This window comes from Patella vulgata, chromosome 2 (assembly GCF_932274485.2).
Source record: "Patella vulgata chromosome 2, xgPatVulg1.2, whole genome shotgun sequence".
Lineage (NCBI taxonomy): Eukaryota > Metazoa > Mollusca > Gastropoda > Patellidae > Patella > Patella vulgata.
Window position 1 is genome coordinate 69,473,757 of NC_065880.2, and position 72,089 is coordinate 69,545,845.

Genomic DNA, 72,089 nt, shown 5'->3' on the forward strand with positions numbered 1-72,089 from the left:
TTCCTTTTATCAACTGTGTTGCCGTTATGACCTCTCAAGCCACTGCAGATCCCAACAAAAAAATATATAAAATTTTCTAGAACTTAAGGGTTAAAATGTTTTGTAAATATTAATGTCACCTTCCACAGGATTGTACACTATAGTATAGTAAGAGACAAATCTAGCTGTATAGATGTACTCTATTTACATACATATATCTACATAAGACAGAAATTAAATGATATGTAATACACTATTAAAATAACTGATGAAACTACATACAGTACTCGGAATTATATACAAATCATAATACTATAAATAATAACAAAGAAATGAGAGTAAGAATGTAAACAGATGAAAAAAAAACCTATACACAAATACATAACAATTACTAATAGTTTTATACAACTAAACATAGGCCTACATACGTGGTATTGTATTCATTATTTCTCACTTTAAGATAGGCCTACATATAAAAATCTATTAATGAAATAAATAAAGATAACTAAATGAAATAACAAATACTTAGCTTTTATTTTAGCGACTGGGATTCTCTAGTTTTCCTCAATAATAAATAATATTAAAAGCTAAGTAATTGTTATTCCATACAGTTATCTTTATTTATTCATGTTTGTCAATTACTAAATGTCATTTAAACTAGTTTTTATTAATTCATTATTACATTAGACAGAAGTAACAACAAGGTTGTACTTGTCATTGGCAGTGACCATGGCCAAACTCGATATATTTGATTAGCAAAAGACTGGAGATTCAAACAACACAATATAGAATACAATTACTGTTTATTACAGCGAGGTGCTTCAACCATTACTAAAGACCCAAGAATCTAAAGAGGCTTGCTGAGTAATAAACAGTAGCCCAAATATATTTCATAGGATTGTGTATTTTGAAGGAATAATTTCTTACACATATCAGTTCACTACTTTAGTCTAAAAGTTAACGAGCAGAGTAGACATGGAAGAATTTTCCTCCTTCTCATTGTAAAGCTTTTTTTCAGTGTTTGAAAACTAATATTCAAGACATTTAGGTAACAGAATCTCTTAAATGATCAAGGTCAAATAAAGATCAGTTACATAATTTTGAAAAACATCTCAGGAAAGTGCAGTTATTTTCAGATGGCCATGTATCTATAAAAGTAAATAAATGACTAATAGTAATATATAATACAAGAAAACAAACATATACTATTGTATTGTAGTACAGATATACATGTTTTTGTTCTCTATATGGCAGTTTTTTTTACAAATAAATGAACCCCACCAACATCAAGATTTTATTCAAAATTAATGTCTACTGTAATCATATACAAGGGAATAAAAATGGAAAATGACATTAATAACACTTTTTACAAACAAGCAAATTCACACAACCTTTAAAAGATCAATAGAGTGCACATCATATATCTGAACAGATAATTTATCATAGAAACATAAAATTTAAGTGTCCTGTTTGACTTTGAACTATTGAAGAGGTTAAAAGCAAAAGGTTGAATACACTAAAAATGTGATAATTGCACAGCGACAAAATATTGGTCAGTGTAAGATGTTACACGTAGTTTCCATCCTGTAGTTTTACAGTAAGCAGAAGTTATATGCCCCACAACAAACAATCCTTGCTCAAAATAACTTAAATAGATTTACAGGTATTGCATTTTGCATTTAAACTATTCAAACAGAGATTACAATTGGAAATATTTCAGTTTGTTAGGATGACACATTTTTATAATGTACAGTAATTACAACCTATGATGGAGTAACAGCACATGAAGTGGCATAACAATATTGGAACAGCTCTTTCCCAAAATGTGATAAATCACATTTAAAATCTTACATTTTCCAAACCAATTTCTATATATCACGTAAGTTAAAACAGCAGTGCTCTCATTTCACCCATTTTTGCCAGTCTTGACTATCCAACTGGCAGAGAAATTGACCAGCTTAAGAACTTATTTGTCAGCCAAATTACATGCCATAGAATTTTAATTTAAAAGAAATCAACCATACAAAAGGAGATAGAGTTAAATTTATAGATTTTATGTGTAAAAAGATTGAAAAATATATAGAAAAGAATGGCATAATGCTACATCTTGCCGTTCCAAGGTAAACAAAATATGTCAAAAATTGGAAAACTGGCACGATCATGAAGTGAAAGTCCTGCTGTTAAGCAGTATTAATGAAATAATGTATTAAATTCACTTAGATTTAATCATTTTGCAATTGGTATTTTTCTTAAACATCTAGCATGGAGTCATCCTGTTTTAGAAAAAAAAGCTCTTCATTTAGATATGCATATACAAACAGAATGAATATGGTAGATGATTTCTCACAACAAATACACATTTTATAATCATTAAACTCTAATATATTAATCTACATTTCTACAGTATAATTGTATATATTATCTATAAAGGTTGAATTGCTGATAAATAAAAATAAAAAAACAAACCAAAATTTAATAAAAAGAAAGAATACACATAACAGATTGTGCATAGATATTGTTTACACTGGTTTAAAACAAATTGTTTAAAATATCCTTCAGGCAGAAACACCATAAAATTTCTCACAGGCAATCCTTTTCCATAGTTTATGGTAAACAAGCCAGCAACAAGGCTGATGGCCCCTGCTGCAATCCCAATATAAATAGATTGCACATATTAATTAATTGCACATTTGTCTTTTTGAAAAGTATTGAACAATCAATCTGATTATCTATACTTAGTCTTAGCAGAAAATGTCCCAAAGCATCGACCAATGAAATTGCTTAGCTCTGTTTAGCTTTAGCTGAAAATGTTAATCATTGAACTCAGTCAAGACATTCACGTAATGAACAATGAAACAACCAAGTTTAAACATTCTACCTCAATTAAAAGTCGAGTTGTTGTTCTAATGTCTTGACCAATCAAATTGCTTATCGCTACTTAGCCTAAGCAGAACATTCTCATCATTGAACTTAGTCAAGGTATTAATATAATGAATCTACACTTTGAGTTTCACCCCTCTCTCACCCAATCTGATCCAAAGTTATTGTGTTCTAAAGTCTCAACCAATCAAATTACTTATCTGTGTGTACCCTTGCTTGGAAATGTGCATGATCAAACAAACTCAAGGCATTCACCTAATAGACACCTACACCAAGTTTGAACATTCTAGCTCAATTAGAAGGAGAGTTATTGTATTCCAAAGTCTCAACCAAGGAGAAAATGCTCATCATCGAAATTAGTCAAGGTATTGGTGTATTGAAATAATACACAAGGTTTCACCACTATCACTCAATTAGAATAAAAAATTTTGAAAGGCGGCGAACAAAATGGTGTGATAAGAATCAACGACCATGATCAAGCGAATGAGAAATTGGGTTTAACATCCACTTGACACAACCAGGATGTTATCTTTACTCTCTTATTAGGCAAGCAAACTTACTACTTACATTCATGGATCAAAATTTTGCTGTCAAACGTTTCATACAGGACCCTGGGGAAGAGGTACAGAAATTGGAGACACTGAGGCATCCCAATATTGCCTATGAAAAATCTCATGGTGTGTATGGACCTTAATAAATGAAGATATGACGATGTTGATTATAGTTTTGTTGAGGGTGAGATCAAACATTGCATAGTTCTTAAATCTCATTGATATAACAATGTTTATGATATTTCTTGTCAAAAATTTTGAGAAAATCTCACATATGATGTAATATAAAGACAGTGAAAACAAGGGTTTTCCACTGGACATGATCAAATAAGGGGTCAATTCTGCCACAAAAATTAACACAAAATAAATCTATGACCTAATACACTAGCTAGATATTGCTATTACACATGTTAAGGTTCACAGAGTCCCTTTAATAATCTGACATCAGGATTATAGCTAATATAAACCTACAGTGAGTGTATTTAGTAAATTATAATGATGTAGAGAAAAAATATCCAATACAGAAAACAAAATGGTCTCATCTTAACTAATTTAAATACGCAACTTACTAATTAGGGGCCTTTTTCATAAAACTCTAAAATCTCCATAAATAGATTGCAACTTAAAAACAGCACCTGAATACAATTGTGAGCTACCATTTTTTCTTAAAAAAAGGAGTTAAGTTACAATCATTTAAGTTTTCATGGAAAAGGCCACTAATTTAAAATAATCTGTAGATCTTTGTGTAAATATATTTCGTTATAACATAAGATAATGCACCAAGATTTCAACGATTTAATAGAATTTCACCTGATATATGGTCATCTTGTAAACATATGGTAAACGAACCTTGTGTCATACCAAAGTGACTCTTATATCTCACTAACAAATGTAACAAGCAATGAACCAGTAAGAACAAAAAAAAAAAAGTTTACTCTTTTAAAAAAGGGAAAACAAAATCATCAACTAGTGCTTGAGCAAGATGTGCAGCTAAGCCCTATAAAATAATAACAATGATATTGGCACTCTAATAAAACCTGTATATAAAAAGACATATATATTAACAGATTGATGAAGTCATTATTATATTTACATCATGGTTTTATATGTGGTCAATAATCTTTAACTATGAATTATTTCTAATTTCAAATTAAATCTTAAAATTATTAATTCAAACTATGAATCATTTATTTCAAAATACGAATCATTCTTCATTTCAAACTATGAATCATTCTTAATTTCAATCAGAATCTTAAACTATGAATTACTATGAATCAATCTTAATTTCAAACTATGAATTCATATTAATTTCAAACTATGAATCCATATTAATTTCAAACTATGAATCTTTCTTAATTTTAATCTGAATCTTAAAACTATGAAAAAATCTTAATTTCAAACTATGAACCATTCTTAATTTCAAACTATGAACCATTCTTAATTTCAACCTATTCATCTAAAAATGCAATCTCAAAAATCTTGTTTTGTTGTCATGACTATTTATTTCATGTTGGATTTTTTTTTACAGAATAATTCTTTTGACAGATGCAAATATATACAATTGTGTCTAGGGATAATTTTCTAACAGTTCTACAACTTTTAACTACCTGTACCATTTAAACTAATAAATCCTATCAACTTCATCACAGGTGCAATATATATATAAATACAAACTTTATATCAAAGCTGAAGGATTTGACTTCAATATATAATTTGAAAGACTTGCCATCTTTATAAAACTCTTAGACTTAATAAGAGTCTGTTTGTATTCCTAGCCATAACTGTACCCATTGGTTCCATATTACTTTCTCAATTTCTGGTGTCTTGAGAAACCTATATTTATAGAACCTTCCATTTCCATACTGTTTCTTTTTGATTCTAACCGGTTTTCCCATCAGCACTTAGACTGCCTGAAAATCGGCGGTAATTAGTGCTCCTTATACCACCCCAACCTTCCCAAGTCACATGAACAGCTGTGGCGTCCCAAAGACCTAGTAGTATATGGTCCTGTAACATGGAGTGCTATTCACATATCTCGGGCGGTGAAAGATGGGTTTGATCATTACAGAAACATACAGGTTTTCACTTTTGTCTAAAGGTGTTAGTCAATATTTAGATATACCAAGTGTTAAAGGGTTAATCATGCTCAGAAACTGAAAGCACATAAAATGCTATGTATTCTGAAAGCCTGGGTAGTCATGAGTTGATTTAGGTTTACTGTGTAGGAAGGATATCTGGCAGCCTTACACCAGAAATGGTGAATGTACAGTAATATAAAACCAAGGGATAAGAGAATGGCTGTAAGCGTGGTATTTAATCGTCAAATATAATATAGTAGTTCAGTGGTAACAAATAAATATTATTTAATCAAATATTCCATCATTTAATTCATTAGTAATTACCTCTGTAAACCATATCGCCCTGGATAACACCATTAATCTGATCTGGATGAAACAATGAAAGTCTTGATCATCCATGATGATATGTAGTGTACAGCGATAGCAACTAAATGCCACTTTATATGTACACACATATGGCACAAATATTTGAACATTTCGTTATCTAATAACTTAATCCCTTTGATAATCTCATCGTTATATAATATATACATATATCACATCTATGTCTATTGTTATTCCTTTCCTCCTACAGCTATACAGATATAACAATATATACATACTAAATATAGATATAGCATAAAAACGAAAGTAATATTAGAACAGATCACATTATAGAACACTGATCTTGAAATTTGAAATGAAATAGACAAAGAAATGAATGTACCGATTTGTAAGGTATATATACATGTACCAACACTAACTATTCAATATAAATAGTGCCAATAAGAAAGTGCAAACATTTAGAAAATTACTCTTGAAGTAAAAATGAATTCTAGCAATGAGTTAAACTGCTATCTAAATTAATATATGTGCATCTTTTGATGTTAACGATAAATAATCATCAGATGAATGTAATAAACTTTTTAACGCAAATCTTCCCATTTATTATTAATCCTTAAAACCATATCTGTTTATTTTTCTATAAAATATGATAAAATAATGTTAATATAAAAGTTGTACTTTACTCTGACTATCTTTTTTTTTTAATACCAAAAATATCTTCATTCTTCAATTTTTTTTTAAATATATTTGTTAATGTATGAATATTTTATGATTTGTCACACTGCTATAAAAAAAATAATTTTGTATGTTTATTGTATAAACACCTTACATGTACATAAATATAATCTTTCTTCCTAGATCCTAACTTCATAGAATCAGGACCCTGGAACATGTATAAATATTGTGCTAATAAATAATACTAATGAGGTGAATATTGATCGTCATCCCAAACTCCATTTATTGCTTTAAACTAACTAAATCATCCTGTTTATAAAGTAAAAACTAATACCAGCTAATCATGACTAATCATATAGATATAGCTAACCAGAAGTTATTTATTGAAATGGAGATTACCAAATATTTGGAATCGATACACACAACATGTATAAATGAAACAGATTTATGAGTAAGTTATGGTCATAAAGGAGGAAAATGAATGATGTCAAAAACGGAATTAGAACCTAAATACTAACCTAAGAATTCCATTTAATACCGATCACAATCATGCTCTTTAAAATGCAACAAATCAATCCCTACTATTCCTACGACCAATATCAATACTTGAAATAAAAAGATTTCGCAATAACCCTGCATTACATTTGAACACATAAACACAATAATAATAATATCAGGTTTGACCGAATTGCTTATTAAAATTACAAAAACATGGTTTCTTTATGGGTACGTGACTGAACAGTTTTCGTGTGAGTGGTTGTTTGTTCTGATACTTGTCGGGAATAATTCTTCTCGATAAAGTATCCATTCTGTGCATCTGATTCCCTCTCTTCACTCCGCTCCTTAAAACCAGACCTTTGTATATCGTGGTCAGTTTTAGTAGATTTCAACTGGCGTGTTAAGGTTCCATCTCGTCCATTAACAAATGTTGTTTGACTATTTTTAGAAAAAGTGATTAACCCGTCAGATTTACTTAGTGGCATACCTGACAGAAATCTTCCATCATAGTCATTCACAACCATACTATCTTGTTCTTCGCACAAAATACCGTTTATATTATCATAATCGGACGTAACTGACGGTGATTTAGTATCTGAATCCATCTGTTCATCATTCCCATTTTGATGTGAACTATGACCCGGAATTGTTTCATCTGGTGTGGTAGCTGGTACAGGTGTGGCTGTGTTATCATATTCAAACATCTCATCCTCATCAATCTGTAACTGAAGACTCATACTAGCAACATCAGATGCATCTGCAAAGGAAGTGCGGGAACTTGGTGCTGAGGTACGTGCACTATAATCCGCTAAAGACACCCTCGAATTTGCTGCGGTATCATAGTAAGAGGACTTATCGTCAACCGAGTATTCTGAATAACGACTGGATTGCAATGAACGGGTATCTCCACGACTTCGGGACATTTCTGGGGTTGATAAGTTACCATTACGTTTCCGTAAATAGGCTGTTTTACCACCCTTAGGATTACGTCTAAAATGTTCATCAACAGTTTCAGCTGACCTATGCCCTATTAATTGTTCAATGCTCGGTTCTATATCTAAACCAAATGGTAAAGTTGGTCGTTCATTAACCTTAGGTTTGGGCGGAGCATCCATTCTAGCTTTACGTAAGTCTTCCATACAGATCTGTAATTGTTCTATAACTATATCATCTTCATATAAAAACTCTTTCTCCAATTTACTTTGAAAAAACTCTAATAAATCATCCATCGACATTTTAGCAATTCTTCCTGAAATATACAGTTAGTATTTGTACCAAGTGACTAAAAAAAGAGAAAGGGTTTAACTAGATAATTGCAGGACTATTTATTCTTTAATCTGCATGTTTGGTTCTGTTACAACTGGAGGAAACCAGAAGAGATACACAGCTGTAACTCAGGTTACTCCTTATTTAAAATTAAAAGATGGAACCAACATATTCTGACTGTACTTTTTCTTTCAATAGCATGGATACTGAATAACACTTTGATACATAATTAGTTTTATGTGAACATGGCACATTCAGGAAGACAATATGCCACGGGTAGCATAATGAAGGTGGCACCTCTGCACCCAAAAAAAACTGGACCTGCAGAGAGTTTGCAAGGTTTCCTTGACAGGGCCAATAACTCTGCAAACAATTATTGCATGTGTATGAATTTGATTTGTTTCCTTACGACTAGCCGAATAAGCCCTGGAACTCCATATTTATAAAGTTGTAGTGATAAGAACAGTATTTCAATATGGTTTCTCCTTAGAACACTCCTAGCAAATTTTAAAAAAGAAAATTGGCAGGTATAAGGGTAGTAACTCTTCCAAAAGTTGTTTTTAATATGGTGCCTCCTAAAGAAAAGCTAAACAATCACAGCAAAAACTCAATAACCTGGCAAGTAATTTATAGGAATGGCCAGATGTACACGGGTGACAACAATTTACTCCCACATGAAATATAAGCTTACAAAAACGACTTACTTTTATGTACTTTGATTATACAGTAGGACATAGAAACTAGTAATCGATCCCCTTCTAACATATATATATCCCATAATCGTAGCGTTAGATGAAACGGAGTCTGGAAAAAAACAACAAAATAAATAAACTTATTATAATGGACTGGTATTGAAGTGAAATGGGGTATAAGGTCCTATCTTTCTGCACTAACAGGGCTATCGAGGATGGGCATATTCCATGCAGTATGCTATGACGGAAATTTTGCCTGGACAGCTGCATTTATGTCAACTCTTCATCAAGTTAATGCACCACAACTGTACACAGGACCTGTTGGTTTTTTTAAGGTGGAGGGATGGTGGAAAGTCCCATCTGTTCTTTTCTAGACACTCTATCCTGTGAAACTTTCTGAATGGAACAGAATGGATTTCAACTTCTTACCTAGGTGATGGTTCTTTGGTTTTGTCATGGACACAGAATTAGTTTAATGAAAAGTAGTGATTTTGTTTGTTTTCTCCAAAAATTAAATATTATATTTCCGCAGAATTATAAAACAGATGTCACCAAAACCCAGTTTATATTTGAATTCTTACTTTTATTTCATTCTATTGATAAGCTTAAAATCAAGAGGTCAGTTCCCTCATATAAAAAGATCATACATTTTACATATTCAATGTATCTGTATTCACGACAGCAACAGGATATATTAAATAGGTAACGGTTACTTACCCTATCTAAAAAACATTGTAAAAACCATTTTATTGTATATAAGGAAGCATAGATATCATTCTTCTCCTGAAATACACAATAACGTTTCAATGAAATAAATCATAAACACAGAAATATGGAAAATCATCACATTTCTTTCCTAGATCAAGAGATAATATCACAGTTGGCCTTCAATTAGAATGAATATTTAATTGAATAAGTTCATTATGACATAAATCTATAATTAAGGTGATTTGGCCCAGAACTACTTTCTAACATATATTTACCAAATGGCGCCGTATTTTTGGAACAAATTTCTTCAGGATTGAATCATGATGTTCCTGGAATCTTAGCAGCTTTGGAAAGCCAGGAATAAAGAAACCTGAAAACAGCAAAAAATATGGAAATAAAGATTTTGACACAATTTTAATATGCATGCAAAATATTATAATATCCAAAATAAATTAATCAAAGAAAATGAGTCACAATCAATGACAGGTATCACAATTGTACAGTGTATTTTGTAACAGTGAACTGTGTGGTACATTGATTCACCCTAATATACAACACCAGCACTACTCCAATCCCTTCTTCAGAATGACATTGAAAAATAATCTTTCGAGCAAAAAATTTAGTATATAGTTTGGAATAATTTGACAAGAACTTACCGTGTATTGTATGTTTGTCACTAACAAACAACTGTGATAAACTCCAGAACGCATCCTGCAATAATAGTAGCATATACCATTTTAATATACAATCTGATTAAAATACAGATCTATATTTCGTTTCGTATTTTTATACTTTCGATGGCCTACATTACATGAAGATCTGACCGGTTGTAGTAAAAAGTCGTGTCAGAGGTCGAACTGACAGTTTTTGACCCTATGACGTCGGACATTGATTAATCAATCAGGATTGACGTTTCTAGTGGTTTACCCACAGTTCCATACATCGCACGCCAAGAAGTCATCGTAACAGATGGTTTCATTGGCTAATCCGTCACGCCATCCAGAATGCAGGTTATATAACAACTCTTCCAGATCCTAGTATAGTACAGACAAATAAAACAAAATTTTGAACAATAAAAAAACGAAATGAAATCGGATCTGTGTATTAATCAGATTGTTTACCTTTTGGAGATTATCCACACAATATTTTAGTTTGAAAGGGATTCAAAATTCCTCAAATGAAAAGCAGTGGCTTTAATACAGATGTGTATCAAAGTTTGCCTAAATACAAAGTTATGCAAATAGCCTTTCACAATACAGACAATTTCTGATTTTACGAAACAAAGACAATTTCAAATTTCATTAACAGTGTAATGACATAAAAACAATGATTACCTACCTCTTCATTAAGATACATTAGAAGAAGAGCTGCTATTTCACTCATTCCTTGACAATATCCAACTTCTGTATTATAAACAGAGTACGCTGCTAATACATGGAATAAAGCTTGTTGTCTGTAATAGATTATACATACATTAGAATATGGGTTTTAACATCCATTCAACACAACTAGATCCTTTCAAGACAACTTGAGAAAGTTACCTGTATTCTCGTCGCATACAATTGATCCCGCGAGCTAAATAATTTCTGGACTAAAATATGGAATATTTTATTTATCTATTTGTACTCGAGGCTCCTTAGCAGTGAGAGGGACGAGAAAACATGAGAAAAATCCACAAGGTAACACATACTACCCTTATTCTTGTCCCATCCAATTGATCTCACTGACTGCATACCAACACACCTGTCACCCACAGCATGATCTGTTGGACCACGGAGTGGCATTTTAAAAAATGTTAAATCAGGACAATATTGATAGGCATACCCGGCTCCATACATGTTACCTATCACATTTGTTAAGAAAATAGAGATAAACTTACTTGACACCATATCTTTCTCTAAACATGATATGATTTCTATATGTTCTATTAACATCTAAATCTATCTGACGAATTGAGGTTGACCGATTTCTAGCACGATTCCTCATTCGCTGGAAATAAAAGAATACACTTTCTTATCAAATCGTAGGGCTGATGCAATCCTGTGTCAAAGAGTGAATCCATTTGAATTGAAAAACTTTCCAAGTGGCATCGTTTGTGTCAATGTAAGGATAACACTTGAAAAGTACAATTATTTTAATCATTACATATCTACATGTCTGTCCTTCGAGATAAAAATATATTTCAATGGTTAATATTGTTATGTTTAAAGATGGGTTCCCGGAAAAGTATTTATCGGGTGGTTATTTCCAATAAAAGTATGGCAATTTTGGTATATATGGAAAGTAGAGATATCCAATCTTACTAGAAAAATACTGGATTCCCCGAAAAACACTCATGTCACGTATACAGGACAAAAATGTAAGGGTTCCCCTACTCGACAGCCCGATGATTAGGAATTTCTGCACTTGTGATGTCAAAGGTCACAGGCGAACATTGAGCAATTGATGTACAAGTTGATAAACTTTATGAAGAGTTAGACGTAAAACACTTTCTGAGATAAAAATTGATGGAAAAAGACGCGGATTTAATTAGGATTTGATATTTGTAATAAATAGTAAGCGATTAAAGACAACATCGTCTTATGTATTCAATGAATTCTCCTCTTACTTCCAAAAGAGGTAAGTCACGTGACGTAAACATGACCCGGTTTGATCGAATTTTTATAGCAGGGCATTACTTCGCAATTACAATGTTTGAGAAGGATTTGAAGCAAAACAATCTGATTAAAATACAGATCTATATTTCGTTTCGTTTTTTTATACTTTTGATGGCCTACATGAAGATCTGACAAGTTACATTGATAGGCCACGTCAGGGGTCAAAAGACCGACTTATGACCCTATGACGTCAGACATATGACCCTATGACGTCAGACATTTGATTAACCAATCAGTATTGATGTTACTAGTTGATTACCCACAGTTCCATGAAAAACACGCCTAAAGCTCGCCGTAACAGACCGTTTCATTGGTTTATCCCTGACACCATTCAGAACACAAGTTAAATAACAACTCTTCCAGATCCAAGTGTAGTAAAGACAAGTAAAACGAAATTTTGAACTATAAAATGAAACGAAATAGGATCTACAAAGTGTTATTTATTTTGCTTTGAAAAGGTACATTTGTATTGTTTCTGATATGGGGAGACAGTTTAATAAGTAAGACTATATTTCTTGCCAGTTGTATCACTAACTTAGCTATTTTGGTCTGCTGCAGATATCACATTTTGCGCCAAGATCCATTCACTTTATTGCAAGCAAGGTCTATGTAGTTTGTGTCTTATCACAGGTTTGTTTTTTTTTGGTTTTGTTTGAGTGTAGTGCGGTCCTCCTGCACTTACTATTGTTTGACACTTTGTTTGACTAACCCTTTCTAACAATGCCACAAGATGTCATTGATACTTTTGACACTTTGTTTGACTAACCCTTTCTAACAATGCCACAAGATGTCATTGATACACAAAGGAAAATTATATTCTAATGTCTATTAGAAATATATTTCTGACTAGATGTTTACCTGATAAATGCCTTGTTGTTCAGCTTTAACTTTATTAATATTCAGTAGTCGAACCCAAACTTCACCTCGTAATCTATCAGGTATACCTTTATATACACGTCTTGTAAACTACAAAAATCATTAAATATTATTACATATATTTACCATGTACATCTCTAACACAAGTTGTAGTTCAACTGTAATCAATTTCACAGTTTTCACACATGAAGATTGTTACTGACTGTAGACATTTTCTAATTAGAATATCTAATATCTAATGATCATAGTGTTCCCAACAGCCGACCCTAATCCTTTTCACCTACAAGTTGGGAATAGCCGACCCTAATCCTTTTCACATACAAGTTGGGAATAGCCATCCCTAATCCGTTTCACATACAAGTTAGGAATTGAAACCATGCCACTTCGAATCAATGACAGACCTCATGACCTAAAGCATGATAAAATAGTCTGCGTGATATTCCAAATTATCAACAAGTTATTCACTTTCAATCTGTTTCTAAACTTAACGCTAAAATCTTTTCGTTCTTCAAAGTTGTGCAAAATAAATCCATTCCTGTAAATAATTTTGATCATATCTATCAGAAAGCTAAGTCATGAAATAAATAAATGATAATTGGGACTTGCCAATGCCATCAATAGTTCATGAACATCTCAGCACATGATTGGCTTATATAAATTTTAGTTTGCTTTTCAGAGGCAGGAATGGGATTAAGCAAAAGTAGCTAATTAGCTTTCTGTGTTTGCAATCTGGATGTGTTTTTAAGATACCTATTCAAACATACAATTATTCCAATGAATGCAATAAAATGATAAAATAGCAAAAGAAAAACTACGATGCATGATGGATATACACTCAACTGAGCTTTGTAGTAAAATGTGACGCTGTTACGATTTAGTCGAAGTCGATCCTCTTTTTACTTTGAACCGATTATAGGTTGAGATTGAGAAAATGAGTAGTCGCTACAATCACACATTAATTGCACTATGGTTGGTACTGCTAGACCAGCGGTTGCCAGGCAAGATGGACCCACAATTTGCAAGAGATGGATGGAGAACAAGCTAAAAAAAAAAGAGCAGTGTTTCCGACAATCAGGGGCCATAATCCAGGGATTTATGGTCTGATATGCACGAATATTGAAAGGAACCAAGATCTTTGGGTTATAACCATACCTTTCAAGTTTCATCAAAATCTGATGAAAATTGTGACCTCTAGAGTGTCCACAAGCTAAAAACGTGTTATTTTGTACGATCAGAGGCCATAATCAATGAAGCTATGGTCAGATACATGCCAATTTCGAAAGGAACCGAGATCTTTGGGAGATTGACATATACTTTAAGTTTCATCAAAATGTGGGCGTATAAAAACTATATTGATGAAATACTCTTCTGACGAAATTATTCAATTTTGTTGAATTTTGTAAATGGCTAAATACACCCAACAATGAGCCACAAGAGTTTCCATTTTAGCGTATTTACGGTGGTGCTGTAACCGCAATAGTAAAATTGGGTCACCTAATACGACTTACATGTAGGCTGGAGGAGAGGTAAGGCCTTAGTGTCTAAATTTATATAGATATAAATGTGTAGATAGGTATTTCATAATGCCATACACTAGTGTCAAACAGATGAAAACAAGCATATTTTGTTTAATTAGTTTTTCTAGTTAAAACAAAAAGTTGAATTGGCTTATAAATTTGTGAGTAACTAACTTTACAACAGTCAATTTATGTAACAATACATAAAATTTAGACCAAGTGACAGGTAGTTTTCGCAAAAATTTAGGTTTTACTAATGATATATATCCATCACCAATTAAACATATATTATGCAAGAGCTAAATTTTTTTATTGCAGGTCTTTCTTTAGGCCAGAAATGTTATCTAAATTATTAATTAGACATTAGTTAACTTATCTAGACCATAATCAACTCTCGGTGTCATCGCTAGCCTGCGATATTTACTGGATTAGGATCTTCTGCTCTCCTCTCATTCATGATTAAATAAGAAATGGATAATCAAGACTATGTATTTTATTGTACTGATATAAGTAATGATGATCAAGGCTAGGCCCAAAATTCAATCGCTAAATTCTTGGTTCAGAGTAGCTCAATTCGACTGAAATTTTCAGCAAATTCCCTTTACATTATCTAGTTTTTAACTATTATAGTGGGAACTGCCAGCTCTTTATCTAATCTCCCATAATGTATCTTTAATCGGGAGCAATTCGATTTTTCACAAGATAATTAATCGATCTATTCTTAACCGATTAATCAGGGGCAATTCCATTTTTCTGCCGCTAATTAATCAATTCAAGATTTTGGTAATCATCACAACCCTACTAATGAAGGAATTGAAACATACATTGTGCTTTTTGTTAGTAAATGTTATATAAGTTATACATAGCTCATTCTTACTTTTACCTTTTCACCAGGGAAATATTTGTCCCAATTTTTTAACATTTTAACCCATTTCTGTGTTCTTTCTAATTCTTGTAGTTTCATCTGCAAAATACAACAACAGCAGGAAATATTATACACTTTAATATTGACCAGTTCACGGTTCCTAACTTTAACTTGTGACAGTTAACTCTGATTAGGCCAACAAATTCGATTTTCTGTTCTTTTGGAACACCTGTAAACATTTTCCTTCTAATTTCTTAGAGAAAAAGACTTATCTAAAATCAAAAGTACTTAGTTGTGCAGTTCAAAAAAGTTTAGTTCTGAATTTTTAAGTTTGAAATTTTAAACAAATCATCTTTCATGTGATTCAAGGGGTTACTTATTTATCAAGACAACAAACAACACAAAATAAAATTGGTGCGGCCTTTTGTACTTATATTTGCTTGTCATATTAAGTCTCAATAATAATAATAATTGATCATTTATATAGCGCTGAATATCCAACACGAGTGTTGCTCAGTGGCGCTTTACAAACACAATCGTAAAATCGAAAAATAATCAAATACACAAACGTAATACATTTTACACATAAGCGATTGTAGCACATATAAAACACTCAATATATAAATCAACACTTGAAAGCACTCTGGAAAAGGATGGTTTTAAGGTTTTTTCGAAAACTAGTTAATGATGATGCATTTTTTAGGGATTCACTTAACTATTCCATAATTCAGGAGCAGCATAGCTAAAGGTTCCTGTTCCTGCAATTGTCTTATTTTTTGGTTTAACAAGCAGGTTGCTTGAAGATGATCGCAGGGTTCTGGGTGGAGTATATGGGATCAGGAGATCTTTTAGGTATTCTGGGACAAATTCACAGTTTAAAGTTGAATAGGTCATGGATAAAATCTTGAATTCGATTCTGTAGTTAATTGGGAGCCAGTGAAGTTCTTTCAAAATTGGACTGATATTCTCAGATGGCTTCGACCTAGTAACTATCCTTGCAGCTTTATTTTGTAGTTTCTGCAAACGGCCAATTTGATATTTGGGAGAATTATATAGGAGTGAGTTGCAGTAGTCAATTCTGGATGTTACAGGGGAGTTAACAAGCATCTTAGCAGTTGGCTGGTCAATAAAATTGCGTATTTTACCGATGTTGTGAAGATGAAAGTTGACAGACTTGCACACAGATGTAATGTTATCAGACATATCGCACAGAGAATTGAATTGTACGCCTAGAATGCTATACAGTTTTACAGGACCTGGGAAATTGAAGGCATTTAATATAAATAATTATACTGAATTCCAGCTCTAAAATTAAATAAGATTTAAGTTGCAATCTAACGTTCAGTATTTTGATTTAGAAATTTTAAAACGGCGTGACTACAACTGAATATAATAGTCTTGATGCTCAATATTAACCTGTCATAATATTTCACTGTGAAAGCAAAAACTGACAAAAAATTGTCTACTGAAATATTAATGTACAATCGTTTTGATATATCAAAGAAATTAGCTACCATACAGTCTTGTTATAGATATATCCCAGTGTTTAATGTAATTTCAATATTACAAATTTTGATGGTTAATCATGTCTCTTATACATTTGTTTTATGTGATATATGTAATTGTAAAAAAGATGGTATATGTGATATATAATTGTAGGGTTTAGTTATTGGACTCCTATCATGAGAAATGAAATGAAATGGAGTTTAACGTCCTACTGTTCTGCTCCTAACCTGGGCTAATGAAGACGGGCATACGCCATACAGTGTGCTATGAGGGAAATTTTGCCCGGGCAGCTCCTATCATGACGTTTGTTTCAATAACATAACAGACATTATAACAGCCATCATAACAGCAAGACTTGTATTATAGCACTTATAGCAAGAATACATTAAGTACATTAAATACCATTCAATGAATTAATTATAAGAATTGTGTGATATAAATCAATAACCCATACCTTAGTTTCTATGGCATCTGAAACTTCTGGCAGTGCCGTGTCACTGAAACACAAATATAATGTTCAGTTAATACTTATTATCATTTATAATACACCAATATTGTATATGTACCTGTATTTAGAATGTAAGCTTACAATTACACACTCACAAAATTTATAACAAGAAAGATGTCAATTTATTTAAACAACAACAATTTGTAGCTAACATCCATCTTTATAGGAATTGTATGTACAAGCAGGCCTAGTAAGATCTAGAACATTTTAGGAATTGTATGTAGGCCTAGCAAAATGTAGAACCTAATAAAGAGATCTAACGATGTATGAAAATATTACATGCAGCAAATGATAATATGGTATATATATTTTTCTAATCTACACTATTTGTACTTACTGGATAAATCCATATCTATCAGTAACATGATAGACCTCAAATGCTGGGTCTTCCCATGGGTCAATTTGTGCCCCTTCTTCTCTTCCCTAAACGACATAATATTCATATGGTACAATGTACATGTACATATAATAACCAGAATGTATAAATTAAAAATACCAAGAAAACATGGATCCAAACAAAATCTTGCTGGACAAAACATCACGACGCAAGAGAGATTGTGAATGACAAAGCCTGAATCTTAGTCTGACATTGTCTTTAACAAGGTTCTTATTTTCAAGCTTTCCCACATGTACATGTGCCTAGGATAGATTTATGGCGTCAGCATTATTTTCATTTGTGTTTATCTACACATATTCTTCTTTCCTAAAACATGAGTGACTCGACTGCATGTATGTTGTCAATTATTTACAAAAAATGAAAGCAGTAACAAGGAACAGGTTAAATCAATCTATTTAGGAGCAGTTTGATTTTAAAAAGTCATGGCCTGTTACATGTACATGTAGCCAGTTTATCAAAGCTAAGTAATGCTAAGAGTCATGCACCCAATACCACTTTTCATTGTACTTTTTATTTCAAGCTGAATCAATATTTATTATGTTATGTCAGAATAAACCAGGCATTGAATTCACAAGGAACCAATCATGCATGTCGTAATACTTTTAGGTTAGTCCAGTACAGATCAGTGTGACCTTTTTTGTCTAACAGAATTACATGACCTGAAAGAGAGAAATGGGGTTTAGTGTCCACTCAACATAAACTAGGTAATTTCCAAATATGCTTTAGCAGTTGGGGATAAAGAAGGGGACCTTGAGAAAACCCATGAGGCGGGGTAGGTGACCCTACTCCTTGTCATGTACATACATGTAATGTACAAGCTAGGAATCGAAACTAAGCCACTTGATTACAGACATCATCATCTAAAATGTGTATTTCATCCTTCAACTACCTCCCCCTCCCCCCCCCCCACCCACACCTGAATAACATGGTGTGCATACGTACATACCAACTTTACGCATACCTTAGTAAATGCCGTATGGGTTCATGACTCATTTCTGAAACCATGTAAACCCTGTAGCTGATTTTATCAAACATATTTCAATCATAAAGATTTACCGGTAAGTATCGGATCAGGTATTTTTCAGACAAAATCTACATATCTTTTTTTTTTGGCTTAATCCATTGCTAAAATATTCTAAAATTGTTTAATTAAGAATACAAAACCAAAATATTAGTTAATCCCTTGTCTAAGATTCATATTTTTGGAAATATTGAAAGGAATTACGGAACTATATATTTTGGGCTAATAAGACGGGCATACACCATACAGTGGGCTATAAGGCTTTCTCTTATAGCAAAATCCAACTGTCAAGGGTTATTTTACGTGCATGCCAATGTGTACAGGATACATGTACCTCCGTTTTTTGTCCCATTTGAACGACTAAACAGTTATCAGACTCTCCGTTCTGCACCACTGACAAGGGGGGAAACCTCTCTGGAAAATTCCAGGGAACTTTCTTGGCCAACACTGGGATAGAACCACCTGGTTAGTGAGCCAACTTCTTACTCACTGAGTCTTTAATGATACATGTATCTATTTTGTAGGTTTAAAATTCTGATGTTACATGTACATGTAACTGATTTAGATGATTTCGTACCAAATTAACCCATGGATTGTTTCAAACATGTTTATCTAACATTTAAATACTATGTTTTTTCCACAGTAATCTATAGTATAAAGCTTCAACATGTGCTTCTTATAAATATTAGTTATAAAAATAATTATTCACGTGTAATTGCAGATTTATGCCCTTTCGCAAATTACAGAATCCATTATGTACAATCAAGTACATGTAGCCTACATTGTAAACCAAGAGGTCCATGGACCTTAATTGCCTACATGTATAGTAAATGTTTGTCTGCATTGAAGATTTCATTTAGTGAGAATGTATGAATGCCTGTGTGACATAAGACACGTATCAATCATTAAATAATAGGGCCAGTCTAACAGTTTCAAAAAAGCCATTAAAAATGCATATTAAGCTGTTTGAGAAGACAACATAAACATCCTTCTTAACTCCTATTGGTTCTAATAACGTTGTCAAAGATACATTGTATCAGAATAAGCACCAAATTTGGTTGAAATCCACCAAGAGGTTTAGGATAAATCAAAAATTCATAACTTGCCCAATCAAGGTGTTCCTGTACCACCACTATCCAACTTTAAAGCAACTTTAATTGGACATATCAATGTTAAATTTGCCAAACTTTTATCTTTTATAATAAATGATTCCTACCAAAATGAATAAGAAGATTTTCAAAGAGTACACGTAAATCAAAGTTGTCCGTGCACAGTACCAAACTAAGCTGGCAAAATACATGTACCAGACTTTGTGATTTATGAGACATAAAACAGATCTAATTGTCTACTCTTTTAAGAGTAGTAGCAACATTTAAGCCCTTTGGTCTGACGGCTAGAGAAAAAAAAAATGTCTTACTTTATCATATCGACCAACAATTTCTGCCCTCTCCTTGTTAGCCCTTTTTATTTCCTCAATTTCACTCAAAGCACTAGACGCTAAAAATACAAACAAAAACATGAATAATAGAAGTTTCATGTACACCCATCTCCTGAAAAATAGTGATCTTTTTAAAGCAAAATCATTGGCACATTGACAAGATTCAATGGGGATGCTCAATTCACAGTCCGGAACTTCCCGAATTGACAGAATTGCAATCGAGTGATGCGGAATTTAGTCCTGTCACAGTTCTGTCAGTCCCGACGAAAGAGGTGGTGTGAGTAGAATTGTGACGTAATTAAACACGACGAACGGATTTCGGCTGCATGGTTGGATGAGATATTTATATATCAAGTCGACGCATGCGTTGTAGAAGTACCCATTTTCACTCGATTGTCACTATTTTTGGGATTGAGAGAATTCAATTCCGGAACATTCAATTGAGTACGCCCATTGATATAATAATGGGAAATAACTATAAATTATACAATGTGAGCAAGTATATAACTCTTAAAGTAATTAACAGATATTGTTGCAGTTCAAATAGATCCTTAATTTCATTATTCTGAACAATGCTTGTGAATTTCAAGCATAATCAATACCATTTGTCACTAGAGCATTCACAATTTTCGTTATAAAAAATACAAGGGTCATAACTCTAGCAATAATTAAAAGAAATTTTTAAATTCAAGAGGCTTCTTTGTTTCACTAATTTGTTCGATGCATATTAATTCGAAGTAGATCCAGTAAAATCTTTTGTCACTAGGGCACTGACAAGATGCTACAAAATGAGCAACTCAAGAGATGATTTACAGGATATTGATAGTAGAACAAAAAAATATATTTAATTTTAAATATCTGAAAATATTATCAAATGATAAGAATAGGTCCCTTGTTTGTCATTCTCTACTTGAGCACATATCAGAATTGACAGACAGGCAATAGAGGACCTACAAATTTAGGGAAGTCTTTCTGACCTTGGGTCTTACATATTGAAATTTCAACATTGCCAATATTGCGGCAATATTACCATGTTATGTGTGGGTCTATGTGTGGGTGTTTCATTATCGTCACGTTTTCGCTTGGAAGAAGACTAGGTGGTAGATAAGAATCAAAGCATTTTGAAAGTTATAATGACTGTCTATTGAACTGCGGTGTTATACTCTTATAATATGTGACATCTATGACTAGTTTATACATATTGTCGGCTCACATCAATGCGATTAAAAAGTCCAACAATGGAGAAACCCACGAGGTAAACACGTTGGTTAAAATTATAATCACTCTTATTGGATTGATGAATAGTCCGACAAAGGGGAAGCAATGACTTTTGTTTAAGATTAGATTGATGAATTGTCCGACAAAGGATTAAGTCAGTCAATCATGACAGATTAAGTAGTTAATCAAGGTAGGTGTATAGACGATATACCACGATAAATACGTTGATCACTTAATTACCTAATCAATCCAGCCTATTATCAACGATAATCGGGTTGAGTGGTAGTTATACACTGAGTGAACTACATTAATTTTGGAATTTTGGATATTATTCACCATGTCTTGATGTCCGATTGGGCATATTCCCGGTCGGACAATATTGGGTGTTCGAAAAATCGTGTCGGACAAGTCCGGAATATACGGGCGAAATCCCACCCCTGGTCTATAGTCTGATGCATTGAATAAATTTTACATTTGCACTCTTACTGTTCATATTTTATTGTGTAAGACTAATCTGTCCATCCACTGCTGTGGTGAAGGAGATAAGATTCAGTTTACAAGACGTACACATTTGATCAACAAATAATGATGTCAAATGCTTTACAGAAATAAAACTATTTTCTTTTCTTCAACTGAAAATTAACCCTGCCCAATATTTTAAACAGAAATTGTATGTACATGTTTTACAGGCCTCAGCCACAAACTACATGTAGATATACTGTCAACCAACCAGTCTCAACCCATGACTTAAACACATTTAATATTCAAACCACTTGTAAATAAACTGTGTATACATTACCATTTTATTACTAACATAAACTACTGATATCTGGGTTAGGTACAGTAAATAAATAATATCTATAACATAGTGTATATATAATATACCGTTACTTTTACTTACTCATGATAGATTGCCAACATTCTGTCTTCAATCTTCTGTGAAAGAGTTTTAGGAGTGCATAGCTGAAAAGGAAATATATTTTCCTGTTATATAATAAACATCATAAGCTGTAATAATGTTTTAGTTCTGTTCATCAGGATGCCAATTAGTTAGGCAAACTCTCTGACTCAGCACATTCAGTTCAAATGTAGGACACTCAATATTGCTAATGAAGAGGAAAGAAACAATGACAGTCTTAACGAAACTAAATATACTGGGTGTTTATAAATTATTAATCATTTTAGAGGATCAAACCTCAACTTTCCTGCTTCACCCTCTTAAGCAAATTTATCATTTCCTTTATACATTGTATATTGATTAATGTTTAAAATATCTTAAAGTCATCCTGCAGTCATTATGTTCCTAAATGGATTATAACACTCGCAAGATTTTAAAACTGAACAATAAATAAATGGATAAACGAGACTTAGTCTTTTTTGTCAAGTACAATTGCTATGATAATATAATAAACAATCTGCTACATCTTCAAATGCTCATAAATTCTGCACTCAGAATAAAGTAATAAATTCATTTATCACCCAATAATACACTCTACAGTAGATATCGCTTGTGTGATATATTTCATAATCTACTAAGGAGATATCGCTTTACATGAATTTGATTGGTCGTAATGTTCAGTAAAAGTGAAATCTACAGCAAAGAATTATATTTATCGATTTGTGCATGTGAGAAGGGATTGTGTGATAAATAAAATCTCCTACTCATCTTTTTTGATATCAAAAAATATCAACACTCGTTGATAAAGTAAAAAAAAAACTTGGCAGAGCCTCGTTTTTTATTACTTTACTGTATCAACTTGTGTTGATATTTTTTGATATCAAAAAAGACTGGTAGGAGATTCTCTATTTATCATTATCTTATATTTGAACCATTACATATATGTAACAAGAACAGTCAACTCTTTATCTAAGTTTTACATATTGCAAAAATGGGAACATCATCAGAACATAATTTCAAATCAGTTTGTGATTATTTATTTTTTTTGTGGGGGGGGGGGGGGGGACACTGGCTCGCTAGCCTGGGGGTCAAGTGATCGATCCCTGCATTGACCGAGAAAGTTCATCCAGATTTTCCAGCGTGGTTCCCCCTTGTCAGCGATGCAGGATGGATGGCCTGACAAGGACAGCTGTCTAGACGTTTGGATGGAACAAAAAAAACGAGGTCCCGTGTACACATTCACATAAAAGATCCCTTTACAGTTGGAATTCGATAAAAGAGTAGGTCAGAGTGCCACTGTCCAGGCAAAATATCCCTCATAGCACACTGTTTGGCATATGCCCGTCTTCATTAGCCCAGTTCGGATCAGAACAGTAGGATGTTAAACCCCATTTCATTACATTTTTCTACATGTACATGTGTATCCAATCAAAATTAAACTACATTTTAATAATGATGTCATTTTTCTTATTAATTAAGCATTGTGTGTGTGTGTGTTAAAATAGTTGCATTGTATTGCAATTTAAGCAATCTGTGGGAGCCATGGTGGCTCAGTGAGTTGAGCACTCTCTCACTAACCAGGAGGTCCCAGGTTCAATCCAGTGTTGGTGGCTTTTCCAACGATGATCCTGGTACATATGTACATGTAAACCTCAGCTAAACTACATGTATGTTCAACCTGAAGTTTACCAGTTAATGGAATCCCTGTACAAGAACCAACATCAATTTAGAAGGGGACACTCAACAATAAAGAAACTTGTTGGAGAAGCTCACCTAACATTTTCGATTGATCCGGTATGCGGGTGGCCAGGAACTATCGAAGAAACATTACAAGTAGGCTACATGTAAGTGAATATGCGACAGCAATTATTAGCCAATTAATTGAATAAAAAAGACAACACCTAAATGAATACATGTAGTTGAATTCGCTTGAGGCTGTAGAAACCCGAGCTACATTTATCAGAAATTGAGCTAGGTTTTTTTCGCTATGGTCACTAACTGTGCAGTTCAGTAAATAAGCCAATAATCTCACTGCTTCGTTTCAAATACATGTATATTAAAAAAAGGTCCATCAATAGATTTTACCCAACAAGTGGCACTGGCTTGTGTATATCATCTGCAGAGAATGCCGAATGTTGCAAAATTTTCAATTCATCACTTCTTTGTAACTACTGAATGGAAATAAACCATATTTGGACTCAGAATCAAGTTTTAAATGATGAAAAGTTGCTCTAAACCAAGGAATCATAGCCCCATTTCATTCAGTATGTACATACAAGTCTCAGTATTGCTAGATTCATTTATCAAATAAGAGGTTGATGTTATTTCATTTCAATAATCACTTTCAATTTTTTAAAGTTAAATGTATCTGAACATAATTCCTCAAAGCAAATTCAACAATCAACACAGTATTCTGTATACAAGAAAAAAAACACATTCCTGTACGGGACTAAACAACTTAAGAAAATGATGAATTTAGCCATTGGAGAGTGAAGAATTTACGTAACGTAACCCTTGGGCCAGGAACAGTTTAATGCAAAAACTACATGTTTTGAAGCAGTGGTCATGTACAAGTAATTGTAATGACTAAATGAACACTGGAATATTTGAAGTCATGAATTTCGCTCAATTACAGCTAAATTATTTTTCATTGTAAGTACATTATCAATATTTCCTACTATGAGTATGATGTGCTTAAAATATTAACAAATAGCAACAGCATCAAAGAATTAAATTATTTTTTTTGTCTGACACAAATCCAATATCAAAGCAGTAGCATGTGATTCACAATGTAATCAAAGATTAGTACTAATTAGCATTCAATCAATCAGACAGATTAAATAGTTTTCTTTCTATTGGACATACAGTTCTTGTGTTTATAAGTTAAATTGGATTACATGTACATGTAAGTAAAGGTGTGGAGCTAATAATGCTGCTAATTCAATTAATTTAGGGTATTTGTTGAAGATGCATTATGTAAGATTTAGATACCGGCAAAGAGTTGGCCGTTTTTGCTATAAATGTTTGAATATGGATAATAATTTTAATATTCAAAATCAATATATTGAAAATTTCATTCAAATTACTTTATTCTGATCTGATAGATGATATCACTGTGTGAAGTTTTGATAAGATGTGAACGTGGTATAGATTGTTTAGGTTACTTGCTAATCAAGACTTCTCTATTTTTAAATTTAATCATTAAATTGCGATTGTATTTTAATCCATTTACATCCCCGCCATCTGATGATCTAGGCTTGTAATGTGAATAAATGTCTAAATAATAATTTATATAACATTTGAAGTCAAAATAAAAACCTGCAATAGTAAGATTTAGCACTTGCAATTACATAATGCATCTTTAAGAATAAAGGTGAAATTTATTTCACTTTTAGTTAAAGGGGCAATATGGGAAATTATATAAAGAGTTGACTGTTTTCGTTTATAATAGTTAAAAAATAGATAACATAAATAGAATATGCTGAAAATTTCAGGCATATTGCTCCCTCTGAACCATGATATTAGCTTTGGAATTTTAGTTTAGCCTCATCATCTTTACTAAAATATGTACAATAAAAAATAAAGTCTTGATTATACATTTATCGATTTAATTATCTTTAACAAAAATGTATTCATATCCTCTAAATATCGCAGGCTAGTGATGGCATCACGAGTTGAATATGGTCTGGATAAGTTAATTAATAATTTAGATAACATTTCAGGTCTAAAGAAATATCTGCAAAAGAAAGATCTGCAATAGACAAATTTGGCTCTTGCATAATGTATGTTTATTTGGCTATACGTGGGATTTTTTTACGTTATCTCCCTGTTAAATTTATAGCACACTACAGTACCATTGTTTTATATTAAAATGATGTTAATCCTTCAAAAGTTAAATTTGCTAGACAGAGTCGATATTAAGCTCTGTTTATCAGAAAATTGGGCTGCATTTGTCGCTCCAATTCGCAACTGTGCCTTTCCACCTATAAACCATATATACATGTATAACTCTGTGGTACCTGTTAATTAAACACTTTCAATGCAATGGGTGGTAACAAATTAAAAAGTAATTGTATGCTTACTAAAAACAATTAATGGTACAGTACGGACATTAATGTAACTTGGCCCTCAACCCTGGTGGCTTGGGTGAAGCAGAATGGTAGTAAGCACAGAAACTTATTTACAGGATATTAAAGTTCAAGGGATTGTACTACATGTAGGGTGACCAACCATAAATAAATATCTCCAAATATCTCGACAATTACGCCACAATATTTATATATATGCCAAGCCTCAAATCAGTTTCACACAATTATAGTCACTAAATAAACGATCATGTTGTACTTAATAAGCTATGACTATTAATTATCTATAAATAATAGAGGTTCCAAGTGTCGTCCATAACATCCAGACACTTTTTAGTAAAAGATAGGTTACGTGCCCTTGTTTTGAAATAGTCTCGCTTAACCAGTCTATCGACCATTCTACGTCTGATTGACAGGTCGGGATAATCAAGACTACTTTTTTACGAAACATAACAGAAAGCTAGAACAAGAAATTGAATTTAGAAATAAGCACTTTAGACAACTCAACAATTGTTTTAAGAAACTTGTAAAAGTAAAATGAAACTACTGCTAGTATCATGTTCTTGTCTAACCTGAGTGTTTCAGAGATATTATTTGTACTAAACCAAAAGATGCGGCTCTTAACGGTACAGTTAATGATAAAGCAATTTAAAAAATACAACAAACGTAATTTCTAAAGCTGCTGTAATAACCAAGAAGCTAAATTTTACTGCTATTCAAAATCGTCAACAATAGATTTTTTACGGCTGTAATAGTTGATATATTTGTAGAGAATTGCACGTGCCATGGCTATTTATCGACTCAAAGAGAATGCGGGGTAGTCAGAAATCAGTTCGAGACACGCAACTGAAGCGTGCACATTTAGCCTTGTCAAACCAACTTTCTGTAGAGTGCACGGGTCACCCTACTACATGTACATATATGTAGGTCCCAATTTATTGACTAGTGACTACAAATATTGAATTTCATTAATAATACATGTACAATGTACTGTTCAAAAGCGTAATCATTACCTTTTAAAGATGCATTAGGCTTTAGTAAAACTTGATTACCTAAAGCTATTAAAAACAAAATATATCTCCCATGTATGTAACATTCCGTCAATATTTGATTTAGTGTACATGTATGTCAGTGTGGGTGTTTTTTCACACAAATATATAGAAACATCTTGGATAGATGTGTATGAAAGGTAAATAAATATTCTTTTATGTACAGTGTATAATGTACAGTGTTTCTGGATGGAGAAACTCTGTGAATAAAAAAATACTCAAATATTGGAAACCTTGAATTTGAGGATTAGGCTTACATCACATCAAATTCAAATCTGGATCTGAACGAGTCAAGAAACAGGTCAGGGTATAATCTCGTTTTGCCCTATAACATTAGATACGTGTATTTTTTATATACCACTGACACAGAAAAATATGCAAGTCAGAGTCCAGGCCCAATTTCTTTTTCTCTATTTCATTTGTCAAACCCAATCATAAAAATGGCAGTCATCATCATTTCCGATCATTTGTTTAGTTTAAGAAACTCAACAATTTATACGAAAGACTGGCATTCAAGCGATAGTTAAAGACCAATTAAAGTGTAATAACATCCCAGCTGTTAAGAAAACGTGTTTAAAACGCATGCAATGTGTCTACTTTTATAATTCAAGTATAATTAGGCCTGGTACGTACCTGTGTATTATTTGTGTCTTATCGGGAACACCTACATGTCACGTGATCAGTAAAATCAATTAACTTCCGGTTCAAGTATTCCCAAGAGTTATTTCCCTTTACATTTAAATCGAGTTATCTCCCATTACTCATCGTAGTGTTTCTTGCGTGTCCATTGTCATTTTCTACTACATGTAGGCCTATATTTGAATAACCACCGTAAAGGCCCCATGCAATGACCAACGAGCTATAAAATGAATTGTCTAAAGTAGAAGCGAGCGCTAACCGTTAATGTATTCTAACAAGTCATCTAAGAGACAATCTAAGAGTAGGCTAGTAAGAGGTGTAAAACCAGGGATCTTATAAGTTATAGGCACAAGCCCAAGGTCCATGGCAAAACTAAAACGTAGTCTACTACTACTACTTCTCATAATTGGTTGCACGATTTACCCAAATCTAGCCAAATCCACCTTTATTATTATTATAACTCATATCCCAATAATTTATTGGATAATAAATTTTATGTTACCGGTATGCTAGATTGTCATTATTAAATTAAAATCGTAGCGTTTTTGTGTCAGACAGTGATTTCTGCGTGGGCCTACGGTAACTTTTGGAGATCGTAACTTTGGGTAAATCGTGTAAAAACATCAGCCCTGAATTCAATCTCCCAAACAGAGTTGTCTCCCATCCCAGTTCGAATGTAGTACTATCAGCAATATCTAATATTATAGGCTACTCTTCAAAAAAAGTAGGGGATATTCAGAAACAATACAAAACTGCCGAAATGCACTGCTGTTTTCATTAGATCTAACCAGTGTATGTTAATAACAAGCCAATTGCCTACACATGAACATAAACAGTTCATATGGGCGACTTATCCGACGGCCCCATTTCACTCGTAGGCCTATTCGTAAGGAGATAGGCCTACACTGTCAAAAGTGAAAATGAGTAATTTGCTCCACCAATCCTCAGACATTCAGAAATTCGTCGTGACATGCTCCTAATCAACCGTCCAATCACGATTTGGGGCAATCTGACCCACTCATCTTGCAGTGCCACGGCCAATTCTTGCAGTGTTGTCGGTGATCAAATTAAACGTAACACACTAAAGTCTAAAGCAAAGATACGCTAAACAGTAAATCTTATGCAAGAACCGAGAGGAAAGCAAACATGGATAGGATAAACCAGCAAGCGGCAGTTTTCATCAACCCTTCCTTGAAGTGTCAAATTTGACAATGAACCCCTCCCACGTGTATGGCGCTATTGCGTGTCGCACATGCAGCTCAGTGGTTCTGTTGGGGCGATAAGTTCTTCATCTGTGGACATACTCTCAAAGCATGGCAAGTGTCCATGACTATTTATCCTATCACAACCTGCATAGGTAATTGCATTTAAATTTCCCCTACTTTTTTTGAAGAGTATATTTTTAGGACTGTGATTACGGTAGACCTATCACTAGGAGACAGCGGAGTACAGTAAGCTATGGGACACACAGTGGCGTCGTGCCCATTGGGGCCTGGGGGGGGGGGGGGCTGCCAGCCCCCCCCCCAAAAAAAATTCTCAGGGAAATAAAAATATTTTTATTGATATTATTCAGACAGAAGACATGTCCGTCTGTTTTAGTCATCACACGGTCTCCAGGAATTGTATAATTTGTCATTATGTGTGTTTAGTTTATTGCACTTTAGTTTAGATGTCATTTGTTAAGGCCTCGCTCAACAGCGGCCTCGCTTCGTACACTCTATCATTTAGCCTCGATCTTAAATTTCCGGCAATATGACGTCAACGTAATGGTTAATCTCCGCTCACGACGCCATTTAAAAAGTTAATCAATCAATGAAATCCTGTTTAAATCCAAGCCGAATCCAAAATATCCGTGGGTCTTCAGAGTTGATTTTGTGCTTGTTGTGTAAATAAAGATCTAATTTATAGAGTTTGCTGTAGCTAGAAAATCCCTATATTTGATACCATATCCATATACGGGTGTCAAAAATAAGGACTGAAAGTATTTTTTATTAAAATACAAATACATCAAAATACGTATTTGACCATAACCCTGTCTGAGGTTGGGGTGGAGGAAGGAATGGGGTTTTGCATGAAGTTGTTCGAAATGTCCATTCAGTAATTAAATCGAAGTTGAGATGAATAAAATATAATTCAATTTTCGAGTGATAAATTACAATTATCACTAAAAAAAACCTCACCATTTTTCAATCATAACTTTGTCTCTAATCCATCGAAATGGCGTTACCCGGCTTCTAATTTTAAAAATTTTCCGGGGGAGGGCCCAACGGACCTCCCTTGCATGCTCATGCCTACGGCATTCGATGTTGGGCGGCGCTGCCGCCCACACGCTCCGCGGCCAGTAAATTTAATTGCAGAATATTGCCCCCCCCCCCCCCCCCGAAATTTTTTTTTGCACGACGCCCCTGGGGACACAATAAGCCAGGCTTTGTAATTTTTAACTTTTTGGATAACTGGAGAATTCCCCTTTATACCTCCCATTTGTCCTCAAAATCTATAAATAATTTTTAAGCCGATTAATATTTATCAGTTCTAAAGGGCCTTTAAAGATACATTATATATGGGAGATTCGATAACGAGTTGGCAGTTCTCACTATAATAGTTAAAAACTAGGTAATGTAAAGGCAATCTGCTGAAAATTTCATTCAAATTGATCCACTATGAACCGAGAACTAAGCGGTTGAAATTTCCGGCTAGCCTTCTGGACCATCAGTACGATAAACAGTATAGCCTCGATTATCCATTTAATCGTTAAATCGTAAAGGGAAGTTACACAGTAAATCGGCTCATTATCCACTAAAGATCGCAGGCTAGCGACGCCATCTAGAGTTGATTATGGTCTGGATAGGTTAATTAATGTCTAATTAATAATTTAGATAACATTTCAGGCCTAAAGAAAGACCTGCAATTTAGCTCTTGCATAATGTATGTTTAATTATCGTGCAAAATCAGTTTCTCTTTATTTCATATTAATCGGATTAATCGACGAAAAATAGTAAATTGAACAAAGGACTTATATTTTTTAAAACACATCCCCTCCTATAAAATAATGAAAAACAAAATACCTTTCAAGTGACTATAAATTCGCCATCTTCTATTTATCTTTATAAAGTGATTATATATCTAAAATAAATTAGATTTTGTATTTTAATTTTCTTTATATATTACGCCAGATGACAATACTAGACTGAATGTCAAACTTGTCCAATTGACATCATTTTGTCACCAAGACGGGACAAAGTCCGAGCGAAGATGGGGATGCGATGACGGGAATTTTAAGTAGCTAAGTCTCTAACTCAATATCATCCAAAGTCTTCGACATTGAAAACACGAATTATTTGTCATTTTAAATCAGCATTGATGTTGTGATCTTAACGGGAGAAATTGGGTTTCTGATATCCAATATTTAAGACAAAATAAACATTACCATTGATACACGAATCGCGTAACATAATGCGTTTCAGCGCTATTTGTAATTAGGGACTCGAAGACTATGTTAGATATTCCACAAGTGATGTCAAACGCTGACTTCATATTCTTACCTGGAGAGCATGCGCAATAAATACTATCGGTATAAACTGGAATAACCATACGCTAGAGATTGCCATATTCGATTAAGACTTCTGATGTATTTTGCCGTACATAACTGATTTGAAATTAGAGTAAAAACGGAAAAGATTGAATGTTAAATAGTTTATATACATTCATATTATATTATTATATGCGTTGCGACCCATTTGTGTGTCAATTTCTAGCTCCCAAATATTAGCGATTTATCCCCTTTAAGATAAGAAATGTCCGTTTTAGATCACCGTACCGCAACGCACAAAATAAACCATAAATTGTCGTATCTGCAGATTATGGCATGAACCTATTCTGCGTTATATACAATTGACTGGGACCCGTGGCTGTGAACAGAGAGAAGTAATTATATCACAGCAGAATAACAGAATTACAGAACAATGCATAGCCTAATGGATTCCAAACCGAAACAAGGTGAAAGAACTAAAGACATGCAGGATAACTCGTAAGTGTCATATTACACATGGTTAAACATTATGCATTGTTTAGTCTTGAGCACTTTACAAGGCCATTGGTATTAAGAATATAGCATTCTACGTGATTCATGAAAGACTGCACTATAATTGGAAATATTCTTGCAAACGGTAAGAATATTTAGGACAATGTCAATGAATAAATCTCGCCTCATTAGATTTTTGAGGCGATAGTTATTTCAGGTATGTATGAACTATATGACTATAGAGATATCATAGAACACTCGTGTCTCACATATTGTATATGGTGGGCTGGTTGTGTCGAAATAAATGTTTAGAGAAAATGGGCCAAGTGGTAAATAGGTATAGGGTATTTGGGCATTTTGTTCACCAGGTGAACACATGATCAATTTTGAACTGCTGATTTCTAACATCTGTGCTATACGCACTCGTTTTCACAATAAAAGGTCTAGTTTTTGCCGAATCATGCGTTTGAACATTAATTTTAGGGTGCTGAGTGCCAAAATAAATGTTATGAGACCAAATTAAATAAAGAGCGTTTCCCTCTTTCAGATTAATCTCCATTTTGGTGCATATTTTTTATCGTTTCATATTCAAATGCATTAAGAATATTAAATAAAACAACATGGGTATAATGTCAAGCCGAGTTACCATGTAGCATACAATGAGAGGATATTTGCCCGGACAGTGACATATCGGCCTACTTTTCATCGAATTCTAACTGTCTGAGGTTCTTTTACGAGCACGCCAACGTGTACGGACAAACCAAACATTGACAGAGCTTTATCCATCAGCTTTCTTTTCATCTCAGCTTTGTTCATCGCCACCCTTTTTTTATCTCCGCTTTCGCATACGTAAATTTTGATAGTATTCAAGATGGTAGAGGAATGCATAGTCTTCGGGCTGATATGGTGTCGCACAGTCATATTTTGTGGTAAATATCTTCACCCTATATGGAAGATCTTACCTCGATTTATCTCCTTGTATTAGTATATACATGTACCCGGGGTTCAAAATACTTCAAATTGGCCCGGGTCCCAAATTCGATGGCCTAAAACATCCACGGGGTGATGCTGGTTAATTTGATACCAAACCTGCACCCATACACACATCTTTGATTTTATTTAGATAGATATATATTATTTTTCTTACTACAGATCTGACAAGATGAGGTTTGACGACGTTCTGCAGATTTTAGGACCGTTTGGGAAATACCAGAAAATCCGATGCTTTTTATTGTGTCTATTTTCGATCGTGTCTTCGTGGCATGCTTTTAATATGGTATTTATCGGTGCTGAGCCAGAATTCCATTGTGATCATCAAAACTTAAACCTTTCTGGCAGCAAATTATCTAATGTCAGTCAAGGTGTTTTGGTAGAGCTGTTGGTACCGGATGATTCCTGTAAGCAAAACGACGAAAGGGATGTTCTCGAGTTATATGATGTTTATGATGGTAATGTTAGCCTTATCCTATCATCCAACATCTCCACCAGCGATTGTAACAGGGGATTTTGGTATTCTAAAGAAAAATATTCATCAACGATAGTTTCACAAGTGAGTAGAATATATATGTGTGATGGTTTAGCATCTGCTCAACACTTGACCGTGAGACAAATAATCGGGTTTTATTTTTAGTGTGCAGTATGAGGTGAAAAACGTTGTGCACCGGATAGTCGATATTTTTACCATCTGGGATCCGTCAGGATAATTAAACTATCTGTATAATACTGTATTGTTGCTAAAATTAATTCTTCATGTTAGAGATCAGAAGAATCCCAATAGTAGGTCTTTAAACAAACATATAAGTATACCGATAGTTTTAGTAATTTAACCAAAAACTATGGTGTAGAAAATAATTGAAACAACTTTGTTTTTATTATATATAAAAATACGTCTTGCAGTGTGCCATGAGGCAATTTTGTCGGGACTACTGTTATTCCGAATTACAACTATTAAGGGTTCTTTTACGTGTACACCAATGTGTACACGGGACCTCGATTTTTCGTCCCATCCGAACAAGACGTACACGGTTCCTTGTCACGCTCTCCGTCCTACATCACTGACAAGGGCTGTAACCTAACTTGCTTGTACACATTTGATGTATATTTGGATAGACCTAAAAGTCTTTTAATATTTCTTTTTCTATCAATCGCAAAAGTTTGATCTGGTATGTGAGAGAAAGTTTTGGAAGAGTACCTCCAAGTCTGTTTTCTTTTTCGGAAGATTATGTGGAGCCGTATTATTTGGCCAGTTGTCTGACAGGTAAACGTAATATTTCATATGAATTTGTTTAATGGTGCAAATAAAAATGACAAAAGCACAGATTCATTTAATAATAGTAACTAGTGAAACTTCAAATATCGATTAGGCAGAAATCGTGTCAAATATAAATAAACTCTAAGAAGGACATGAACTTCCTAAATATATATCTTCAGAGCTTTATGCACCACATACAGAATTTGACTATTTTTCACTCTTGTTTCACTGTAGAAAAAAAAAGATTTACATTTTGACAAGTGAGATCGTGTTTAATATTTTATTATATTTGTAGATTTGGTCGACGTCCTATGTTTTTTGTTGGTGCTGCTATATTGTTGATAGCTGGAAGCATTGGTGCCGCTGCTCAGAACATATATATGTTTCTACCAATGTATTTTCTACAAGGTCTGGCTCATACAGGAATATTTCTTGTAGCTTTCACACTGTGTAAGTACCTTTTGCCAAATGCCGCTCAAATAAAACATGATATGATGTGACCCTGACCTTTACTTTACGAGAGGTGCCCATTTTATACGCCCACATTTTATGTGGACGTATATTGTCGTCGCCCCTGACCGTCTGTGCGTGTCAGTCTGTCCGTCAACAATTTGTTTGTGGACACTCTACAGGTAACAATTCTTATCCGATTTTAACGAAAATTAAAATATAGGTTCATCTCCAAAAGATCTTGGTTCCTTTCGATATTGGCAGGTATCGGACCGAAACTTCATGGATTATCTCCACTGATTGTACGAAAAATCACGTTTTTAGCTTAAAATGAATGTTTATAACCCAAAGATCTTGGTTCATGTCGATATTTGCGCATATCGGATCGTAAGTTCCTGAATGATGGCCCCTAATTGTACGAAAAATCGCGCTTTTAGCTTGCGGTTCTTCAATTATCCGATTTAAAAAAAACGTTCGAAAATATGACCCAAAAAAATGTCGGTTGAATTCGAATTTCGTGAAAATCGGACCAAAACTGCCGGACATAATGGCCGCCCCTCGTACGCAAATAGTGTAAAAAATATGGTATATCAAGGTCACAATTTTCATCCTATTATGATGAGACTTGAAATACATGTTTATAACCCAAAAATCTTGGTTCCTTTCGATATTCGCGCATATTGGATGGTAACTTCCTGAATTATTTGCCTTGATTGTTCGAAAAACTACGTTTCTAGCTTGTGGTCCCTCTAGAGGTTACAATTTTTATTCGATTTAAAACACCCGTTTGGATATATCACCGTTACACCCTAATGATGGCCGAGATCGAAAATCGGATCGGGTTGTCGGCCATCTTCCTCTCAATATACAGTATGAATATTGGTCAAGAAATTTTCCCAGGATTTTGCTGCGTGTTTTTTCCTGTCGGTAGTGCAGGACGAAAGGTCTGGCAAAGAATAGTGTCTAGTTGTGTACATGGTACAAAAAAAACAATGTATACATTGGCGTGCACATAAAAGAACCCTTCACAGTTGGAATTCGATGAAGATATGTCACCGTCCCTAGAAAATTTCCGTAATAGCACTCTGCATAGCGTATGCCTATCTTCAATAGTCCGATTTTTGCAGAAAAGTGAGGAAAATTAAATGACATGAAATGGGGTTTAATGGCAAACACCATACTGTATACCGAGAGGAAGATGACCGACAACCCGACATCACGAGTTTTTAACCCGACAATACGACATTTTTACACGACATTACGACATTTTTAATGTCGTGGTGTCCGGTGAAAATGTATTGTCGGGTGAAAATGTCGAGATGGCGATACCACGACATCGCCACATGATACCAATCAGCCACCATATGTCACTGCCGACGGTACTAATGAAGACGGGGATACGTCACATGAATTCTAATTGTTAAGGGTTCTTTTACTCGCATGTCAAAGTTCATGGATCTTCGTTCCATCCAGGTCCACGTCCTCTAGCACCGACAAGGGCCCACGCAGAAAAATCCGACGAACTTTCTCGTCCAGCACCGGTATTGAACCTCCTGGTTAGTGAGCATGCGCCTTACTGACTGAGCTACCGCGACTCACAGTTATAATGTTTCAGCCCAAAATAGTATTCAACAAAACATATTATTATGTGTCGCATGCTCTTGGGAATCTTCAGTAATATATTTTGAACGACATACAAACGGTCAGTTTTCATGTAGGCCATTACAATAATATTTGTAGTCCTATCTAAAAAAATATGTCCAAATGGGGTTTAACATCCTACTTTTCTATTCCGACAGGGCTAACAAAGACGGTTTGTCGTTCCATCCGGACATCTAGACACCGTTCCTTGTCATACCTTCCGCCCTGCACCACTGGCAAGGAAAAAAAAACGCCGAAAAATCCCGAGGAACATTCTTGGTCCCAACAGCGGGAGTAACACGAGACCACCTAATTAGCATTGAAGTCATGGGGTGCAATGTGGATTGCAGAATAAGAGAACTTTACAGTATACGAACCAATGTGTTTTAATACAATATACTGCACGAAATAAAGTGTTTCATAGTGTACAGTTAAAATTAAAACCGATCAAAAAGCAAAACTTGGAACAAAAATATTTGAATAAACATTAAATATAAAATGATTATTTCAAACTTGCGATAGCTGAATTAACTATAAGACAATCTGAGAATGGGAGGGGCCACCCCTACACAGCGGACTTTGAAATCTGCTCTTCTTAACCGTTTCGACTACAACGCCACTTGCTTTATGAATATCAGGAGAGGAGTCCATTTCACTGGCTCTCTAAAAAGGAAAGTTTTCCAATTGAACGCCAAATTATTTTAGCTCAAAATATGGAGCCATTTAGAAATAATTACAAAACAGACTGAGAGCATTCCACAAAGAATTATTCAGTTATATTCACTAAAATATAGCCTAGATTTCTCCTTACAGGGATAACTCTGATGATGAAAATTATTGATGGATCGAGATCATCTTATTCTCACTGCACGCATTTCTTTCGCCCTTAGTCTTTCTCTCAACTCCAATAATCTTTTCTCTTTATTCATTGGGCATTCATCATTTTTTCTTTCTGAAATTCCTCTTTTTCTTTCATGATTACTGCTGCCAGCTTTGGCATTATATTGTCTTCTTCCCTTTTCTATTGAACAAAATAGAGAAAGCAATTTTAATTATTTAACACTGGACTGAACTCATCTGGGATAGGTGCACGAGCCGCGTGGTATGAGTGTAGGACAAACAGATTTTTCGGACAGAGGGGAAAGTGAGAAATCCAGGTCGGCACAGAGTAGGATTTCGGTTGCAAAGCTAAATAAATAAGGTTCTGCTGGACTATAATTTCTAGAAACTGTAGGTGACCTAAAATGGCAGGAATACGCGATCGAGATCGTCTAATTTTCGAAATACCACCCGGTTAAAATAAAGCTCATCGGGCTCGTGCACCTATGGACTGCGGTCTGTGGTGCTGATTCCTGAAGCGTGTCTAATGGTTTTGATGGGACAAAAAACGTGCTAAACCAATGTGCATATTGGGCCTTTTGGACAGTTTAATTTTAAAGACGTGTTGGCAGAAAAGTCGTTGTCTTGGAACAATAATTTGACACGCAACCATATAACTATAAACTACTGCAGTTATATCGTCACAAAATGACTGGTATGGTGTCGACGAGGTGTTAACCATTCCTTTCCATATAGGAGACAATAGTATTACTGACCTCTCGTCCATTTATGTTTTGTTTTTGTTTTCCCTTCTCCAATTTACTCTTTCTTTGTCTACTTAGGGTTTCCAGCCTTGCTGGGTGTCCTTATGGTAGTGATGGGTTGAAGTGAAGGATTTCGAAGCTGAAACCAGCCGAGATTTGTGTTCCACCTCGACTGACCAAAGAAGCGCCGATATAATCTCCAGTTATTTGTCTTCTGCTTCTTACTATCTCGGACATATTTTGTTTTTCTTTCAATCTATCTCTTAATTCTTTTAATCTCATCTCTCTATTTTGTTCGGCGGCAACCATTTTATCTTTTTGTAATTCTTGTTTTTCTATGATTTTTTTTTGTGCGAGTTTTTCAAATGCTGCCCTCTTTTCTGTACAATCATGGTGGAACTTCTTGACCATACCCTCTTTTATTTCCTATTGAAAACAAAAAGTAATAAATGACGTGTTGTGCTTACTTTTACATCCACAAATTGTGGACATGTGACTATTTGTGTCTACTCTTACTGTAACACATGATTCAGGGGCAAATCAAAATTTTTCGAAAAGAGGGTAGCGGGTGGTTATTTAAGAGTGAGTACTAAAAAAAAAAGGTGCTTGCGAATTTCTTACGAATCCTTGTGAATGCTTACGAATGCCCTTGTAAATGCTTGCGATTAACGCATTACGAATGAAACGACTACACAACGCAAGCGTGGCGAATAGCGTAAAAAATAAGAATTTAGCAAACATTGATAAAACATTTGTAAGGCCTCTCTGTTTTCAATATTTTTCCAGATCAATCATATCATTTTCGATAAATTTGCCACGAATTTCTAATTTTCCTATAATGATTCCACCAAATTATATATTACGACCGATGTTAGTTAAATCCTTACAAATATCTTACGATTATCACAAATACCTTGCCGTCAATTATAATGGCTTGTGATTGTTTACGAAAGTGTTGCGAAAGCAAATAGTATATAAGTTTTAGGAGCATGTTCCTATTATTCACAACATCCCATTTACAACCGCGAATGCTCACGAACACTTACGACGATCTCTGCGAATTGATTTCGTAAGCCATTTCACCACTGTCTACAGTTCCAGTAGATGCGCCAGGTAGAATGGGTAGTTAGGTTGGTATGGAGTTAAGGTATTTCTTTTTATCTTACCTTTCGCCTTTTCTCTGCTTTCTCCAACTTGGCTTTTATCTGTTTCTCTGTGACACTGTTAACCCCTCTTTTCTGTAATTTTGCCGGGGTTGGTTTCCTGGGACTAGCCTCCACTACCTCAGTACTTATTCCTTTAGACGCTCGAACTTTATGTCGGCTAATCGACTTCTGTTGGTTTCTTGCTCGAGTTGGTGAAGAAGATGTCTCCGTTCTTCTATTTCTGTTTACAAGAAAGAGATCAAACTTATCTGTAAATCTACCATTTTCTGTATTTTTAACCAATATTGGTTCAACTTTGTTGATAGGGTTAGAATAAATACATCCCATTTTTATGTTTAATCAAACTTTTGATAAATCCGTAAAAAGCGCGCAATCCTATCTTGGCATAGATAAGACGTTACTGGGTTACTTGTAGTGCATGCATGGGGTTGGACACAATTGCGTGACAACTGACATTGCTTTGAATTTCAGGGTTGCGCACGTCAATGGTTGCGCGCTTCTCTATAAAAACATGGCGTTCACACTTGTGTATAAATTTTAGGCTAGGTCCAATATATCTATGACTTGTCCGAATTTATCGCAGGACGTATTACTTGTCCAATACCATGATATATTTATACTTATGTTTTATTGAAGGAGGTTATACTTGTATGCCACGTAACAGGAGGTTTACAATAAAGAAACTGGAGTGTTTACGCTATAGTCTTTTATATTGTAAGAAATCCAATCGTGAACAAAGATTCGAACAACAAAACATCATAAAAATTTGGTATAAAGATTTTACTATAAAGTGATGTTTTCATAATATACTTGTGATTGGTAACCAGCTAGGCTATATCTGAGGGTACCGATGCTGCTGATTTATTTATCCCGTACCGAAATGAAGTGTTCATTTCTGACACACTTCTAGGAACACGTCCCTTGAAGTGTTTAAAAAAAAACTCCACCGAAATGTTCATTTCTAACACAATTCTAGGGAGAGAGAGAGAAAAAAATGGGGTTTAACGTCCACTCGACACAAACTAGGTCATTTCAAGACTAACACATGGTTTAATTTTATTTCAATAATTCGCTTGCGCGTAGGGGTCTTTAGCAGTGGGAGGAAACCGGACACAATTCTAGGAACACTTCAAGTGAAGTGTTCACTTTAGAAACATTTTCAAAAACACTCCCTTTCATGTGTTATAAAAACTCCACTTAAATGCTAATTTTATCGACACTTCCAAAAGATGGTTTGTTTTCGCAGCATTTCATCGTCACTTCTGAAAGATCATAATAGATGATAATTTCATCGTCACTTCTGAAAGATATACAACTGCATGTCATTCACACTTCTGGTATAATAGATGGTCATTTCATCGCCACTTCTGAAAGACCTTTAAGAAAAAAAACGACCATGCCATTCACAGTTCCAATTCTTGAAAAAATTGATGTAACAAATAATGAAATAAAATGTCGCGCAGTGCCCCCCCCCCCCCCGGCCCCGCACCATAAAAAAAATGTCTCGGAGTCACTATTTTTTACATATACCGCCTGAACTGTTTTAAATCCATTTTCATTACTCAATTTACAGAAATTTCGATGCCCAAAAAATTGATAGAACGAATGCTAGTCAATGCCGAAAGACCTTCGCACCAAAGCAGAGTGGCCACAACTATACAGACCAAAATGGCATAGCTCGGTATTATAGGCCACTTTATTTTGCCGACTAAAAGACAAAAATACTAAGAAAAAAAAATATATATATTCTTTTATTTATTTTACTTTATCCGTGAGCACGAAAAATCTGGTAGCCCCCTCTTTGCTTAAACGGTACGCTGAATCAACTGACGTGGATGTAGCAACATAAGTCATTAGCGGGGTCAGCTCTCCAGGGATTCCAAATACTATTTCCTGTAGTCATTATTTACACATAATAATTAATCCAGTTGGTGGTTATTGCTATTTCGCTTCGTCTCAAAAAAGGGGGGAATACCCCTTGGTTATAATCAAAATGGCCGGCGAGAATTGAATGTTTTGATTGGCCTAATGTGGCTTAACACGGAATGTAACATACACAAGAATACCTTATATGAAATTATATTATTTCAAATTATACTGTCACCATGGGTCGGAAACGTAATCTTAATTAACAAGTCGTATATAGCGATAGTGACGATTCTCGAATGAGATAACGGTCGGCATTTCTTTCATTAGGCTACCGCCTTCAAAATGTACGCAAGTGAACGACGAGTCTTATGTAAAGCTCCTCTTAAAAATAAACTTGGAATTTCTATCAATGATTCAGGTACTTAAAAATAACAACAGACCATCATGTATAGGCTACACGGTAAAAGAAACTTTGCTGGAAATTTGGTAATCCTTAGATGAGATATGATGTGTATAGGCTGTACGGCACACATTTTAAATATTTCATTCAATACGATATTTTAAAGTTACGAATAGGCAATAGTTTTACATCTGACTGCAAAAAGGGTTGACTCTCATCAAATTTTGTATGTATAGCCTAATAGCTGTGATGTTAACTGTAGTTTGTCAGAGAAGATTTTGTAAGAAAAACTTTATTAAAATAACCAATCCCTTATCAAACTGGATGTCAATTACTTTACAAAAAATAAACCGAATCTTAGTAAAGCATCCAAAAATGGACTAATGTAAAGCAAAGTAAGTTTTTGTAAGTTGTATCACATTGCAGGCTATATTGTTTTATAATAGCCGAGAAATAAAATTGTTACATGTGTTTCAATTTTCCATCATACATTTTTGTCAAACAAAAATTCCATTTGGCCAAAAATATATAAACATAAGTTCTTGATAATCGGACAGCTGCGATGAACCTTTCTCGTTTTAATTCGTCATCAAGTCTTGTGTAATGTCTAACTCCAATAAATTATATACTCCGTTTAGTTCTCTTTCTGAAAGATTTATAACGCGAAAATTTTAGAATTTTAAATATTTCTCTTCATAAACATGTTGGCATGCAGACAGAGAGTGAATACGGTTAGATCATGAGCGGCCCGCAAACAAAACTATTCAAGCCTCGCCCCCCCCCCCCGATTTAGTATTAAAGGGTAACGGGTCTGCAGGAAGTCAATTTTATTTGGTTACAATCTATGTCAATCCCTGCCTTGCAAATGACAAACTGAAAATCCGCACCATAAAATTATAATTTCACAAAAATGTGGGCGTATAAGACATTTCGAATAGCGAGAGAGAGAAAACTGTGGTTTAACGTCCACTCGACACAAAGTAGGTCATTTCAAGACTAACATATGGTTCTATTTTATTTCCATAATTCGTTTGCGCGTAGGGGTCTTTAGCAGTAAGAGGAAACTGGGAGACCCGGAGAAAACCCACGAGGATGGACAGGCGATCCTACCCCTTGTCACATACAACTGTCGAATCAAAACCACGCCAGTTGGCTCAATGACAAATGAAATGAAATCAAATGGGGTTTAACGTCCTACAGGTTCAATGACAGACCTTATGATACAACGCACACGCGCTAACCATTCGGCTATCCGACCCCCGAATTTCGAATAGAGAAAAGGTTTGAAGAACTAACAGACAGATAAAGAGAAAATGGTGGGATATCTTGATAAAAGTTATTGAGTAAGCAACTCAACATTAACTAAACGTTATTGAGTATGAAAATAACCCAACATAAACTGAAATTTATTAAGTGTAGGGCCGATTAATAAATCAGCAGCATCGGTACCCTCAGATATAGCCTAGCTGGTGACCTATCACGATTTATCAAAAGTTTGATAAAAACATAAAAATGGGATGTATTTATTCTAACCCTATCAACAGAGTTGAACCAATATTGGTTAAAAATACAGAAAAACCAGGAAATGGTAGATTTGCAAATAAATCTGATCTCTTTCTTGTAAACAGAAATAGAAGAACGGAGACATCTTCTTCACCAACTCTAGCAAGAAATCAACAGGCGTGGATTAGCCGACCTCAAGTTCGAGCATCTGGTGGTATAAGTTTTGAGGTAGTGGAAGCTAGTCTCAGGAAACCAACCCCCGCAAAATTGCACTATATATAGGTAACCCAGTAACGTCTTATGCCAAGGTACGGTTGTGCGCTTTTTGCGGATTTATCAAAAGTTTAATAAAAACATAAAAATGGGATGTATTTATTCTAACCATATCAACAGAGTTGAACCAATATTGGTTAAAAATACAGAAAATCCAGGAAATGGTAGATTTACAAATAAATCTGATCTCTTTCTTGTAAACAGAAATGGAAGAACGGAGACATCTTCTTCATCAACTCGAGCAAGAAATCAACAAACGTGAGCCGACCTCAAGTTCGAGCATCTGGTGGTATAAGTTTTGAGATAGTGGAAGCTAGTCTCAGGAAACCAACCCCCGCAAAATTGCACTATATATAGGTAACCCAGTAACGTCTTATGCCAAGGTACGGTTGTGCGCTTTTTGCGGATTTATCAAAAGTTTAATAAAAACATAAAAATGGGATGTATTTATTCTAACCATATCAACAGAGTTGAACCAATATTGGTTAAAAATACAGAAAATCCAGGAAATGGTAGATTTACAAATAAATCTGATCTCTTTCTTGTAAACAGAAATGGAAGAACGGAGACATCTTCTTCATCAACTCGAGCAAGAAATCAACAAACGTGAGCCGACCAACCCCCGCAAAATTACAGAAAAGAGGGGTTAACCGTGTCACAGAGGAACAGATAAAAGCCAAGTTGGAAAAATGCGAAAGGTAAGATAAAAAGAAATACCTTACCTCCACACCAACCTAACTACCCAATTTACATGGCCCATCTACTGGAACTGTAGACAGTGGCGAATTGGCATACGAATACAGTTCCGTCGTGTGTTCGCGAGCATTCGCGGTTGTAAATGGGGTGTGAATACATGTATTAGCAACATGCTTCTAAAAATAATATTCTGGTTGCGTTCTCAACACTTTCGTAAACACTCACAAGCCATTATAATTGACGGCAAGGTATTTGTGATGATCATAAGACATTTGTAAGAATATAACTAGCAGCGGTCGTAATTAGAAATTCGTGGAAAATTTATTGAAAATGATACGATTGATCTGGAGAAATATTGAAAACAGAGAGGCCTTACAAATGTTTTATCAATGTTTGCTAAATTCTTAGGAGGGTTTTATACGCTATTCGCCACGCATGCGTTGTGTAGTCGTTTCATTCGTAATGCGTTAATCGCAGGCATTTACAGGGGTATTCGTAAGCATTCACAAGGATTCGTAAGAAATTCGCAAGCACATTTTATTTTCAGTATTTCTCCAGGCCTATCTTATTATTTTTGGCGCATTTGCCGCGAATTTCTAATTTGGATAATCGCATGCAAGGATATTCACCAGTGAGAGTAGCATAACAACACAAACTGTAGACGATATCCCTTTCATCTTATATGCCTCAACTTTACCTTTATCTAGATACGATTTTCGAATATTGATGTGCTATTTCCAGTAAATCATACCTTGACGACGTACTCTTAAATAATCACCTCACCTACTACCCTCTTTTCAAAAAGGTTGGATTCGCCCCGGAATATTGTGTTAAAGTAACAGTTAGCACAAACAGTCACATATCCACAGTTTGTGGATGTAAAAGTAAGCACAACTCGTCATTTAATACTTTTTTGTTTTCAATAGGAAATAAAAGAGGGTATGCTCAAAAAGTTCCATCATGAATGTACAGAAAAGAGCACAGCATTTAAAAAAATCGCACAAAAAAGATCATAGAAAAACAAGAATTACAAACAGATAAAATGGTTGCTGCCTAACAAAATAGAGAGATGAAATTAAAAGAATTAAGAGATAGATTGAAAGAAAACAAAATAAGTCAGAGATAGTAAGAAGCAGAAGACAAATAACTGGAGATCATATCGGCGCTTCTTTGGTCAGTCGAGGTGGAACACAAACCTCGGCTGGTTTCAGCTTCGAAATCCTTCACATCAACCCAACACTACCATAAGGACACCCAGCAAGGCTGGAAACCCTTAGTAGACAAAGAAAGTGTAAATTGGAGAAGGGAACTCAAAAACAAAACTTAAATGGACGAGAGGTCAGTATTACTATTGTCCCCTAATTGGAAAGGACTGGTTAACATCTCGTCGATACAATATCGGTCATTTTACGACTATATAACTATAGTAGTTTATAGTTTCATGGTCAAGTGTGTCAAATTATTGTCCCAAGACAACGACTTTTCTGCCAACACGTCTACTGTCCAAAACGCCCAATCTGTACATCGGTTTAGCACGTGTTTTCGTCCCATCAAAACCATTAGACACATACGGTAGTCCATATTATGTGCACGAGCCCGATGAGGTTTTTTTTAACAGGGTGGTATTTCTAAAATTAGACGGCCTCGATCGCGTTTTCCTGCCATTCCAGGCTGCCAACAGTAACTAGAAAGTATAGTCCAATAGAGCCTTGCAACCGAAATCCTACCCTGTGCCGACCTGGATTTCTCGCTTTCTCCTGAAAGACCTACACTCATGCCACGCGGCTAGTGTACCTACCCACCAGTGTTCAGTCCGGTGTTAAATAAATTAAAATTGTTTTCTCTATTTTTGCAATAGAAAAGGGAAGAAGACAATGCAATGCCAAAGTTGGCAGCAGTAAAAATGAAAGAAAAGGAGGAATTTCAGAAAGAAAAAAAGATGAATGCCCAAATGAATAGAGAGAAAATATTATTGGAATTGAGAGAAAGACTAAGGGCGAAAGAAATGCGTGCAGTGAGAATAAGACAGATGAAAGATTTAAATCTAGATGATCTCGATCCATCATAAACTGAAAGTGTATGAATTTTCATCATCAAAGTTATCCCTTTAAGGAGAAATCTAGGCTATATTTTAGTGAATATAACTGAATAATTTTTTTGTGGAATGCTCGCAGAGCCCTTTTTTATGATTATTTCTAAACGGCTCCATATTTTGAGCTAAAACTTAAATACAACGCAAATATGCTATAATTTCCTCATAATTTGGCGTTCAATTGGCACATTTTCCTTTTTAGAGAGTCTGTGAAATGGACTGCTCTGTTGAATATTAAGAAGATTTCATGACATTCATAAAGTAATGACGTTGTAGTCCAAACGGTAAAGAGGGGCAGATTTCAAATTCCGCTGTGTAGGGGTGGTCCCTCCCATTCTCAGCGAGTCTTGTAGTTAGCTATCACTTATTGAAATATTTTTTGTTCCAATGTTTGCTTTTTGTTCGGTTTTAATTTAAACTGTACACTATGAAACACTTTATTTCGTGCAGTATATTGTATTAAAACACATTGATTCATGTATTGTAAAGTTCTCTTATTCTGTAATCCACATTGCACCCCATTACTTCAATGCTAATTAGGTGGTCTCGTGTTATTCCCGGTGTTGGCCACTGGATTCTCCGACGGTTTTATCCCTTGCCAGTGGTGCAGGACGGAAGGCATGACAAGGGACAGTGTCTAGACGTTCGGTGCGACGAAAAACCGTCTTCATTAGCCCTGTCGGAACAGAAAAGTAGGATGTTTAAAAACCCCATTTGGACACATTTTTGTTAGACACAAGTATAATGGCCTACATGAAAACTGACCGTTTGTATGCCTTTCAAAATATATTACTGGAGCTTCCAAAGAGCATGCAACACATAATAATATGTTTTGTTGAATACTATTTAGGGCTGAGGTCCGATACCGGTGCTGGCTAAAAAAGTTCGCCGGATTTTACTGTGTGGGTCCCTGTCGGTGGTAGAGGACGTGGACCTGGATGGAACGAGGATCCGTGAACTTTAACATGCGAGTAAAAGAACCCTTAACAATTAGAATTCCTATGACGTTTGTCCGTCTTCATTAGTACCGTCGGCAGTGACGTATGGTGACTGATTGGTATCACGTTGTGATGTAGTGGTGTCGCCCTTCATCAGGGGACAACCCTACATCACGGCATTCAAGTCGACATCACGACAAGCCGACATCTTCACCCCGACAGTACGATATTTTCTCCCGACACCACGGAAATTAAAAATGTCGCAATGTCGCGTACAAATGTCGTATTATCGGGTTTAAATTTTGCGATGTCGAGTTGCCGGTCATATATGCATCCTGTTGGTAGTGGAGGATTACGGAACACCAATCTGGATGCATATATAAACTGACTTGTTCCTGTAAAAAAACAGTATATAGGGGAAACTAAAAGACAACCAATCTGCAATCGCCGAAGAGCACTTGAGAAACAACAAGAGACACCGAATTCAATGGTCCGAAGGAGAAGTCCTCTACTCGAACCAACATGTAAAGAAGACAAGGAAAATCATGGAAAGCATTCATATCAGACGACACAAGCCGGTCCTTAAAGGCTCAATACCACTCTTGTTGTAACTGAATAATATGTCCCAATCTTTATTCTGGTCAACAAATTGTACTATTTTAGAATATTTCAATTAATTGATGATACAAATTTCATCTTAACACAGCTTATTTAAAAATTTTGAAAAATTCAACATAATGGTTTGAAACGTCTAACATAAACCTTTTCAAATGAAACTTCGATTTAAAAATATTTTCGAACCCTCTGGACAAGTAAAATAGGATTTAATGGATAATTTACACAACAGGTAAGACACTACACATCTAGTACTTAGAATAAGGCCATTTTTTATTTTCTGGAGCTTTCAAGCCAGCAAGAGTGTTATTGTCCCTTTAACAAAGATGAGGGAGTCTACCTTCCCCACGCATACGATAGAATCATTTTCCAGTAGTTCATCATGTTATCAGGATTGTTGTTGTTACATTCTCACTATAATTGTATTCAATATAATAATCATGTATATCGGATTAACCCCTTATTATTATTTTTCATTATATAAGAATATGTATATTGGATTAGCCCCTTATTATTAATTCATTATTATTAGTATTTATGTATATACATGTATATGATCTAGTGCTTCGTATACTCATCTAACAACCCATCATTATACATTGCAAATATAAATGTTATCCAAATAATAGTTATGGTTTGTTTTTGCACACCTCATTGATTAATACTGATCATTAATTAACGCTTACTCCTAGTTTCTTCAGATATGTAATTAATTATGGCTTCGGTTTACTGTAACTACTTAGGGTTTTGTTATATCGCTTTGTTATATAGGTTCTGTAGGGGTCTTTATCAGAGGGGGGGACCCGGAGAAAACCCACGAGGTTGGATAGGCGACCCTATTCCTTGTCACGTATAACTGGGGAATCGAAACCATGACGCCAGTTGACTCAATGACAGACCTTATGATACAGCCATCCAACCCCCCTGAAATTATAGGCAAACTTAAGAATCCACCCTTAAAATAATTGTAATTCCACCGCATCAGTTTGATGACTTAAAGTGTCATTTTAAACAGATAAAGAACTTTTTTACCGCGAGGTGTTATCTCGTTACATGCTGGTTCTAATCGGCCTAATCGCCGCTCTTCTTCTCTTCTTTTCTCGTGCGTTTGACAGGGACAGTCTTTGGAACATTCCAATAGCGGAGACAAAAGTTTGATTTAGTCGGAATTAGATTTTCGTGACCGCAACTTGATTAATCTCGCTGGAAACCATCGGGTTATTCTAGCCTGAGCCGAACTTGTTGTCAACCTTTCTTATAGTTGTAGTTCTGTAAATGTGGCTTAATTGGTTTAATTAAACAATCTATTTTCTGAGCGTATTCTGTCTTTGATTTTCATTATAATGTACAATTTTGTACACCAATTGATTTAAATGGGGTTAAATTTGATTTATTTCCAGCTACAGAACTTGTTGGACCAAAGTATCGTTTGTTGGTTGGTTTCATGATTCAAATGTTTTATGCTATTGGCTATATGACATTATCAGGTATGGCGTATCTATTAAGGGAATGGAGATACTTAGAACTAGCTATAACTCTACCTGTTGTCCTCTTTGCTTCATACTGGTGGTATGTTTATTGTATTTATTATATTTACCTACTGGTGGTATGTATATTATATTCATTGAGTTTACCAACTGGTGTTATGTATATTATATTCATTATATTTACCAACTGGTGGTATGTATGTATATTATATTTATTATATTTACCAACTGTTGGTAGGCTATATATATTATATATTTACAACTGGTTGTATGTATATTCTATTTACCAATAGGCGGTATTTATCTTAATTTATATATTTACTTACGGAAACATTGAACACGGCTTGGTTGTATTTATTACGCTCAAATCGTGTACGTCTTACCAAAATATAGATATTTCATATGTTAGTTCCAATGTACACACTGCTTATGTGTGTTATTAATTCCTCTTTTCGGCTTTTGCTTAATAAAGATAAGAGAACCCTCCTCGAAACGTCGGCAGAAATAAATATTTAAAGATACATTATGGGAGATAAGATAATGTAAAGGCAATTTGCTGAAAATTTCAGTCAAATTGATCCACTATGAACCGAGAATTAAACGATTTAAATTTCGGCCTAGCCTCGATCATCATTACTAAAGTCCGTACGATAAAAAAAAACATAGTCTCGATCATCCATTGCATGATTAAATTATGAATGGAAGTCGAGCAGCAAATGGGATCATAATCCAGTAAATATCGCAGGCTAGCGATGCCATCGAGAGTTGATTATGGTCTGGATAAGTTAATTAATGTCTAATTAATAATTTAGATAACATTTCAAGCCTAAAGAAAGACCTGCAATTAGCAGATTTAGCTCTTGCATAATTTATGTTTAAAGTAGCTAAGTCTTCTAACTCAATATCATCCAAAATCTTCGACATTGAAAACACGAATTATTTGTCAATTTAAATCAACAGTGATGTTGTGACCTTACGGGGAAAAGATGGGCTTCTGATATCCAATAACTGATTAGAAATTGCAGTAAAACAGAAACGATTGAATGTAAATCAGTTTATATACATTCACATTACATTATTATATGCGATGCGACCCATTTGTGTCAATTTCTAGATCCAAAATATTAGCGATTTAGCTCCTTTAAGTAACTTGTATTTCATGTAATTGAGTCATGTTTTTCCTGTTTTGTTTGAAACTATAACTTTATCATATCAACGGTAAGGACCCTATCTTTTGGTGTAATTCATGCCATTGGCTGATTTCGATGTCAAGCGAAATAGTCTCATTTCACGGGCCCTGTTTGAGATGTTCACCATTATGGAAACTTTCGCGAAAGATCCCATTTCGGCAAATTATCATGAGCTAACTTGTATTTCCATAGATTGTAGACCGATCTATTTTAAATTTAGTCATGTAATGCCATTTTTAATATTAACTTTTATTCTAGGGTATTACCAGAATCTGTTCGTTGGCTGCTTTCTCAAAACCGGAATGAGGAAGCGCAAAAATATCTCCAAGAAGTAGCCACTACAAATGACTCGGTACTTCCGCCTTCGATTATGAACAGTCTTCAAGACGACAATACCTTAAAAACTGAGAGAAAATATTTTTTCATAGATTTGATTAAGACATGGTCTATGGCCAAGATTTCTCTTAATGTTTGGTTTAATTGGTAAGTAGTTAGAATCACTTTCCTCAGTAGATTTTATTTAGGCCATTTGCGTTTAGTATTGAGACAGTAATTAGAATCATGATATCAAAGCGAGCACCATTTAAAACCAGCGGCAAATCAGGAAGTTACGATCCGATATTCGCGAATATCGACAGGAACCAAGAACTTGGGTTATAAAAATATATTTCAAGTTTCATCAAAATCGGATCAAAATTGTGATCTCTAGAGGGTCCACAATGATATACTACATATATGATCACAAATTGCGTACGAGGGGAGGCATTTTTGTTTTCATTTTCACGAAATTCGAAATCAACCACCATTAGGGTGTAACGGTAATATATTATTATATTCAAACGGTTTTTTAAATCGAATAAAATTGTTACCTCTAGAGGAACCACAAGCTAAAAACGCGATGTTTCGTACAATCAAGGGTCATAATTCAGGAAATTACAATCCCATATGCGCGAATATCGAAAGGAACTAAGATCTTTGGGTTATAAACATGTACATTATTTCAAGTTTCATCAAAATTGTGGCCTCTAGAGTATCCACAACCTTGATATACCATATATTTACACTATTTGCGTTCGAGGGGTGGCCATTTTCTCCGGCAGTTTTGGTTAGATCTTCACGAAATTTGAACCCATCCATTATTCGGTTGTAACGGTGATATATTTAAACGGTTTTTAAATCAGATAAAAATTGTTATCTCTAGAAGGACCACAAGCTAAAAACGTGATGTTTCTTACAACCAAGAGTCATAATTCAGGCGCGAATATGGAAAGGAACCAAGATATTTGAGTTATAAACATGTATTTAAAGTTTCATCAAAATCGAACCAAAACTTTGATATACCACATTTTTACACTATTTGCGTACGAGGGGCGGCCATTTTGTCCGGCAGTTTTGGTCCGATTTTCACGAAATTCGAACTCAAGCATCATTACAGTGTAATTACGGTGATATATTCGAAGGCTTTTTTTTAAACCGATAATAATTGCAACCTCTAAAGGGACCATAATTCAGGAAATTACAATCCGATATGCGAGAATATCGACAGGATCTAAGATCTTTGGGTTATAAACATGCATTTCAAGTTCATCAAAATCAGATGACAATTGTGACCTCTAGAGTGCCCACAAGCTAAAAACGTGATTTTTCGTACACCCAGGGGCCATAATCCATGAGGTTATAGTCCGATATATGCCAATATATAAAAATTGTGACCTGTAGTGTGTCCACAAACAACGGACGGACAGGGGCGACGACAATATACGTCCACTTGAAAATGTGGGCGTATAAAAACCACGAATTATAAAACACAATAAACAATATCACCGAGTTCCCCAGTTTTAGCCATTTACCTTGTTAGAAATTAAAAGTTTATCTGCCTGTGGGTATAAGAGCCATCACCAACAAAATAAAAACACGATGTATAGAACCCAATAAACGATATCTCGAGTTCCTTAGTTATCGCCAATTAACCTTTCAATAATTTAAAAGGTCACCTAACTGTGGGTATAAGAGTTGCAGCACCCTGTATGAATTGTCATTGGAAACACTGTGTTGGCGAATAACTGCATAGTGTACACCGAAATCAGCGTTATGAAATTCCCAAGTGGTTCAGACATTTTGAGATAAGATCATATTTGAAATAAAATTAATCAACAGACAAGGCTGCAACCGAAGTTTGTTTGACAACATGACGAATGGAAATGGTGTTTCTCAGATGCCAGCTGATGATAATATTTGTTCTATGTTTTTATTTCAAAGGTTTGTAAATGCTTTGGTCTACTACGGCTTGTCGTTAAACACAGAAAATTTAGCAGGTGATCCGTATCTAAACTTCTGTATATCTGGAGCTGTTGAAATACCAGCGAATATATTATGTATAGTGTTTTTAAACAGAGTAGGAAGAAAGGTACCATTAGTTTTATCAATGTGTGTTGGTGGTATAGCTTGCATATTATCAGGAACCATTCCTATAAATGGCAATACAGGTCAGTTATTTGGAATTGTATGTTATTTTATTAAAGATTGTAATATCATAGATACAAAATAATATTAAATATATTACGAAGTTGATCTTTGACTCTACCTTCAAGGACATATAACTTCAGTAGTTTATATTGATTAATTCAGGTTTGGGGTAACGAGATTTAAATGTAATTATATCTAGGTAGTATAAATTAGGTAACAATATTTAGTCTACATGCTAAGGTTTCGGTGAATGCTAAAATTTGAAACATAGAAGCTAGTGTTAATTTTAAGCTGTGTTGCAAAAATTGACGCATTTGTTAAAACAATAGCCACAGCTACATGTGGTACATCATTATCAGAACATGGTCTTTAATAACCATCAGCAATTTCGAGTTTTAGCCTCTTCATTTGCAGATTTGTGGGAAAACAATTCTGTAAGAAATTGATTCTATATGATAATATATTTAATATTTACATTTAATTTAGATATAGAAACATTGACTATCGTATTGGCTATGATTGGTAAATTCTTTATATCGGCATCTTATGCAATTATATATTTATTGGCTGCTGAAGTATTTCCTACTGTTGTACGGTAAGAACGGATCCAATTGTTCCTAAAAATAACCTTAAACAGTATAGACATGTACATCAAAATAATAGCCATGGAAAACGATAGAAGGCGGCCAGTCGTGGTCCTTTGTTCATGTTTTACTCCCGCTGTTGGTCAGATTTTTTTGGGTTGTGTTGTGGTGGTAGCACTTATGATGTCAACGATGGGTCCGTATCAATAAATGGTATCCGGGAACTCGTTATGAGTTATAGGTATAAAAAGTTTCCAAAAAATGTTTCAGTCCGTCTTTTCGCTCTGATTAGCTTTGTTAAAGATAAAGATGTATTATGCCAGAGCTTAGTGTGCCAATTGCTGGTCTTCATTTTGATTTCAAATGTTATACAAACTATTATTTAGATATTTAAACGGATTAAAACACGATCGCTATTGAATGATTTAATTTTAAAATGGTAAATCGAGGCTTAGTCTCGATTAAAAAGTACCGTTGCCACATCTTATCAAAACTTCAAACAGTGTTAACTTCGCTTCGAATAAAATAATTCGAATGAAATTTTCATGATATATTCATTTTTCATTATCTGTTTTGAACTATTATAGCAAACGACCACCTCTTTATCTAAATCTTACATAATTCATTTTTAATTGTTAATTATTACAGGAATATAGGCGTTGGAGTAGCATCTATGTCAGCACGTATTGGTGGTATAATGGTGCCTACAATGTTAGATTTAAGGTCGATCTGGACACCTTTACCGCTGGTTATATTTGGTAGTTTATCTATAGGAGCTGGTATTTTGGCGCTGCTGTTACCAGAAACTACAGGCGAACCACTACCTCAACTGTTGGAGGATGTATCCAACAAAAATAAAACAATGTTAGCACATTATTTTTTCTTTTAATGTCTGTTTATCGACAGGCCCAAATGGTATAACTAGGGTTGGGACAATATAAAAAAAAATCTGCAGGGGTGTTTCTTAGGCCAAATTGCCTGAAAAAAAACGAAAATTGAAGAATTTATAGTATTCGACGATTTTTTCGGTCGGAATGGGGCACATTTTCGAAATGGCCGCCAAAATATGTAAAAATCGTATTTTTAAGCTATTACTTCGAATTAATGCGATTTATTTTCATAAGTATAGACCATTAATGGGATTTTCAACAATATAATTCTGATAAAACGTCACACGAAGCATTTCTCTAACAAATAACTCCAGGAAACCAAGATGGCGGACAAAATCCAAGATGGCGGCCGTATATTGCAAGGATTACCGGATATTTACAGAATAACAACAAACATGTCATTTAATATATCATTTTATAGGATTTTCACTATTTTTTACTTTCTAGTTGACTAAACTTTGAAATCCAAGATGGCGGTCAAAATCCAAGATGGCGATCATATATTGCCGGGGTAACCGGGTATTTACAGTGTAAACATGTCATGTAATATATCATTTTATAGGTTTTTGCTGATTATCTTTCGATGAAAATTAATGTTTTAACGACGCTTAGCAAGTGCTAATTTTAACAAGGTTTCAATGTCACAGTCTTGCTTATATTCTGGATGAACAACAGATTTTATTGAGTTTCTGAGTTCTTAAATAGTGATATTTTGGAATCGGAACAGCCCATTGTCAGACTTGACACGTCGTTTTTGACGGATATCAGGTGCTGTAGTTATCCTCAAATAGCCAATTTCAGAGAGTAGCTGTCATTCATTCAGGTTTTTCAACGAGGTTATTGAAGAGACAGTGACTGGACCTCCGTGTAGTTTACACGTATCCAAAAGTTTTTGCATTTTACCAAATTTTAGCTGTTTCAATTTTTCTTTCTGTTTTAACGCTAACTGTTTGCTTATTTTGACAGTGGCCAAGAAGTCAGCTTCTAATTTCTTCACACGTTTAACATCGTCACTACTCCTGGCCCATTTCCATTTATTTCTGCGCTCTTTATCACCAAGTTCTGTAAATTTCTCATCAGCTAATAGTCCATTAGTAGCAATAATGCATTTTTTCGAATGCGTTTCCACTTTAGTCATCCCTCCTGCAATTTTCATCTGGTTATCGAGTCTTGCGAAACTAGACTCACATCCCATATTAGTAATAGGAGCATACCTTAGTTTTTTTTTCATCAATCGTACTCGTAGTTTCGTCATCGAAATAGTCAATCTGTAATAGCTGTCTATTTGAAACATCAATGATTTCTTCAATGATGGTTCCGATTAACTGTCCTTTTCCGGTCAATGTTTGTCTGAATCGCTTTCGCAGTGTCGTTAATTTTTCAAACGTATCACTGAAAAAAGCTCGTACATTCGCCCAACTGTGCTCTGACTCGCATTTACGACCATCTATTCGACCACAAATCCCTTAAAGCCGTTAGATTCTAAGTTATTGTTTTCCAACCAGTTCACAAATTCATTATAAAGAGACACAGAGTGTGCTGCGTGACTTGGTGTAAGTAATTTTGTGATAGTTATTAGTCCGACAGTCAAAATACTAGATGATGGTGAACGAAAAATACCGGAGCAGTCTATCAGTTTTTCAATTCCGATTCTTTGCTCTGTTTCTTTGAGCACTTTTTCTACACCGCTATCCACACCAAGAATTATATGGGCGCAGCATTTGAGAACCTTATCATTGTCAACATTGAGGTATTGGAGCATGGTGCTACAATCGACAGCACGGTCCGTCATCCAAAAGTCAATGTGCTCTTTAAGCTCTTCAGTTGAACAATCGGCCAGAATTGCTAAACTTTTCAGTTTAAAATCGTACGACTTGGCGGCATCTTTACCATAATGTGAAATGTTTTCAGCGTTACCAGTTGTAAACGTCTTCTTGTCCGCTGTTGGTCCTGCTACAGTAATGTGATCCGTTTTGATGTTGAAAAATCTATGGCCTGCCGATTTTGTGGTGTCGTCTAAGCCGACAGTGATTGTGTTATCAGAACTAACAGCAAGGTGTCTAGCTACCATCTCCAAATTGAGGTAAGAGGCATCCTCTAAGTAGTTTCGTATCGACTTTCTACTAGGCATTATATAGGTACGATCGTTACATCGCCATCGCCGCTTTGGAGCATCCATCACCTGGTCTTCATAATCATCACTATCGTTTTGTTCCATGTCTTCATCGTCACTCATCTTCCAATTTTGATGAAAGACTCCATTGGCTAAATCGACACAGATGCCTAATAAATCGTTAGTAGTGACTTTGTACTTTGACAGACTTTGTACGAGATAGCAAATCAACGGCTCATTGAATGTCATATATCCTGTCAGGATTTTGACAGATGGAAAGTCAGAACCGATTTCTTCAAAACCCGTAATGACGTAGAGATGGAGTCTGTATCAAAATTTGCATAAGCAGGATCACGAGTTTCTGAGTCCGGTATATCTTTAATTGCAGCTACGATTTCACGCATGTTGATTTCCATTTGAGTCTCATTTTCATCAATGATAGCTTTCTTTGTCTGTTCTTGTGATATTTGAAGTGCTGCCACCCTACGTTTCTGCTTTAGCCAATAACGAGGAACCGTTTCAGTACAGCGGGCGATGTAGTTACCTTTACAATTATCTTCATAAAACGCATTGTCCTCGGGCATCATTTTCACATCGAATTCTGTCTCAAGTTGTTTTTCGTACAACGGGTCAGTGGCTCTGATATCATACGCCCTGATGGTTATTTTATCGTTGAAGTTTGAAACTTTACTGCGCCATCGATTACATCTGTTTCCCGGACTTTTCTCGCGTTTTCGCATATTGAGCAAAAAGTCATAATCCTCATGGAGACGTTTGGCCACAGATCGTCCACTAAGCGGATACACATTTTTACTGATCCAATCATGACGTAATTCACCAGCAACTATTTTACTAGCTTCGTCTCTGCTTACTATTTTCCTCCCTGTAGCAGGTTCCTTACCCAGCGACGCCATTCTACCCAATAAATACTTGCCAGTTGGTAACCTTGCGCCCTTTGCATACCCAGGTACTTCGTGGTAAATTACGCCAAACAGTTCTTTCCTCACACCAGAACGGCGAAATTCCATATTGTGAATAACAATTATAAGCTTAGTTAAACAAATTGGTACTACATGTATGATTACGAAAATCGAAAACGTATGTGACTATTGCACGTCATCATTTATGACGTCATTTTCTGACGTCAGAATTGGTGTAGAAAAAATTCAAAATTATTCCACTCAAAAGTAAAATACGTTACACGACATGGTTATCGTTACTCTGTAAATGTCCGGTAATCCCTGCAATATATGGCCGCCAGCTTGGATTTTGGCCGCCATATTGGATTCCAGGAGCTATTTGCAAGAGAAATGCTTTGTGTGACGTCTTATATAAGTTTTATAACGTTGAAAATCCTATTAATGGTCTATATTTAGGAAAATAAATCGCACTAATTCGAAGTAATAGCTTAAAAATACGATTTTTGGCTATTTTGGATCCATTTTGGCGGCCATTTTGAAAATGTGCCCCATTCCGACCGAGAAAATTGTCGGATACCAAAAATTCTTCAATTTTTGTATTTTTCAGTCAACTTGGCCTCAGAAACACCCCTGCAGAACAGTAGCATACGAAAAAGAGAATTATTGTCCCAACCCTAGTATAACAGTAGTCGACAAGTAAATTCGTTAGTTGTGAAGGTATCACTTTCTATCGTCACCTTGTCATTGGGTCTAGTAATTTTTACTGGACCCTTGTATTTAGGTTGAGATCTGTACCTTTTACCTCAAAAATATATAATTTAATATTTTTAAACAGGAAATTAGAAATTGAGGATAAAGGAAAGGAGAAGTATGATAATACAAGGTTGTAATGGGTGCAGCTTGGAGTGTGTTTGTGTGATACAGGATTATTTAGGTTGAGAGCTGTACCTTTTACATAAAAAATATATAATTTAATATTTTTAAACAGGAAATTAGAAATTGAGGATAAAGGAAAGGAGAAGTATGATAATACAAGGTTGTAATGGGTGCAGCTTGGAGTGTGTGTGTGTGATGCAGGATTAAATGCTGTAATTCTTTGCGCTTTAGTGTGATATTGTTTTACGATCTTGGAATGCAACTTCTTGGATTACATTGATTTATTGAGGAATAATACATAATAAATTTGGGTTGAAAAAGTGAGCTCATTGGAATATCTTATCTTAGTAACCAGACATCTGTGAAATATTTGTGTTTCAAATGCAAAGCATTTTTACCAGTTTGTGAAATAGATCTATTGCATATAGCATCAATGGTCTAAGACTTTCGTTTTGAGTTGAAATATATTTGATTCCACTTCTACATTAAATTTTACAAGTTATATATTTCTGTTTGAATTTTTGTACGCCCACATGTATATTGTTGTCGTCCTGGATTCCTTTCGATAATGGCATAAATCAGACTATAACTTCATGGATTATGGCCCTTGGTTGTACGAAAATTCACGTTTTTGGCTTATAATGGACACTCTACAGGTCACAATTTTCATCTGATTTGGATGAAACTTGAAAGACACATTTATAACCCAAAGATTTTGATTCCTGTCGATATTCGCGCATATCGGATCGTAACTGCCTGAATTATTGCCCTTGATTGTACGAAAAATCGCGTTTTAGCTTGTGGTCCCTCTAGAGGTAACAATTTTTATCCGATTTGAAAAATGGCTGAGTTCGAATTTCGTGAAAATTGGGTCAAAACTGCTGGACAAAATGGCTACGCCTCGTACGCAAATAGTGTAAATATATGGTATTTCAAGGTTGTGGACCCTCTAGAGGCCACAATTTTGCTCCGATTTTGATGAAACTTGAAATGCATGTTTATAACCCAAATATCTTGGTTCCTTTCGATATTCGCGAATATCGGATCGTAACTTTCTGAATTGTGGCCATTGATTGTACGAAAAATTTCGTGAAAATAGGACGAAAACTGCCGGACAAATGGCCGCCCCTCGTACGCAAATTATTTAATAGTGTATGGCATATCAAGGTTGTGGACCCTCTAGAAATCACTATTTTGATCCGATTTTGATGAAACTTGAAATATATCTTTATAACCCAAAGATCTTGGTCCATGTCGATATTCACGCATATCGGATTGTAACTTCCTAAATTATGGCCCTTGATTGTACGAAAAAATTGCTTTTTGTTTAGCTTGTTTTCTATCCATCTCTTGCAAAATCTGGGCGTATCTGCCTGCCAGCCGCTGGTCTACACTATTATTTATTTTTTGAATCCAATTTCGCATTGCTACTTACAAGGTGGGCACAGTGGGTTGTTAAGTCGATTGGACAAATAACGTTAGAAAACAACGACAAATCCATCACATTTCGATGATCTTAATCTTTATAACCACACAAAGCACAATATCATCTTGAAAGGGGTTGGTTGACCATTTCAACTTTTTGCTAGACCTGGGCAGTGACGTCATTTTAGTAGACGATCACCTAAATTCATGCCTGTTTACTTCCTGAATCTTCCGCAACAAAATCAGAAATATTCACCAAAATCCGACAGAAAATGAATATTTAGACACTCCTCTTTGATTCTAGACTTAATAGTCAACAAAATTTGACATGCAACAAGGTGGGGCCGGGGTTTAGATGGAGGCAATACCAGTCTTACTCCGTTTGGAGGTAGACCCCAACTGATTATTTCTACATGTCTTCAATGTTAATACTGTCTATTTGCCCGGATCCAACCTACAAACATAGCAACACATGGCCATGTCTTTTCTCTATAATTTGTATGAGGTTGACCACTGAAATGTAGGGATATACAAAGTAGCATGCTAAAAGAATTGGCAGAAGATGTTAATTCAAACCCTTTACTTCGATTCTAGAACAAAAAATCGACAAATATGACCATGCAAAAGGGTGAATGGGGAAAAACGGATATTATAAAACAGAATCTAAGGTTGCAGGTCGCAATTAATTTCCCCATACTCATTCTGTTCTCTTTGCCCCGCTTGAAACTTTCCCTAAATTTTCTTTGGGCTGAACGTTTTTCACTACATTCTGAGATAAAGGGCAATTATTTATAGATATCTTGGCCAGTATACAGACAAAGTGCAAATCGGTTGCATTGACAGTAATTGTAAGGAACTATAATATAATGAAACTTGTAAGTACACCCACCAAAAATGTCACAGTCTGAACAAATTCAACTAGATTGCTTAATGTTCTACTATCCCTGTACATATAAACACAAGTGTGGATTGGTTGGGGGTCATTGGAAGAGTTACCTCCCATTAAATGCCTCACTACACTATGTTCATAAACAGTCAAACCTCTCAGTTTATTCCTGTTTTATTGATTTGGCCAAGGCTTTTGATTTTTTTCAGAGAGAAAGTCCATAGAATAAACACTTTAAATCACGTGTAAATGGTAAGATTTTGAACGCAGTACAATCTTTATACACAAATTTATACAATAAGAGCAGTTTATGTGAGTAACCATACACAACAGACTGGTTTGACGTTAATTTAGAAGTTAAATAAGGATGTCTTCTGTCACGAACATTATTCTCCGTTTTTATAAACGATCTTGCTGAGGGAATCTGTAATTTAAACTTAGGTATAGAAATAGGCAGTGTAACTCTAAGTACCATGCTTTATGCTGATGTTATTGTGCTTCTTAGCTTTATTAGCTTTACAATATTATGCTTGAGAGGAATGGCTTATTCTGTATTATAATAAACTCTACGAATCTTATGCAAGTCAGAAAAGGGGTGACGTAGTAGGAGCGACTCTGACATATTAGAGCAGGTTATCCAGTCTATCCCGTGATGCACTACAGGTAACCCAGTAAAGTCTTATCTATGCCTAGATAGGGTTGCGCGCTTTTTACGGATTTATCAAAAGTTTGATAAAAACATAAAAATAGGATGTATTTATTCTAACCCTATCAACAGAGTTGAACCAATATTGGTTAAAAATACAGAAAATCCAGGAAATGGTAGATTTACAGATAAGTCTGATCTCTTTCGTGAAAACAGAAATAGAAGAACGGAGACACCAACTTTAGCAAGTAACCAACAGGGGTGGATTAGCCGACATAAAGTTCGAGCGTCTGGAGGTATAAGTTTTGAGGTAGTGGAGGCTAGTCCCAGGAAACCACCACCGGCAAAATTACAGAAAAGAGGGGTTAACGGTGTCACAGAGGAACAGATAAAAGCCAAGTTGGAGAAAGCAGAGAAAAGGCGAAAGGTTAGCTAAAAAGAAATACCTTAACTCCATCCATACCCATCGACTGCAATAATGTAGAGTGACGAATTGACTTACGAATATAATTCGCCACCAATTCACAGAGACCGTCGTAGGTGTTCGTGAACATTCGCGGTTGTAAATGTGGGGTTGTGAATGTTAGGAACATGCCCCTAAAAATACTATTCTGGTTGCTTTCGCAACACTTTCGTAAGCAATCACAAGCCATTATAATTGACGGCAAAGTATGTGAGATGGTTGTAAGACATTTGTAAGGAATTAATTAGCAGCGGTATCGAAAATGATACGATTGGTCTGGAGAAATATTGAAAACAGCGAGGCCTTACAAATGTTTTATAAATGTTTGCTAAATTCTTAGGAGTTTTTTTTTTAGGCAATTCGCCACGCATGCGTTGTGGTCGTTTCATTCGTAATGCGCTCGCAAGCATTGACAAGGACATTCGTAAGCAATACGCAAGCACCTTTTTTTCAGTATTTCTCCAGGCCAATCTTGTTATTTTTGGCGCATTTGCCGCGAATTTAAAATTTTCATAATAGCATGCAGGGTATTCGTCAGTGAGAGTAGCATAACAACACAAACTGTGGACGATATCCTTTTCATCGTATATGCCTCATATTTATCTTTATCTAGATAAGATTTTCGAATATTAACTCTGTCTGTGCTATTTCCAGTAAATGACACCTTGACGACCTACTCTTGAATAATCACCCACTACCCTCTTTTCGAAAAGGTTGGATTCGCCCCGGAATCTTGTGTTACAGTAAGAGTAAGTACAAATAGTCACATGTCCACAGTTTGTGATGTAAAAGTCAGCACAACACGTCATTTATTACTTTTTGTTTTCAATAGGAAATAAAAGAGGGTATGATCAAGAAGCTCCTCCATGAATGTACAGAAAAGAGAGCAGCATTTGAAAAACTCGAACAAAAAAAGATCATGGAAAAACAAGAATTACAAAAAGATAAAATGGTGGCTGCCGAACAAAATAGACAGATGAGATAATAAGAATTAAAAGATAGATTGAGAGAAAAACAAAATAAGTCAGAGATAGTAAGAAGCAGAAGACAAATAACTGGAGATCATATCGGCGCTTCTTTGGTCAGTCGAGGTGGAACACAAACCTCGGCTGGTTTCATCTTCGAAATCCTTCACATCAACCCAACACTACCATAAGGACACTCAGCAAGGCTAGAAACCCTTAGAGTAAATTGGAGAAGGGAAAACAAAAACAAAACTTAAATGGACGTGAGGTCAGTAATACTACTGTCCACTAATTCGAAAGGACTGGTTAACATCTCGTCGATACAATATCGGTCATTTTACGACTATATAACTATAGTACTGTAGTTTATAGTTTCATGGTCAAGTGTGTCAAATTATTGTCCCAAGACAACGACTTTTCTGCCAACGCGTCAACTGTCCAAAACGCCCAATCTGTACATGGGTTTAGCACGTTTTTTCGTCCCATTAAAACCAGCACTTTCCGAGACAGCACCACAGACGGTAGTCAATAGGTGCACGAACCCGATGAGCTTTTTTTAACAGGGTAGTAGTAGTATTTCTAAAATTAGACGGCCTCGATCGCGTATTCCTGCCATTCCAGGCTGACAACAGTAACTAGAAATTATAGTCCAATAGAGCCTTGCAACCGAAATCCTACCCTGTGCCGACCCGGATTTCTCACTTTCTTCTCTGTCAGAAAAATCTGATTGTCCTACACTCATGACACGCGGCTCGTGCACTTGTCCCTCATGAGTTCAGTACAGTTTTGAATAAATTAAAATTGCTTTCTCTATTTTGTTCAATAGAAAAGGGAAGAAGACAATATAATGCCAAAGCTGGCAGCAGTAATCATGAAAGAAAAAGAGGAATTTCAGAAAGAAAAAATGATGAATGCCCAATGAATAGAGAGAAAAGATTATTGGAGAAAGGCTGAGGGCGAAAGAAATGCGTGCAGTGAGAATAAGACAGATAAAAGATTTAAATCTAGATGATCTCTATCCATCATAACTGAAAGTTTATGAATTTCCATCATCAGAGTTATCACTTTAAGGAGAAATCTAGGCTATATTTTAGTGAATATAACTGAATAATTCTTTGTGGAATGCTCTCAGAGCCATTTTTGTAATTATTTCTAAACGGCTCCATATTTTGAGCTAAAACTTAAACACAACGCAAAGATGCTATAATTTCCCCATAATTTGGCGTTCAATTGGCAAACTTTCCTTTTTACTTAGAGAGCCAGAGAATGGACTCCTCTGTTGAATATTAAGATTTCATGAATATTAAGATTTCATGACATTTATAAAGCAATGGCGTTGTAGTCCAGACTATTAAGGGCAGATTTCAAAGTCTGCTGTGTAGGGATGACCCCTCCCATTCTCAGATTGTCTTATAGTTAATTCAGCTATCGCAAGTTTAAAATAATCATTTTATATTTAACGTTTATTGAAATATTTTTTGTTCCAATGTTTGCTTTTTGTTCGGTTTTAATTTAAACTGTACACTATGAAACACTTTATTTCGTGCAGTATATTGTATTAAAACACATTGATTCATGTATTGTAATCCACATTGCACCCCATTACTTAAATGCTAATTGGGGGTCTCGTGTTACACCCGCTGTTGGGGCCGAGAATGTTCCTCGGGATTTTCCGGCGTTTTTTTCCTTGCCACTGGTGCAGGACGGAATGCATGACAAGGAAATTCGTCTAGACGTTTGGATGGGATGAATACCCGTCTTCATTAGACCTGTCTCGACGTTAAACCTCATTTGAACATATTTTTTTTAGATACAAATATAATGGCCTACATGAAAACTGACCGTTTGTATGGCTTGTGTATATATTACTGAAGCTTCCAATGAGCATGCAACACATAATAATATGATTTGTTGAATACTATTTTGGGCTGAAAAATTATAACTGGGAGCCCGGTGTCTTAGTAAGGCGCATTCTCACTTACCACTTCGATACCGTGCTGGACCAGAAAGTTCGCCTGATTTTACAGCCTGGGTCCTTGTCGATGGTAGAGGACGTGGACCTGGATGGAACAAGGATACATGAACTTTGACGTGCACGTAAAAGAACCCTTAACAATTAGAAATCATATGACTTACGACCGTCTTCATTAGTACTGTGGGCAATGTGGCTGATTGGTATGTCGTGATGTCGTGGTGTTGTCCTTCACAAGACTGACACGTTTTCAAGTTATCTGCCCTTTATGATTGTACTATTTTTATCGACAAATCCCATAAATCGTTAATTGAAAGGAAGTTGGCAACGGTTAGTAATTATCATCGGGTAAAGTAAGCAAAGGGACACAGCTCACCAAATATTTCTACTCCGAAAGTTATTTTTAGTGTTTTTCTCACTTTCCCTTTTTCCCCCCATTTGCATGGCAATTTTGGTTGACTTTTTGGTGTAGAATCGAAGAAAGGGGTTTGAAAATACATTTTCTGCCAGGTTTTGGTGAATATTCATGATTTTGAGGCGGAAGGATACAAGGGTTGGTTAGGTGGAAATGTAGGGCCGAAAATTGCAAATTTATTTGTCTCTTCTTCCAGCTTGTGTATCTTAAGTTTTTCATGAAGAACCTCATACATGCTTTTGGGCAAGAGGTTGCCACATGTTGCTTCATCTGTGGTAGAAAGCATTCTACCCAACGAAAATTTGGGAAAAAGTTGGAGCCAGCCTAAGACTAAGAAACAAGAATTAACATTAAAGTCAATGTGGAAATCATTGGTGATCTGTGGCCTGTCTGTGTGTGACAAGGCTGTGACTGATATGCCTTAGTTTTGAAAATATGAAGATTAAATTCTCAGAAAATATATATAAAATATTTTGACTACAGAAAAACTAAAAAAAAAGTTAAATTAAAAAAAAATCAAAGTTTCGAGAAAAATTGTGATTTTACTGCAAATTTCTCAATTTTCTAACAGTAAAATTTTTTTAAAATCCCCAATTTTGACTTATTCAGCCTCAGACAGTGCAGATAAAGTCAACAGTATTGTAATTTCGCCAAATTTTGTCTAAAAATCTGGAATATTCACTGAAAATCTCCAGATTTCCCCCATTTCTATGTAGAAATTAATCCATTCATGTCTACTCAAATGAGTCACAATGTCTAAAAATACCCTTATTTTCATTGCTAATATAACCAGGGGCGTACATAACGATTTTGTTTGGGGGGGTGTTTAGCCAAAATGCGACCGACTGATGCACATACCTCTAGTACGAGTGACGCAGTCAGGAGCCGCGCACCACAGGTGCGAGTTTTCTAGGGGCCATGTGCAGAGCGGGTCTAGAAGCTGGGAATAGGGGGTGAGGTAGGGGTGGTTCCAAATCTAGGGTGCCATCCACAATCCCACCCCACAATGAGCGTCCTAGTAGAACATAGACAGTATTGTATAATTATATAGTTGTTCGCCGATCGTTGTCTCGCCAGAAAGCAGTTTTATTTAAGTTGACATAAAGTTTATGTCATATATAATGATTGTGCCTAGAACCCTGAGCAACCTGAGAAAATTTTGGAAAAATTGAGTCAACATCCTAGCACTTTAGGTCATTGCTGGGAGAAAGTCTTATTGACGAGAGGACTAGAAATGTGAGCCAATGGGACATAATCTCGAGATCTGCCCGTCAATTCCGCCTGTTTTGCAAGAGTTGACATAACATTTGTATAGTCTGACGCCCCACGACCCACACACCAGTATAACTGGGCAGTTCACTATAACCGTGAATATGATAGTGCTGAGGCAGTATAAGAAAACAGAGGAATAGAAGAATGATGTTATAACGAAATTGAGCGCCGCAGGCGCGAAAAAATTTCAGATATGTAACCGAGCTCTTAATTTTTTCGGGACTGGGCTTGGAAATTTTAGTCATTGTCATGGCAAATGGAACCAAATTCTCGCTAACGAGAGGATAAGAAATGAGACAGAATCTTGTGGCCTATCTGTCAATTTCGCCTGTTTTGTAATTGGTTGTTTACCTCATTAATTCATTTAGTCTGAGACCGACCGACTATTTTTTTTGCCATTGGGGAAAAACATTTCATAGAACATACTCACAACAGAAAAAGAGTGACAAACATTTTTTCAAACATGACAAGCAGACATGGTTATTTTATACTATAGTTTTGTGTGACGTATGCAATTTAGGCTCACGGATTCACGCAAATACATAGTATTTGGGATCTATTCTGGCATTGTTTGTTTACCTCATTAATTCATTGAGTCACCAATGCATAATTTTGAGACCGACTGCAGTGACAGCACTTATTTTGAGACCGACTATTTTTCTCCCTGGGGGAAATTTTGTTCATAGACCAACATACTCACAACAGAATAAGAATGAAACACAACATTTTTTCAAACATGATAAATTGACAAGGTTATTTTATACTAAAGTTTTGCGTGAGTAGCGTGACGTATGCAGTGAGCACTTATTTTGATACCGACTGCTCTTATTTTGCGACCGACTGCACTGATTTTGCGACCGACTATTTTTCTTCCTGGGGGGGTGTACCCCCCCCCCCCACACACCCCCATATTTACGCCCCTGAATATAACTTAGATGGAATCTATAAGTTAGTCAGGTTTAGAAATAGGCCAAGCTTTCCTACAGTAAATTGAAAATTGGTAACACTGAGTTAATAATGTACAGCAGATGGGTTTGTACAAAATGTTCAAAACAGGGGTTGGTTCAATTTTGCCACTATTTTATCCAGAACAAGCAATTTTATCTTCTTTGAAACATTAAATTCTTGCATTTCCTGAGACATGTCAGGCCAATGAGACCACACGCTGATATAAAACTGGTGTAGATGTTTAAATGTCAGCTTAATGTTACAATATTTTCTTATCAAAATCTAGGATATGTGGTGTTTGTTGCATTTATGTTACTTATAGAACAGTAAAATGTTAATTTTGCTCCTTAGGCCTCCTTTAATGTTGTCATCTCTGTCATAACTACTTGTTTGACTTCATTTTTTCAGGAAATTGATGTAAAGGTCCAGACATCTTGCTTCAGCACAAGAATTGCAGTAAAGATTTATATGATGCCTCTGAGCTTTGAGATGTTGAAAACATTGAAATATTTCCAAATTTGTGAAAATTGTGTATTCTGTTGCCCTTTTGTTAGAGATGAATGGTCATAGACCAAATATGACATTTCTTTTTTCTTTCATCAAGACCTATTTTTACCATAATTTATATTTATTGCACATATTTTAGTTTATATGTACATATGTTAGCCAGGGATGGTAAAACATAGCTGTTAGACAGATTCCTTTGCTAATGTTAGTTCTGCAACCAAAGATTAGATGGATTCAGTCAGTGACATGATTAGGGGGTGGGGATACATGTTTCACTATAGATCTCTAATATTACAATCAATGCATCTGATTTGTGATTTTTCTGTTTCCATATTGTCCAAGGTTTCTAAAAATATATTTCTTGCCAGACTGGCTATCTAAAAAGTGGAAAATTATTGTTTTTTTGAAAGATACTTCATGTAAATTTTGTACATTTTTCATGACATGGCAGTAAAAAATTACATTTTTGAAATAAATTCCAGATTATGAGTGTTTTCTGTGTAATTGGTGATCTGTGGCCAAAACGCAAAGTGACACAGATCACTAATGATTTCTCCATTGACTTTAATGTTAATTCTTAACTTTTTCACAAATTTTCGTTGGGTAGAACGCTTTCTGCCACAAATGGAGCAACATGTGGCAAACTCTTGCCCAAAAGCATGCATGAGGTTCACCATGAAAAACTTGAGATACACAAGCTGGAAGAAGATACAAATAAACATGCAATTTTCGGCCCTACATTGCAACCTAACCAACCTCTCAACTCTTGTATCCTTCCGCCTCAAAATTCATGAATATTCACCAAAACCTGGCAGAAAATGTATATTCAAACCCTTTTCTTCGATACTACAACAAAAAGTCAACAAAAATCGCCATGCAAAAGGGGGAAAAGGGGGAGAAACACTAAAAATAGCTCCGTCCCTTGTTTCATGGGTGACGGCGTAGGAATATTTGGTGAGCTGTGTCCTATAGGGGTGAAACTTCAGGTATCACCAAAATGAATTTTTTATATTCTTCCCATGTGTTCTAGCAACAAACCGGTGAAAGAAAATCAAAATCAAAGAATAATGGCAAAAATAATGGCCCTTTAAGTATACATGCTGCTTTATGTACAACGGTGCATCTCAGGTCCATTTGCCTTTTGTGCTAAAATTTAAAAATCGAACCACATTTTGCAAGAGATGGATAGAGAATTACACTATTTGCGTACGAGGGGTGGCCATTTTGTCCGGCAATTTTGGTCCGATTTTCACGAATTTCAAACTCAACCATCATTAGGGTGTAACGGTGGCATAAAAATTGTGACCTCTAGGGGGACGGCAAGCTAAAAACGTGATTTTTCGTACAATAAAAGGATGAAAGGTTTAATTTCTACATCGACATCGGAGAATCTTGAGATTTTTTGTAAATATTCCTGATTTTAAGACAAAATTTGGTGGAATTACAATACTGTTCACTTTATCTGTGCTTTCTGAGGCTGAATAAGCCAAAATTGGGCATTAAAATATTTTTCTTACTGTTAAAAATTGAATAAAAACTGAAAATTGAGAAATGTGCAGTAAAATCACAACTTTTCTCCAACATAATTCTTCTTATTTTGAGAGCCTATTCATTTATTTGAGTGGCCTAGCAATTGCCATAATCTGACCTCATGAATGAACTCAAGATTTAAAAATTTAAACTTTTAAGAAAAGCACTTACTGTTGTTGCTCCAGTTGCTATATCCGGAAGGAAATCCGTGTCAGATAATATGTCCACATTAGCAGAAGCTCCTTTACATTCTTCATCACAGGTTTCACTGATTTTCTGGTTATGAAGATATATTCTGATTGGTGATGTGTCTATTTGTTTGTTGTAAGTATCAATAGTGAATTCGTCTCCATTTTCAAGATTTTTCGTGACTGGTGTTTCTGTAAAATTAGGAATTTAAGCGGTTTTTAAAATCGGAATTGTGACCTCTAGAGAATCCGCAAGCTAAAAATGCGATTTTTCGAACAATCAGGGGCATAATCCAGGAAGTTAAGTTCGGGTATCCGCGATTATCAAAAGGAACCAAGATTTGAGTGTGTGATGGTGATATATTCACACGTTTGTTGTTTTTTTTTAAATCGGATAAAAATTGTGACCTCTACAGGGACTACAAGCTAAAAACGTGATTTTTTGTTCAATCAAGGGCCATAATCCGTTATGCGCGATTATCGAATGGAACCAATATCTTTAGGTTCGGTTATAAACATGTATTTCAAGTTTCATCGTAATCGGATCAAAATTGTGACCCCTAGAGGGTCCACAGCCTTGATTTACCAGATGTTTACACGATTTGCGTTCGAGATGCGGCCACTTTGTCCAGCAGTTTTGGCCCGATTTTCATGAAATTCGAACCCCACAAACATATATTCGAACGTTTTTTTAAATCGGATAATAATTGTGACCTCTAGAGGGACCACTAGCTAAACAAGCGGTTGCCATGCAAGATACGCCCATATTTTGCAAGAGATGGACAAAGAACAAGCTCAAGAAAAAGAAGTGATTTTTCGTACCATAATTCGTACCAAGGGCCATAATTCAGGGAGTTACAATCCGATATGCATGAATATTGAAAGGAACCAAGACCTTTGAGTTATAAATTATAAACATGTTTTTCAAGTTTCATCGAAATCGGGTTAAAATTGTGACCCGTAGAGGGTCCACAACCTTGATTTACCAGATGTTTTTGCGTACAAGGGGCGGCCATTTTGTATGGCAGTTTTGGTCCGATTTTCACGAAATTCGAACTCAACCTTCATTACGGTGTAACGGTAATATATTCAAACGGTGTTTTAAATCGGATAATAATTGTGACCTCTAGAGCGACCCCAAGCTAAAAACGCCATAATCAGGGGCCATAATTCAGGAAGTTACGATCCGATATGCACGAATATCGACAACACCCAACAGCTTTGGGTTATAAACATGCATTTCAAGTTTCATCAAAATCGGATTAAAATTGTGACCTCTACAGGGTCCACAACATTGATATACCATATTTTTACGCTATTTGACTACGAGGCGTGGCCATTTTGTCTGTCACTTTTGGTTCGATTTTTACGAAATTCAAACTCAACCATCCTTGGGGTATAACGGTGATATATTCAAACGTTTTTTTTTTTAAATCGGATAAGAATTATGACCGCTATAAGGTCCACAAGCTAAAAACGCGATTTTTCGTACAATCAGGGGCAAAAATTCAGGAAATTACGATTCGATATGCATGAATATCAAAAAGAACCGAGATCTTTGGGTTATAAACTTACATTTCAAGTTCCATCAAAATCAGAAGGAAATTGTGAACTCTAGAGGGTCCACAACCTTGATATACCATATTTTTACGCTATTTGAGAAAGAGGGGCGGCCATTTTGTCTGTCAGTTTTTGGCCGATTTTTACGAAAATCGAACTCCACCATCCTTAGGGTATCACGGTGATATATTAAAACCTTTTTTTAAATTGGATACAAATTATGACCTCTATTATAGGGTGCACAAGCTAAAAACGCGATTTTTCTTAAAATCTGGGGCCATAATTCAGGAAGTTACGGTCCGATATGCGCGAATATCGAAAGGAACTGAGATCTTTGGGTTATAAACTTACATTTCAAGTTTCAACAAAATCAGATAAAAATTGTGACCTCTATAGGGTCCACAACCTTGATATACCATATTTTTACACTATTTGAGAACGATGGGCGGCCATTTTGTCAGTCAGTTTTGGTCCGATTTTCACGAAATTTGAACACAGCCATCCCTAGGGTGTAACGGTGATATCTGATATACTAAAACGGTTTTTTAAATCGGATAAAAATTATGACCTCTATAGGGTCCACAAGCTAAAAACGTGATTTTTCGTACAATCAGGGGCCATAATTCAGGAAGTTACGGTCCGATATGCGCGAATATCGACAGGAACTGAGATCTTTGGGTTATAAACTTACATTTCAAGTTCCATCAAAATCAGAAGGAAATTGTGAACTCTAGAGGGTCCACAACCTTGATATACCATATTTTTACGCTATTTGAGAAAGAGGGGCGGCCATTTTGTCTGTCAGTTTTTGGCCGATTTTTACGAAAATCGAACTCCACCATCCTTAGGGTATCACGGTGATATATTAAAACCTTTTTTTAAATTGGATACAAATTATGACCTCTATTATAGGGTGCACAAGCTAAAAACGCGATTTTTCTTAAAATCTGGGGCCATAATTCA

The 72,089-nt window shown here is 35.2% G+C and overlaps 2 protein-coding genes across 3 annotated transcripts; one reads left to right on the forward strand and one right to left on the reverse strand.

The window, feature by feature from the left end:
* Nucleotides 1-6,582: 6,582 nt before the first annotated feature.
* On the reverse strand, nt 6,583-28,356 carry LOC126812263 (USP6 N-terminal-like protein). 2 transcript variants are annotated; one of them, XM_050538556.2, is made up of 14 exons: nt 28,320-28,356; nt 22,556-22,617; nt 20,416-20,495; nt 17,918-18,003; nt 17,527-17,569; nt 15,585-15,665; nt 13,167-13,274; nt 11,531-11,640; nt 10,990-11,104; nt 10,308-10,362; nt 9,927-10,021; nt 9,661-9,726; nt 8,956-9,055; nt 6,583-8,234 (listed from the first exon to the last, which is right to left on the reverse strand). In XM_050538556.2, the coding sequence occupies exons 2-14, from the start codon at nt 22,557-22,559 to the stop codon at nt 7,189-7,191; spliced, it is 1,989 nt and encodes a 662-aa protein (XP_050394513.1). In that variant the 5' UTR covers nt 22,560-22,617; nt 28,320-28,356; the 3' UTR covers nt 6,583-7,188. The 2 variants fall into 2 exon arrangements, with proteins under 2 accessions (XP_050394513.1, XP_055954546.1); XM_056098571.1 differs by lacking the exons at nt 17,527-17,569; nt 17,918-18,003; nt 20,416-20,495; nt 22,556-22,617; nt 28,320-28,356 and adding an exon at nt 16,712-16,761.
* A 5,378-nt stretch (nt 28,357-33,734) lies between these two features.
* Nucleotides 33,735-58,853, forward strand: LOC126812570 (organic cation transporter protein). The gene is made up of 6 exons (XM_050539028.2): nt 33,735-33,743; nt 34,893-35,047; nt 52,760-52,986; nt 53,453-53,561; nt 54,199-54,414; nt 58,462-58,853. The coding sequence occupies exons 1-6, from the start codon at nt 33,735-33,737 to the stop codon at nt 58,514-58,516; spliced, it is 771 nt and encodes a 256-aa protein (XP_050394985.2). The 3' UTR covers nt 58,517-58,853.
* The last annotated feature ends 13,236 nt before the right edge of the window (nt 58,854-72,089 follow it).

What these genes read in the sequence shown, in the direction of transcription:
- LOC126812263 (XM_050538556.2), bottom strand. An exon ending in TGACAAACATACAATACACG is followed by an intron (nt 10,022 to 10,307) that starts GTAAGTTCTTGT and finishes TGCTGTTTTCAG; the next exon opens with GTTTCTTTATTCCTGGCTTT. An exon ending in TACAATGTTTTTTAGATAGG is followed by an intron (nt 9,056 to 9,660) that starts GTAAGTAACCGT and finishes GTTTTTTTCCAG; the next exon opens with ACTCCGTTTCATCTAACGCT.
- LOC126812570 (XM_050539028.2), top strand. An exon ending in GTATTTCCTACTGTTGTACG is followed by an intron (nt 53,562 to 54,198) that starts GTAAGAACGGAT and finishes TAATTATTACAG; the next exon opens with GAATATAGGCGTTGGAGTAG. An exon ending in TCCAACAAAAATAAAACAAT is followed by an intron (nt 54,415 to 58,461) that starts GTTAGCACATTA and finishes ATTTTTAAACAG; the next exon opens with GAAATTAGAAATTGAGGATA.